The following is a 72,089-nucleotide window of genomic DNA, read 5'->3' on the forward strand; positions in this document are numbered from 1 at the left end:
TGCCTCTTCATTTTGGTTGTGTAGTCTGCAACAGACTCCCACCAGTACATCTGCCTTGTTAGCCTTCCCCCTGATTCTTACCCATAGCCACTCAACCTTGTCATCACTGTCCTTGGGCTCTATGCAGTGAAACACTCCCTAATACAAAGCCACTCCTCTGGCTCTGCTTCCCCACCCATCCCTTCTGAAGAACCATTATAACCATGGTTGCAGCACTCCGATCATGTGAGTCATCCCACCACATTTAGATGATGGTGACTATGTCACAGCTTTCCTGCTGCCAATGGCTCCCTCCTGTTTGTCACTTTGTTACCCATACTGTGTGCACTGGTGTGGATGACCGTCAGCTGGGGTACTGATTTCACCCCCAACGCTGGCATCCCCACTCTACGCTCATCTCTGCTGAGCCTGGTTTTATCATATTCCCCCTTCAAACCCAGTTTAAAGCCCTCTCAATCAGCCCTGCCAACTCATGGGCTAGAATCATTTTCCCTCTTATAGACAGGCAAACCCTATCTCTTTCCACCAGGCCTGGTGCCATATAAAACACCCCGTGAATAAAAAAGCCAAAATTCCACTGGTGGCACAAGCCACATGTTGATAAGGTGGCTGTTCCTTTTGGCATTCTTCCCTGCTACCAAAGGAATTGAAGAAAACAACACCTATTCTCCTGTCCTTACAACCGGTCATCCCAGTGCCCTGAAGTCCTTTTTGACTGCCCTAGGACTTCTCTCCTCAGTGTCAGTACTGCCAACCTGGGTAACAACAGTGAATAATTATCAGAGCGCTGACTCAGTTCAGGGAATCTTCTAGTAATATCTCTCACCCAGGCCCCAGGGAGGCAGCAGATTTCCCTGTGGAATTGGTCCTGTTGGCACATGGGAGCTTCGGTTTCCCTCAGAAGGAAGTCACTTAGAAAACACTGGGGATTTGCCTTTTATATGTCCAAGGGGGAGACACCATTTAAAATGCCAAGAAAAAAAATCAAGTTTTTTTGGTTTTCTAGTGACACAGCAAATGCAAAATCTCACCCTGTGTTGTTACAAAGAAGAAAATTTTGAATTCTTTTCTACTGCAGCTTCTCACTGCAACATTTTGCTTGATGCAGGTGAATGGCTGACTGCAAAAAAAGAGGACTTCTCTGATTCAGTTGTCTAACGGGATTTTTGGCAACTTGCTTGTTAGAAGGATTTTTTTCTTTAACAATATTGCTGTAGGAATGCATCTTCTAAATAGCCTGCTACATTATTTTGACGTGACTTTCGTATCTTTTGAACTTACAGTTTCTGGAATTCTTTTTCTCCCCATAAGAAGCAATGTTGCTGGGTGTGCTTTTTCTAATAAACCTTGATGGATGATCAGGAAAAAAAAAAAGCTGTCCAGTGGCTTGATAATTTCAGGGTCAAAACAGATTTTATGTGTTGATCTTCTTTCACTTGCTGATGCATCTGTTTGACCAGGCAGCTGGTGCATAAGATCTAGCCAGCAGCACACAGAACACATTAGGAGAACAAAGAGAATGTGAGATTAAACCAAAAAGAGGCAAGAACAGCATTTCCTCACTGTTCTGCATGAAGGCAGAAGATGCTCCGAGAGGATGCTAACTCAATTTTCTTATTGGACTTGTGGCCTCTTCCCCCCATCAGGTTATTCAAAGGTAAATTTGCTTTTCACTCTCTCAGAAAGACTATTTTCCCCTCACTGGTATATTTATTTATTAGTAACATTATTTGTAAAATGCTAACTTCATTGGCTGTGCTGTTATGATGTTATCTCTATGTGCTTCTGTGAGAATGTAACAATGTCATGAAGAAAAATGATGTAAAAGTGATATGGGTACATAAAATGGGATTGACAAAATGTAATAAATCACTGCTGGGCTGAAGAACAGACCTGCATGTGTAATGAAATACTTCAGCATTACATCATCGTTTATGTAACATCTGGCAGAGCCTTGTATTGTATTTCAGTGCTGATTTGAATCAGGATCATTTTTTCTCTGTGATAAAAGAGAAAAACAAGCCTCTAGGTTTTGCACATAGGAAACTGTGAAGAAAAAAAAAAGGAAAAAAGCAACCCTTAAAATACCCATGTCAGTTTCCCCCTGAGAAGTTCTGCCATCTCCAACTGGATGCAAATAATGTAATGACTGAGATGCATAAGAATAGTTAGCATCCTAGAGGACTTTCTCAGTTTTACAAGAGAAACATATTTTTACTATAAAGGGGAATTTTTGAGATTATTTAATCGAATAAGAGTTTTTCTAATTTACATCATTATACATACCTTGGAACCAGACTTCTAGAAAAAAAATTGCAGGTGTGAAGTCTATGTACTTGAGTGTTTTCCACTTCATGTTTTTTTCAAAGGAGAATTGAATTATCTTAACTGTGGAGTTCTGATCCTGTCTCATGAAGACATGTGGGTACTACTTCAGTGTGGATTCCTCCATCCCAGGCTGCCAGCAGAGTCTTCCTCATCCATGGGGTATATCACTCTGCCTTGTTCACCTGTGGTGCCAGGCAGGACAACATGATGGGGTTGTCCATCAGTTGACCAGCAGTGCTGGTGGGGTGAGGATTAGTTGAAATATGTTTAATTGGCTGTTGAAATAGATGAAATAAGGAATGTGAGTGTCTGCTGCAGAAGTGTCTGGATGACACACTCACCTGTCTGAAATCAGTAGAAATCTTGCCATTAATTTCTGGGTTTCTTGGCTCTTGCCCTGTGGCTCTTGCCTCTGAAGCCTTTGGGAGGTCCTGGTGCAGTGCTGGTGGTGCTGTGAGGGTGCTGCAGGGATCCAGGCTGCCAACCCCCTCAGCAGCTGACTCTCCTTCCCCAAATTTTGGTGGCCCAGAGTGCAGAGCTGGGACATTGACAAGAACTTGCTGTATCTAAAAACAGGCCCCTTTTTTTTTTTTTTTCCCCCAGTGCTAGGAGGAAATAGATCAGATTGTCAAAAAGAAATCACTGTTTATTTAGCTCCTTTTTGTTAATCAAATACCGTACAGATAAGCCACCATTACTGCATTCACTCATCTCCCAGGGATTTTCCTGTGGTGTATTTATCCAGCAGTATGGGACTGGCTGCTACATACATAGAGCTAGTTGCTACAGCTATCTTACTTCCCCCCCCTATTTTCCCAAGGTTGGTACAGAATGGTAGATCTTGATATGCGTCAAGTAAAATGTTATATCTGAGTTTGTTTTCTGATAGCAGAAAAGGCAAAGGGAAGAGGAGCAGTCCCAAAACAGCAGTTACTAAAAACCTGATGAGGTGCAGGTGTCTGGAATGCTTTTTTCTCTTTCTGAACAATTGTTAGTTACTGAAAATATTGTTTCCTTAATTTTTTAAACTAGCAGTAACTTCTATTGATTTCATTTGGAGGAGAGAGATGCTGAAGAGCATGAATATCGTTGCAAGTAGGACTATATAAAACTGGCAAAGGCAGAAGAGTGAAGCAATGGTCATATAATTGAAGCATAAGATTCAGAGTCAGGATTTCTAATTCCTATTTCTGATTTTCCAGCAGGTGATTTTGGGAAAACAAATCACTATCAGGGGTGAAAGCTGGCCATGTGCAGGGCCACAATGACTCTTTTTGGCAGCTGAGGCAACAGTGGGATGGTCTAGGATGGAAACCCCCTCTTTCTAGCACCTGAGGATTTTGGATAAACATATTTTTCCCTTATAGAAGTGTCATGGCAATGTACCAATGACCTATGGATTTCCTAGGGCAAGGAGAAACATTTTTACATTTCAGAGGCATGTCCATGATATTTTTGATCCTGGACATTCTAAAAGTAGAAGCAGACTGTCACATAGTTTACTGAGCAGGGGTGGTGTAAGGTTAGAGAACAAATGCTGGTGGATGCTAAGACCATCTTGAGGTGAAGATTGAGTTGTGATGATGACGTGTCAGCCAACTCCCTCTCCTGTAATGAAAAATAAATTGCTGTGGTTTGAATGACAGACCTCTGCAGTGAGGTGATGTCTTCCCACAGGACTTTCTGTGAGACACCAAGTGAGACCTCCAGTGAGTTTAGTGGTTCCTTTGCATTTGCAGTTTGTACCTGTGCCCCTCATGCTGCGTAATGGCCACAACTTGAACAGGTTAATAGAAGACTAAATTATCCAATGGCTGTAAGTTTGTCTCAGTCCCCTGGGAAGGATGAGCTGACAATGCAAGAATATATATGAGCATAATTGAGAACTGGATTTCAAGGAGAAGAGTCCTTTGATAAGATATTGTCTGAATGGAAAGGGATTTTTTTTATCTCTGGTTTCTTCAATTTCTGCAGCCCCATCTGTGAAGAAACCTCGGACCGCTCCTGGCATGAGAAGGCCCAAGAAAGGCAGGTAAGCAGCTTGCTTTCTCTTCTGTATATTCCTCCAGTGGTTTGATCAACAGGAACTTTGGTCCTTAGCTTCATCCCTGTCGTCATGGGATCAGAGCCCTACTGTAAAGGTGTGCCTCTGTGTCTAAGACTGAGCAGTATGTTAGTAAAAGAGAATGAAGAAATGCTCTCTCTTGCTGTTCTTTACTTTGCCATGGCAAGGACAGGAGCTGGTGAGGAGCTGTTGCTATAAGAGTAATTGCTTTCCTCAAAAGTCAGTGTTGGATCTGCCTCTTGCAAAGGGCTTGCCTTCCACACCTAAACAGTATGTGAGCACTGGCCTACATGGTCAAATTTGTCTAATTCACTGTATGGCAAGGCTTTTGGGCAGTCCATTACTGTGCTGAGCAGGAGAGAGGATTTTACTCTTTAATGGACCAGTAATGTGTTCAAGATTTGGTCAAGCACTAGGGCAGGTGCTAATACACAACACTGGGACAAGAAGATGAGAATTCCCAGTCTGCCAAGAAGATGAGAGCAATTCTGGAGAAGTGAAAGCAGTCAGTCAGTGGGGAAGAAGGCTGAAATGGTGCCTTGGATGGCCAGAGGTGCCAGAGTTGGTTCACTATTGCTGCTGGCTGAGGGACGCCAGTCCCCACAATCCCTAATGTCCTTCACAGCAAGGGCGAGATGCCCTTGTGATTTCACTCTCTATAGGAGGAGATAAAGCATGGGTTTTTCCATTTCTGTCAGCCTCTGTCTGTAATAACTTTGCAGCCATGTCACCTGTTGGGATGTATGACTACCTTATTCCCATTTGCTTGTATGATGACTTGGTTCAAATTAAGGGTGAGTTGATCCTAGGATCTAGGCACCTCCAGGCTGGCAACCCTTGAAATGGATCCCACTCTCTGAAGGCCAGGCTTGAGGTCCCCCTCACCTGTGCCTGCACCTTCAGTGAGCACGGGCAGCTCTCCACCATCACTGCCACTGCTCTCCACCTGCACAAAGGGCTGTCAGTAATCGCCGTGGCCACACCAGCCTGTGGGATCCGGGACAGTACCCAAAGAGCCTTTGACCATTGCTCAGCAATCAAAACTTTGAATAATCTTATTGAGTTTATCCACCACCTAGCAAATCTTTTCCTGCTGGTGTAACAGATAAAGGAACAGTAATGGTTACAGGGAATGAAGTTTGTGTGAGGATGCATAACAGTGGCATTTCAGATTTCTTTCTTTTCACTTCTTGACAGCTGTTTAGCATTTCACAGATGCACATATTGATAACTTTCCCCATCATTTCTACATCATGAAGCTGCAGTTTTTTCCCAGATCTTCTATTTAATTCAGCGAAGCAATATTCAGTTGCCTATTTAAAAAGGAGATTGTGGACAAACAAGGCTGGCCTGGAAGAAGAATTGATTGGTTAAATCACAGCTGACTATGGAAAGGTGCCTCCATCAGGCTCTGCTCCCTGCTTCCCTTCCTCAAGATTTTGTGGAGTTGTAGGGACAGGGGAAAGCAGAAGGGAGGAAAATCCTTCATCTCCTACCCTGGCCTGTGCCCATGCTGTTCCCACTAGATTGATAGGACTCTTCTGGCAGAAGTATTAAAGTGAATGGCTGTCTAGATCAGTTTTTAAGCTAAAGATTACCACCAGCACACCATGTCAGGTCCATGCAAAATAGTCAGAGAATTTCTGCTGTGTAAGTTCGTTTCTGCCTTTTTTCTTCCCTGTGCTGGTCACTCAGGGCAACCTTTATTAAAACTACTCGGCTGTTCATGATTGCTCTTACATTGTGTTTTGTTTCCTTTGAGCTGGTGGTGTTCACATGCCAAGTTATTCCAAATTTATTGCAGATGAAGTCAGAATCATACAATTATTTGAAAACAATAAGTTTGGGTTATATAGTTTGGTTACTTTTTCACTTCGTTCTCTGCTATTTGATGGTTTGCTTCCAATGTTCCTTCCTGCTGACTTCCAATAGAGGTTTCTTGCTTTAAAAACAACTGGATTGATTTCCAATATAGACTTTTACTTCCTTGAAAACAGATCTTCTCAGGGGAAATTGGCAGTTCTCTGTGTATATATTTTCTTATTTGTATTTCCTTGGAGGGGTTTGAAGTCCAGAGACAAGATTTATGTCAACAAATCCCTCTTCCTCTTATCCAATTTAGTTGTTTTAGCATAATGCAATCATTTTCTAAATCAAACTGATGGAGCACTTCCTAAAGGCATTACACCAGCTGTATATCTGGAATCATATTTGCCTTCTTTTATTGCATTAGCACCAGGCTTGAACTTTTTAAATTTGCATTGTGTTTTACAGAAGTTCTCAGGATATTCGAAGCAGTTTATAGCTAGAATCTGGCGTGTTTTAAACAGAGACTGGAGAGTGAATTATAGAGCAAAGCATGTGTAGAAATGAGATTTTGGTTTCATGGAGCAAGTAGAAATTGGAATGAGTAAGCAAGAGGAATATTGCATTTTCTGGGTGGATTTGGAGGCACTGCAAAAGGGGGGTGCTGTGTTACAACACTGATCCTGGGTGTCTCACAAGGCTTTCTAAAAGGTTTCACTTCTTCTCTTTGAAGAAGGTGCTGAGTAAGGATCTGGCATACAGCAAAATTGGATAAGCAGAGAGTGCCCAGGGCAATGCACTTAACACCTGCGATATAATGTGATGATGCCTCTGCCCTGGCTTTTGGCAAATATGTCTCTTGTTATTTGAACGTTGTCTTTCTTTTCACCATATGGTCTGACACTATCAGGCATCCTTCTCAAGATATGCTTGTAATACTAATGAGGGGAATTTTCAAAAACACAAACAAGATTCTCGTGCTCATCTGTGCTTTTAAGTATCTCCTCCCTTGTTCTTGTGTGGTTATTTCAGTGATAATTCTTGGTCACACAGGCAATGGGTCGTTTGGAACAAGCTGGCTTAAATAAGATGAAGAACATACAGTGAAAGGAAAAAAGAAAGCTCAGATGAAATTGGTTCAGGCACAGAAATGAGTTCCCCAAGCTGGGGGATGGAGAAGTATGTCAGTGCAACAACCCTTTGTGCGAACAGGACCATGGTACCTCCGGTTGCCAGGGAGCTTGTGTGAAACCCTTCCAGTTTCTCAGTGCTTGGGGCATAGCTAAACCACAGCTCTGCTAATTCCTTGCATGCTACTGTGACGTCACTGAGATGATGAAAATCCCATCAGAGATGGATGCTTTAGAGCACTGCCGAAAGTTTGTGGAACTAACCTATTCCAGTCTGTTGTCTTTTTGTAACTCTTCTCATCTTCCACAGCAGAGGCCAAGTAATCCTTTCATAAGTTCTGTCCCTTTCCCATGCTCTGATAGACAAATGGGTGCAAGGGAGGTTCTTGGGGTACATGACTGGGTCCAATAAATCACATTGCAGAAGATGAGTAAGGCAGCACTGGAGCAGAGAGGGTCCTTGCAATTGCAACTCCTGTGCCATGAGTCTAAGCCTAATTCAAAAGCATTATTTTCCATTCCTCACCCTCCCAAAATATCACAATCAGCTATTGGACAATATCTTAACATCTAAAAAATTAATATCAGGTTATGAATAGTAAATTCACAGAATTCACAGAATGTCTGGGTTGGAAGAGACTTTCAAGATCGTTGAGTCCAACCCATGCCCTAGCACCTCAACTAGATCATGGCATCGAGTGCCATATCCAGTCTTTTTTTAAACACATCCAGGGATGGTGATTCCACCAGGCAGTCCATTCCAGCACTTTATCACCCTTTCTGTAAAAAACTTTTTCCTAATATCCAACTTATATTTCCCTTGACGCAGATTGAGACTGTGTCCTCTCGTTCTGTCAGTTGCCGCCTGGTGAAAGAGGTCAACCCCCACCTGACTAAATTGGCAGAAGGTAGCTGACTGCTGGAGACCATTCTCTGTTTTAAGTGAAAACTTTAGATTTTAATAAATAAGTAAAATTACAGTGACAAAACCCATTTTGAGGTCTTTACTGCAATTCTAGGAATAAGATTACTTAAAAAAAAGGTAGTCCACTACCTACAAATGGCTCTTAGATGAACATTTGGGCTCCCAGTATAGACAATTAAAAGGAGGTTCATGGTATTTTCCTGCAACACAGATCCTGCCAGGTGTGGCAGGCATTCCTGGAAGAGATGAAAATAGTCTTGGGCCCAATTGAAGGATCAAAGAAGCTTGTGTGCTGGCCGGTGGCTGGGATTTTTGGTGGTCAAGGGACAGTTTCTGATGGTTTGGTGATCTCTTCACAAATCCACTGAAGGGGAACGTGTGCTTAATGGAGGATGGTCGGGAAAGGTACCCAGTCTGGGTCCTGTTGGCAATGAATATTCATGACATGGGTAGTTTGGGGTCCAGTGATACTTTTGTCCCTTTTGCCCTATCCTCTCCACAGTGCAACTTAGCTCCTCTCTCTGGAATAAGCACTGGCAAAAGGAAGTTAACCACTGCTGAATTCATACCCAGTGCACTACATTTTCTGAAAAACCAAGAAGTTTGTGGTGTTGCAGAGGTGTGTGGCCTACCTGATGCAATTCCTGCTGACACTGCATTAAACCAGCCCCACTGATGGCTGCAACACCCTCTCTGAGGTGTTAGCTGTTACCAAGATGTTTAAAACATCCTCTCAGTCTATTGACTGCCCACATGAGCAGTTCCACTTACAGTCCTTTACTATTGATTATATTAGGAAAGATGAAAAATAGGAAACCAGCATTGCAGAGAATAGGTCAATTTTTAAAGGCTCCCTCTTCAAATTAGCTGTTTTACAATTCAATATATGAACATAAAAATCTGGTCTTAGTGAGAAAAAAAGTCTTCGCACGCTTCGTTCTTCTTGCTTTTTATTGTTGCACATTTCAAGGGAGCCATGAAGCTGTAGAGTATTTGACCTCTTGCCTCTTACTAAATGATTAGTAACATATTTTTTTTCAATCACATTTTGTCACAGTTTCAAACTGCAACAAATTGTCAGTATGTCCCACATGTATTTCCGTCTACCATAAATCAAAAATTTAATGTTTCTCTATGTGTTTTTCTTTTTATTTGAATGGTCTTGTTAGAGAAAGATAATAGGAATAACTGAAGTGTAGTAACCCTCACCCTTTTCATGCTTTTCCCTTCCTGTGTCATATGTCATGGATAACTGAATGGCCAGATTGATGGCAAAATCCCAGAGAGGGCTATGATAAAGCTGTGCTGGGAAGGAAGGATTGCCTTCCTGCCCTAGAGTATGATCCTCCTTCCTCACTGAGGAGCACCATACTGATTGCGTTCCAGCCACACACCATTGCCAAACTACATCTAATTGTCTGTCTGTTGCCCCCTGGGTTTATTTCAATCCTGAATTTTCAAAGGTGGTGTTATTGTCTGAATGGAATTTGGACACTGCTACATGTACTGAAATAGGACTGAAATGCAGAGACTGGGGAAAGCAGTGTTCACACCCAACACTTGGGTGACAATCTGTGTAGCACAAATGGCAGCTCAGATTCACGTCTTGTTCATCACATAAGCAGTGCACCTGGAGAATCGGTGTGTGAGCAGGGAAAGGGAAACTTGTCCTCTCCTCTGCTCCCCAGCCTTTTGCAGCACCTTCATGTGACTTACATTGTAATGTCACCCTCTGTCCGTGGGTTTTAACTCAACAGTTAAATTTGCCACAGGAAATCAGTAGCAAACTGTCCTAACTTGATCTTCGTAACCTGGGGACCTCATTCCTCACTGTTTTCCCAGCACATAGATTTTCAGATGTCATTGTTCCCTTAACGCGGTTATGAAAGGGTGCTGCAAGACACTTTGTTGTAAGACCTTACGGATCTGCTGACAGGGTAGAGAAGAAACCCAACTAAAATTTTGTTGTTTCTTTTTCTTCAGCCAGAAATTAATTTACCAGCAGGGGCCTCCCTCATGATTATGGTTGGGTGTTTTCCTCTACCAATGAGGTTGAAAATAAAGGATAGAAAGGTATCGATATATGTGTGACCCCAGAGCTAAGGGCAGATGTGGTCTCGAAGTGGGTTTTGTCTCCCCTGAGTGTGTGTGGATCTTGTTTTCTGTGTTGGGAAGCTCAGGGAGGCAGGGGGCTGTGCTTGGTCATGGGCCCTGTGCTCTCTCGGTGCTTTACCTGCCTGGGATGAACAGCTTTTGGGATTGCTGTTGGGATGGTCAGCAAGATTTTGGAAAATCTGCTGTGGGAGAAATCTTTCCAAAACTGACCTGAGCTCCAGCCAGCATACTGGGGAGAAAGCCCAAGTGCCTTGGACATTGAAGGAAGGATGATAGAGAGAGGTGGCTGCTGCCAGTGGCTCATCCACTGGAGCTTATGCCTCAGTGAGCAGTAAGGGGTGCCTTGCAGGGTAGTGGGAGCAGTGATGTCCCCTGAAGCCCCTGAGCCTTGGCCCTAGTGCTCCTCAGCCTCCTCCTTCACAACTGGCAGGGCACTGACATCGGCATGGGGTCTCCTCTCTCTTTTACACCCTGGAAACCCAACACTTGGTGCGTCCAGCCCTGCAGTGGATACAGCTTGGATACAACACTTGCACTGTCACAGCAAACGCTACGTACTGTCACAGAGGAATGCTGTGTTACTTTTTATTACTGGAGTAGTTGTATTTTTGCCCGTGGCTGGTATGGTGGGAAGGCTGTTTTCCTTGCACTTACCTGGTTCTGACTACCCTTCCTGCTCTCTTCTGCTGTTGAGATACGCTCTTTATGGTATATAAGGCATTTCAAGTGATTTTGCTCTAATGGTAAACTATAAAAATCGCTTGAGTTAGTGGCCCCTGGGATTGTGTTGTAATCCAGCTGTTGTCCTGTTTTAACTTAATCATTTCTATTTGCTAATAATGTATATAGTGAAAGAAATTTTTTCTCACAGGCACACATACATGAACAGTCTTCTTATATGCCCCCTTCCCCTCAAGGACAGTGTGTCAGGCTACACGCTGCCACGACAGCTCCAGCAGTATTAGTGCACCATCAACTCCTGCTCCCACCCCTGCCCCACCCGGACATGCATCCCCTCTGCATCTTGAACATACATTTTTACAAGCACAAGCTTTGGGTGGAGCCTATTAGAGGGTGATACCAGGTGGCAGAGCCACTGTGGGCTGTGGAGCAGTGACTGCGTGGAGTGGGATAACAGCAGGGCATGGGAATGTGAGAGCAATGTGATTGCTATGGCTACTTAGCAGCTAAATGTTATGATGATGATTAAATAATATTTGAAATTGGGTCCTGGGATTTGGATGCAGAATTCTCAGCTTGTCTTGTGTAGCTGTACGTAGATGGGAGGTAACTAATTTTGTACTAGTCCTGGTTGTGTTGTATGGACTTTTGGTTTTAAGAATGAATGACAGTTGTCAGTGTGGGAACCAGCCCAGATCTTGGAGGCAGCAATGCCAAAACCAAATTTCCTAGAAAAAAATTTGGGATCAGTACATGTAAGCTGATAGTGTTGACATCTTTGAATGAACTGAACATGGACATCACCTTAATCTGCCCCAGGCACATCTACTCTATGTTCTGTAGTGGTTTTGTAAGTGGCTGTCTGCCCTTGTGTACTGATACTGTTGATGGGAAAAGATTAAGACCTTTCAAGTGACACCTGCCTTAAACAAACAGTGACAAGTGAAAACCAAATCACACCACTTTTAGAGATGTCACTGGATGAAAGTTTATCCTGGTCAGAATGTCTCCATGGATCTGCAGTGACACTTCACAGGCCTGTTTCCAGGAATGGAATGTGGGCTTTGGATCTTTCATCCAGCTAACATTGGTCTTTGTTGTGGCATTTACTGTGTCTTAAAGGAAAATTCTAGTGATTTTTCAAAATTCTAGCAGTTCTTGAAAGCAACTGAATTGCCTTTGAAAAAAACCCAGAATGCTGTATTTATGAGACCAATCATCAATCAGGCAAAGAAAGAAAGAAAGAAAACCCAACAACCCAGGAAGGCAAATGGTGATAAAGATCCCAGATAAAGTCACTCTTCTCAGCAGGCAGAAAGTCTGATGAACTGAAATGGAAAGTCCTTCTCATTGATTCCACTGGGAAAAGTAATTGACTTTGAACTCTTTGAATAAGTTGCAATCTGTATTTAATTTTTTGTCCAAGGAAGAGAATGTAATTTTGTTTTTCTTGTGGCTGCTATTAGCCTTAATGTCAGTTGCACAGCTGAATCTCTTGCATCAAGCTCCAAATTTACCCCTGATGTCAGTGTGCTTAGGAATAAAACAAAAATCAGCCTTTCATCTCTCAGTTGCTTAAAGAATCATGCCATAATACCACATTTATTAATTCAAAATCTCTCCTGTCTGTACATGCACAAATGCAGCTAAGTATTCTGAGGAAAGGCAGGGAAAGTGTAAAGACTGTAATTAAACTTTTAGACATTAATGCAACCTATTAACTGAAAATATTCTGAGAGTTCTAGCAAACGTACACATTTTTGCCCTTGGACTGCCTGGAGAGATTCAGCACTTCAGGCTGTCAAGGTGGCAGATATATACTGTTGGTTTTCTCGGAGGGCCACATTAACTTTTGAATGACGCATACAGGATAAAGTTTGTTGTCATCAGTTCCTACATGGACAGGGAGATCTGCATCTGACCCCAGTGGAGCCAAGACCAGTTTCCTCATACAGATGTATTTTGGTAAGATCACGTCAGTTCTGTATTGGGATAGCCATCTGAAAACGGAGGAGCTGTACTTGAGCTTGCACACCATGCCTTGCCTCTTCCAGTATGGAGGATCTGATCCTGCAAGCCTTCCTGAAATAAAAATCATACATGTGCCCTTGCTGTCCACAATACCTGGGTACATACAATCTTTCTGTAAAAACTCCTGTCTTCACCTCACATAGACTTGTTTAGCCAAAGACTGTGAGGAGGAGAAAACAGTTTTGATAATTAAACTTTAATGATTTACACTGGCAGTCTGGGGACATTACACTTTCAATCACCAACACAAACAAGATCAGAAAGCTCATCTAGAAAGACATGTTTATGAAGAAATAATGAGTCTCTCTAAGGCTCCAGATAGCAATGAATGTTGGAAAGGCAGCGAATGTTAAATACCAACCCACTTGAGAGATCCTTTAAAATAACAGAAAAATGTAAATAGACCATTCTGTGAATGAGGATTGGGGGTTATTTGTTTGCATTTATCAGCCATTGTAAAAATTAAGGGACAAAGGCAGTCCAGACTGTTTTTGAAGAGCTCTGATAGGGAGAAGCCATGATCTTGAGGCATGGACAGGTGAGGTGGCCATGCCTGGGCCCCTGAAGAGGCACTTTCTTTACACAGGACAGAACACTCCCCCCACACTCATAGTTTCACAAATAAAAAGACTAAGGGAAAGTGGAAAAACAGATGACAAATATATCTTAAAATGGTGCTAAACTGTTTTAAAGATCTCTTTTCTCAGAGAAAGGAAAAAAAGTGAACCAAATACGTCTGCTACCCAAGAGAATATGTCTTCTGTGTGCAGAGTAGAAAACCAGAAGGAAAGCTTTTGTTTTTCTCAGCAGTGTTGTTGTTTTCTGATACTTTCTCGCATTTTTCTGATAAAAACAGAAGATGAGCGAAAGTGTTTCTATACACAATCTATCCACAAGCTGCAGGCGAGCAGTCTACATGTAGATGTCTGACTATGTGAAGTCTAATATTCTGTATTGTTCTTCATTGTGTTTGTTTTCCTTTTGTTTTTCATGACAATTGATACACAGATTTGCTCCACAAATTCCGACAGCTTAATGTTCCTGCAAGGCCAGTGGAGTACCAGTTATGGTCTTGCGTTTTACCTCTTTCTTCCTCAGTCATACACTTTTCTTTTAGTACTGTTTGCATATTAAATTCTTCAAACTTTGTCATCATGTTTATCTCAAAATTCTTTTTGTCTATTTTCATGGGCTTATACCAGGAACTTTTAAGAATGTATTTTCTGTAGCCCCACTGAAAATTTTACAAGCTGCTTTGCATCAAGTTCTGCTACAGAATTTTGCTTTTCCTTATTAACAGGCTTTTCATTTCTCTTTTGGTAATATGTGCTGTCACAGGCTGTTTTGTTTGAGAACATGATTCTTATCCCCTGTAGAGGGATTCCTTGTGGAATACAGGATACCCCAGGAGAGCTTAGGCATCCCAGGGCTGTTGCAGAAGTACCCCTGATGGGGCCTCAGGCTGAAAACAGGCTTGCAAGGCACCTGCTAGCCGGCAGCCTTGAACAGCCTTGGGAAAAGGTATACACTGGTCAGCTCCCACGCTGCTTAGAGGCTTTCTCATGGGAAAGGGGCGTGAACTTTGGGAAAAAAAGTATAACTTGGTGTAACCGGACAATAAAAGGGGAGCAACGATGCTCAAATCATATCGGTGTTTGTGTCGTGACTCTGGCTGGATTCCCCTGCTCCCGGGACCCCCCCTGCTACAATCCCCAGCCATGACAACAATTTTGCTATCAGTATTAAAATCCTGTGAGTGTGTCTTGGGGTGACCTTATGATATGTATCCCGTATCGCTGCCTATGCCCAGAAATTAATTTTTGGGCCTTTCTATGCCTCTAAACTGAGCCTGAGAGGGGGAAGGAAAAAAACTGAGTAAAACTTTCTCAAAGCAGTTGTAGCTTGTTCAAGGTCACATAAAGATAGCAGGTTTTTTTTTCCCCAGCTGGGGCAGGGGAGCGAGGAAGCACCCGGCTTGCTGTTTTCCAGTCAGCTTTTGGCCAGTTTTTCCAGTTTCTGGTTCTCCGGAGAGAGACTGAGAGTTGAACTTTTCCTTCTCTGGAATTTTGGATTTTTTCTCCCTTTTCTAATGGACTGCTTGATTGCTGTAACATCAGAGCACATCAGGAGGACTTTCCACCGGGCACAGAGGGCCTGGCCCTGGGCCAAGCCCCAGCTCCGAGGAGACCAAAGGGAGGACTCGAACACTTTCCCAGGTTTTTCCTCTACAGCGAAAGATTTTACCATTTAACATTATTTTCCTTTCCTGTGTGTTTGTTAAATAAATAGTTTTATCTTCTTCACTTTCCTTTGAGGAAAATTTATTTTTTCCCGAACCTGGTGGGGGGAGGGGTGGTTGTGCCTTCTCTCAGGGGATGTATTTCTAAATTTGGCCAAACCGGAACAGAGTGTCAGTACAAATAGGACAATCTGGGAAGTTGTGGAGTAGGTCCACTGTAAAGGCTACGGACACTGCACCGGATGAATGATGTAGAGCATTGCAAGGAGTCAGAATGACCTAAGTCAATGAGTAATGAACTAAACCCAGAAGTAATTTTTGGACACACAGAGGTCCAAGGTGATGCACCTGAGGTTGCATTTACCAACATTACTAATTTTACTTGAATATCATACAGGCTGTCAGGAATACCATGGCTTTCCATCATCTCTTGTCTTTCAAAACAAGCCCTAAACCTTTATGCATAGTGAAGGCAAACACGGACCCAGACATTATGCTAAGCTGATACGACTTGCCAGAAAGACTTACCTTAGTGGCATGTCTTGGTAATCCTCTCCTCTAGAATGAAGGCCCCTTCCTGACTTTGAGGTTTCATCAGAGGTCACGATATACAGCTAGTTCTGCGATGAATAATTCCCTGTGCACCATTGCTTCTGTGTACTAGGCTACACCACCAAGCAGGTTTTGCTATTAATTTTTAGTTAAGATCTTGTCTGAAGCTCTTGATGCTATTGACTGGGCACTGTTGCCTTGATGGCAAGCAGGTGATGGGAGTGGGCCATGGATTTAGTCCATTCATGGCAGAAACAGAATAAGCTGAAGAAACGTCTGACTGTACATTGCTAGGCTGACATATGTTGTTCCTTGAAGCTTTACCTGTTTTCTTTCTTCTTCAGTGTGTTCTTGAGACATTTCCTTTCCATAGCACATATGCTATTGTAGAATCTCAGCACTTCAGCATCTGAGCTGTGTTTATCCTTAGAACATGCCATGACTAAAGCAGCATTTTCATCCTTAGATTTTTTAAAGAGTGAAAAATTGCCAGGAAGTTTGTAAGTGGCTTGATGAAGATCACAGAGCTTTTGTGGGCCAGGAAATCCTAAATCCAAAACTCATATGGTAAATTATACCGTTCTTCCTCCATGACTGTGTGAAGAGACACTTTCTAGTCATAAGGAGCAGCCTTACCAACAGGCTGATAACACATGAATATTTTTGTCTAGTGGGTCTAGTGTGAGTTGGCAGAGCTCTTGGGCAGTGCTTCCAGCTGGAAGTGTGCGAGGACATTGGTCTTTGGAAACTTTGCTCTTGAAGAGAGTCATTTGGTGGAATCTGGTGGAAGTCATTTGGTGTATTTTCTTCTGGTTTCTATGCCTGAGGAAATGTGGATTGAGGCAACATGCAGCAAGAAGATCTTCAGTGTATTTTCGCCAGATTATTTGTAGACATAGGAATGGGACGTAGGCATTTTCTGTGCACTGCATCCTAATTTCTGGGTGGACTTTACTTAGCGTCTGATGAACCTGAAGCAGCAAAGAAAGATCCACTTGTTCACCTCTCTCTTGCTGGGAAGCAGAGGAAGTGGTCATTCAAATGGTCACAGACATTTAATTTACAGAGATGGCTTCAGATTACCATATCTCTAATGAAGATTTTCTGAGACTCTCTTTGAATGAAAGGAGATGTATTTCTGTACGGCCTGGCACTGAAGATGCATATGTAGGTGGTTGACTTCACACTCTATCAAAGTCTTCTAATCCATCTGGTTTTTTTGGACAAAAAAAATTAGAAAGTTTATGGATGGGGTTCTACTGAGAGGTCTGGAAGAATGGTTGGTCACGGGGAAGGATTACAGAGCTGGGGTGACTGTAATGCTGAGATCAGTCCTAAACCTCATGTTATTCAGCAGTGTTATCAGAATCCTTTTTGCAGAGATAAAAGAGTTTCCGTTTATAATTTTATGCCACCCCAAGGATTACCAAGGGCTGCCACCCTGTTTAGTAATTTTTGCTGGGTCAGCACACTCAGAAGGACACTCACCTAAACCAAGTAAGATTTAATGTATGAAAAGTAAGTCATAGCCCAAAGATAGCTGACTGCTGTCCTTTCTCTACCAAACGGGACACCTTGGAAACCAGCTTTGACTTGAGAAAACTTAAGGTGGTGCTTCCCATCCAAGGGGCTTCATCTTCTCAAAAGGATGTTATGGAAAAGCTACTTCCACTAAGCTCACCTCACTTCAGTGTGCCTAGAATATGGGATCAAAGCATTTGCCCTCTTGTTATCTATCAGAGAGATGATTAATTTGTGGTGAGAAGCTCTTCTATGGGTAGACAGTAATAGCTATTCAAAAAGAATTTATTGTAGTGGAGAAAGGCATAACTGGCTGGAGCTGTAGTGCAGGGAGGGTAATATTTCTGGAGTAAACCATGGGAGCAGGAGATGGAGTTTCTATTTCCTGATGTTCTCATAACAAGATTGGATGTTCAGACAGACTAAAACATCTCAGTCAGGCCAAAACCAGCTGTTTTTGGGTCAGATGCAAATGAGGGATCTGTCTACCCTGGACATCTCAGGCACTCAATAGGTAATGAAAATAGTCCTGCCCAGCATCCTTCATAGGAAAGATGGTCCAAGTTAAGTTGGTGCAATGTTTTTTATGAACTGAATTGATAAACTAAACTGTCCCTGATGCTTCTCAGAGACATCCTCTGAAGGACCATGGCTCCATTTGCACCTCACTAACTGCTTGAACACCCCCTTCTCCAGATGTGGTAGCCACAGACAGCCAGGTGCCCTGCAGAGACCTGCTTCCCAGTCCCTCTGTTCAGCAAGTCCATTATGCTGGTCTGCTGGGGCTACTGCACCACTTCCAACTTTGAAGGGAGCCTTCTTTGTGGTTTTTATTTAGAAATAATTTTTTATCTGTAGCAATTACATTTGTGATTTAATGAAGCCTATTTTGAGACTGACATGTATGAGGTCACTTTCTTTGCTTGTTTTTATTTCTAAAAACATATCCATAAGTAACACCAAATAGGAAATTTCTTTAACACCTGCCCTTATACATGGATGGGTAGAAAACAATAAAGTTTAGAAATAAATATCCCTATAAAGACAATGCAAACAAAATTTACACTGCAGGTAAAGAAACAGTCACAAAGGAGTTGTTTTAAATGTTCCACTTCCTAGCAATTAAAGGAGATTTCTAAGCATGTGACAGGGGCAGTCCATTAGCTGGTGATCAGTGATACCTTCTAGAAATGTCTTCCTAAAGGGAACAACTGGATATGTGAATGGAAGCTCTGGTGGGGGCAGATGGCTGTGTGCAGGTGTAAGGTGGCTCAGTGTGCAAGTCTGATAGGCTCACTGCCCTCTATGAGGAGGATGGTTGCCAGCATGCGACTGTTGAGGCATTTGACAGGAGCTAGAGACAAGACAAGCACATAATTCAACACAATTTTAGCCTGGTATTTACATAAGTAATTTACTTTTTGCAATTATGCGCTATGCTCTTGGTCACCTGGGGCCATGTCTGAGGCTGACTATGTTACAGTCCTCAGGGTGATCATTAGACATCTGAATTTTTGTGTTTTGACTGCAGGCCAGAGGTGCTGGCAGGTAAAAGCAGAGCTGTCCAAGTAGGTGGGCAGGAGGTGCCATGGACTCTCAGGCTGCAGGGCTCAGAGCTGTGATGGCTGTGGAGAGCACTGATAGGGTTGGTCAAAGCAGCCTGCCCTGCTGTCCTGTCAGTAGACTGGGAGGGTCACCAGCTGAGTGCCAGGAGTAGGTTCCTGTACTCCTGAAGCATCTTTCTCCTGGAGGTAATTTTTTCCTGGTGAGAAGTTTCATTTAGCTATCCCTTCCCCTGAAGTTTTAATGACATCTAGTGCAGGCAGTTGTTCTGGACCACAAGATGGTATTTAAATTTGTGTTGGTGTGACAACTTCATTCTCTTGCTCGCCTTTCCGTGCAAATCTTGTCCTGCCCTGTTTCTGAGGTGAATTTGGCTTTGTCAGTGACTGATTGCTGTCTGCTGAATGTTCCTCTCACTCCTTCCAACAGGTATTGCAAATGGACACTGAAGAGGTCTCCAGGCATCTGAAATTGCTGTAGACAATTTGTTCCTACACACCCTCTGGAGAGTTTTTTCTTTCCTAGAGAAGTTGTCCAATGAATGATACACTCAGGGCAGTTATTGGCACATCCTTTCTGATGCAATGGATAGCCTGGAGCATTCCTGCTTCCTGGTCTGAAAAGAAACAGTCCAGGTGTGACAAAAGGTATGGTGTAGTGTACGTAGTGCAAGACCACCCATGGGCCACATGCAAGGGCTCCTGCCCAGGCCCCTGGCCAAAGGGTGACAGCAGGTTTCCCACCTCTTTCCCACCTAGTGCAGACCACCCAAGAAGCTCCTGCTCCTGCTCCAGGCACTGAGAGGCTGGCAGGGAGCATCCCACCAGCTTTACAGCTGTGGCCATATGTCACATATCTCTTTTTGGGGCAGCACAGAGCAGCACCCTGAGGGCTGTCTGCCTAAGGCTTATCACTCACTTCATGATAGATATTTCCATCTGAAAAAGCAAGGAGTGATATTTATTATCTTTTTACTAGTGCCTTTAACTTTTAAATAGAACAGAAGAGAAATTGGTTTTATATGGATTCTTTCACTCTTCCGTATTGCAAGGCACTTTTACAGATCAGTTAAGTTAGGATGTAGTGCTGGTAATGCAGTGTCTCTGGGCAGACAGGGCAGTCTGAACTGCACCATATATCACGGTACCCACCTCGGCTGGATGTGATGTGCATGCCTTTTGATCTTTTTTAACAGCTATTTCGTACCTGCCCTTGATTTTGACTGGCTAAATCCAAGCTATTAAATCTGTGTCTCAGTATGTCTTTAAAACACCTTTTAAAAAGGATGTTTAGTACTTGTAAAAGTTGCCAGATTAAGGTAGGTTTGTGGAATACACAGTTTTATCCCCTAATTGCAATGCCAAGGCATTCAAATATTCAAGGGGATTGTAAGAAGCATTGGATCAGCAGCTGAACTCTGCTGAGCTTTGTCTATGTGTAAGAAAGACTGTTCTGATTTGGCGTCCTTTTATTGTAAAAAGTTCTATTCCCAGTGATGAAAAAAAGGGCTTTTTCCTTGCAGGAGATAACTTTTGAAAATAAAAGATAACTCTCTTTCCTTGTAAATATATTTATTTACCTGTAACATACTAGGCATCCTGTGTGTGTGTGTGAGTCATGCAGGTGCCATTGGTTCCTCTACATTGGTGGCCAGTGGGGATATAGACACCAACAGCAGGGAGCACAGGACGGCTGCCCAGTTATGGGAGCTGCCTCAACCAGCCAGCCTCGGGAGAAAGAAATACCATTTTACCAGATTCTTAACCCAATCAGTGCTGCAGAGCAGCAGGTGGTGCTTTCTCAATAAATCAGCCAAGGCTGTGGCAGCTGCAGGAAGCTTTGAGATATTATTATTCATACTAAAATACTGGCAAAAGAGTTTATTAATAGGCATATATTCCTAAACACACTGCTCCATACCAGCTTGTATATCTTGTGATCCTTCATTTTTTGTCCTCCCATTCATGCCTCTGAAGTGAAATAGTAAATAATTATTTCTGTACCCCAGAATCTTCCCATTAATCTTCATTAATGATTACTTCTGCCACTTTCAAGCTGGTTTTGTAAAAATTGTGCTTGTATAATTGACCAAATTCCTCTCTCATTTCCTTTTAAGCTACATTATTGATGTCAAGTGGGAACAGAATACCCCTGAAGTGTAAGACCTGAATTTGACTCAGAGACTATGCAATGCTAAAAGCTTTCCTGTCCTATTATAGGTTGCATCCACTATTTTTAGTAGAAGAAATCATGAACTGCACGGAATATTACCTCTGAAAAATTATCAGGAGAACACATAACAGATAGAGTTGAAAGACAAATTAATTAGGGTTTAAAAAGAAAATAAAAAGAAAACTGAAACCTTTAGTGCTGGTATAAAATGGGAAGCAGACTGTACTCTAGTGCAAATCACTAATGGTTAAATTCTTCTTTCAGATTCTACATAAATCAGAGTAGCCTCACAGAGTTTAATAGAGTCATGCCAAAATTGCACTGGTGTAGTCAGCTCATTTTGCCCTTACAAACTTGGCATTTGTCGTTGTAGGTCTAATCCAAACTCTGTGGAACCTCTTGGGAATCTTTATATTCAGATAATGGGATTTGGATTGGATGGTATAAGTTTAACATGAATCATAATTAGCTCAATTTGGTATTTTTATGGCTCATAATATGCAAGAGAGGCACATGAGCCAGCTGGAGCATTGATCTTGTGCTTAGGAATGGAAGTGAAACCATGAAGAGTTTCCCTTAGTCCACCTAATTTAACTCAGATGGTATGTAAGAAATTACCAAATCAGAACAAGCTTGAGCCCTGATGTCATATCATGGATTCTGTCTTCTAGTTCCAGGTTTCCAGTAAAGTGATTCTCCTCTTTCACTTCTCATGAGTCTTGGCTATTCATAACACTCATCTCATAATGTTGATGTCATTAAGTACATTAGTATTTAATATGCTACAAGGATAGCATTATCTTGTCTACTATGTTTGCTTAGTTCATTATGTTCTGTGCATGTAGTGGACAAGAGGACCCAGAGGTCACAAAGCCTTGTTTCTGATCTCATTTACATTGGAGATGCATCAACAGAATTTGATGAACTTTGATGAAATTATTCTTGGTATATAGTAGCACAGCACAAGTATGAATCTAAGGTCTACTGTAATTCTGTTTATCTGCTGGAATGGCATTGCTCATGCTGAGGGTAAGAGGGAGTTGTACTTGACATGTATATATGTATATTTATACAATAATTCTTTAAAATGGCTGTTCATGCTCAAAAGGAAAAAACCATATTCTATGTTCATTGGGGATTTTCTGGAGATATTAGACTGTTGTTAACAGCAGGAAAATTTAGCCCACACTATTGCATGCTTAGAAGCAAAATGACACACAACCACTGCATGCATCTCTTGTCCAGAACCCTTGTGCAGTAGAAAATGTCTTTCACCTTCTGTACTGATGAAAGGAAAAGAGCTTACTGCCAATTTGTGTGAAGAGAAGAAGACTTTCTTCTAGTCTTCATCTAAGAAACAAGCAGATGAAAGGATGCTTTTGTATCAATATCATATAAAGGGTAATGAAACTGGAAATAGATTAATGATTTATTGTTCTTCCAGAAGTGCTCTTAAGTATATGGGAAAATTGGCTTTCTGTATATACAGTAGCTGCTTATATAGCATGACTAAAGAAAGACCCTGTGAATAGGAAAGGTCCCAGATGAATGTGGCCTGAAATAGAGGAAAACCTCTATTTCTACAGCAGGAAGGATTGCGTGGCTTTCACATGCCTTGCCAGTAATTTGCCAGTGTTTACATTTGATCTTTGGCTTGCAGGAGCATTGATTTAGTAGGCTGTAAAGGTGCCTTTCCCTACCCGCCATTTGCACCAATGAAAGTTATTATATTACAACCATCCCTTTTTCTAGGTGTCAAGCAGGAAAGCCATCACCTGGGGAAAGGGGAGAAGTGGTGGTGTAAATCCTGTTCACTTACTACACTGAAGAAAACATGAGGTGTGTCTCTTGGCTGCTGGACAACGATTTCACCATGGAGAGGAAGAAGGTGTCCTAAGCAGTCAGGAGCAGGAGAATGTTTGCTAGCAGAAGGGATCGGGACCAGGAGAGCGTAGGGAGGGGACAGCCCCTTTTTTGAGTGTTGCCTGGTGTCATCCCCAGTGAAGCTGCCGGGCTTCTGCAGGAACAAGTTTCCCCTTCTAAGTGAATGACCCGACTACTGAGGTCTCTTTGTTAGGGTGGGTGGCAACCAGTTTCCTAAGACCTTGATGCTTGTGACTTAGAACAGGAAATCAGATGAAATATGGAGATACTGTGTGAGGTTGGAAACCTGGTTTCTAAACCTGATTTGAGGCAGCACCAGCCTGCTTGAGGTGTTGTCTCAATGCCAACATGTGTGCTGGAGGAACAGACTTGGGTGAAAAAGGCAGAGATGCTCTTTGTGAGGCCCTAGCTGGTAAGGAGGTGTGCAGTACAATTTCTCTTCTGAATTAATATTCCTTGAGCAGGCCCTGGGACTGTATCTGTTTCTTAGATCTCTCCAGTTAATGGAACGGCCAAATACAATTGTCTAGTAATAGAATTGCACTTCAGCAATACAAACAAAAAGACACTAATTTACATTCGTGCCAATACCATTAATGTAAATTGGTTATTAGCTATTTATGCTAAAAGGCTGCAATAAAAATCATAAAGGTAGTTTTATTAACTACATTTTGCTCCGTGAAATCCATGCTAGAAGGCATGCTTTACAATCAGTTGCAATCAGGCAATATGGCATTTGCTCCACCTAACTAACATATTTATAAACAAATTACTCTCCCTTTTTCTTTACTTTGCATTTTATAACACATCACTGCTATGAAGTTAACAGGACAATACTTCTGCAATGCTTTTGTAATTCAATTGCAGTGTTATATTGTTCCTTATCCTATCATTCTCATGCATATGTAGGAAGGGGTAATTAAAGAAAAAAAGGCATTTAAAAACAATTATAATGCAGGAATAGCAAGAAGGGAAATGTGCTTCAATCATTGCTTTTAAATAGGAATGTGGAGAACACTGGCGATAGCAGAAAAACAGAGCAGTACCTGATCTGCCCTTCTGGTTTTAGTCTCTTCATGCATCTGTGGGAATATTTTCTAGGTTGCATGGGTCAGATTTTCCCTTATGTGGTGCTGTTATACCCATGTTGATGGAAGGAAGAGCCTGTGACCTCCTTGATTTCTAGCACAGCCATTGCAGTGTCATGCTATTCATCTGAGCCTTTCTGCAGCGTTTGGGTACTGGGTACCCAAGTCAGGCATGCAGGCAGTAATGGCAAGAGAAAGGGAAGAGGTACATCTGCTGGAATGAGGAGAGAGTATGTTGGAAATGGTATGCTCTTTGTAAAGAAGTCCAGAGGTACAGCATATGCATACAAGCGGGACACCGTGCCTGCCTCCCTCTGCCGTGTTGCATAAGCATCTGTGTGAAGTGACAGAGAAGATTAAGCTATTGCATGAGGTGCATGGTCCCAGACATCTCAGTTCATGACGTCACCAGGGCTAGACTTAGACAAAGCTTTCTTCTGGCAACAGAGCCAGAGACAGCAGCACTGACCTCCTGCTCTTTTTGGTCTGGCTCCCTTGGACAGCAAGGTGTCACAAATCCAGTTCCTCAAAACCCAACCCAGGAGGACAATCCAGCTTAACTCGGGTTGGTCCCACAATCCAGTTGTACCCATCCCAACCAGATGGCCTGGTGCAGCTGAAGGAGTTGTGTGAAAACCTTCTCTGTGGCAGGACCATGTACCTGTGTGTGATTCCTGCTTCCTGCCCTGCCCATCACTGCATCAGGCACTTGGGGCTCAGGCTCTGCTCTGCTCCTCTCCCAGGAAGAGCAGCATTTGAAAATTTGATGTCAGCTCCTTGGCATGAGAGAAGCTCCAGGATGTTTTGGACCTGAGGAAATATTTTGAGCAAACAAAAGGTGCTGGAGTGTGGTTTGAGGTTATCAGATGAACCTGTCTCAGCCACCTGCCCCTTTCAGGGCTAGTGCTTCAGGCGTCCAGACCACACCTTCTGATTTGTCTTCACCACCATGCAGATGCAGTTTCAGCCAGGTATTTTGATTCCTCGCTTTCTCCTTTGACTGATGCTCCTTTGGGGAAGGTAGGATGAGAGACGTGAAGGTGCATCCTTCTCCTTTTCCAGAAAGTAAGGGTTTTTAATTCAGACAAAAATGCAATATCCCTAACAGCAACTGTAAATTTGGAGGTCACTTTCTTATTTCTGTAGAGAACATATTCTGATGAATGAAAATATCTTCCCTTTAATGAATTCACATATTCCAATGGAATTTCAATCTTTCACATTGGAATTACATGTTCACATTAAATGATATCCTTAAATTATAGTGTCATCTAACCCAGCTGTGTATTTAACAGGCTGATGTTAGTTATTTTAAGGGAAACTTGCTAGTTTGGAAAAGAGAGGGTAAACCTATGTTTTGTGCAAAGAGATTTATAAAGTCATGATAAGTAATAGATAGCAACTAGCTCTGTGTGTAGGAATAGTTTCACCCCACATACATTGGCATTCTCCATGTGAGGATGTATAGGAGACTCTGAGCATATAGGTTCCATGACACAAAATAATCTGGTGCTCCTTTTATTCTGGTAAGGAAGAGCAGTAGACTATTTTTGCGGTGAGTTGATATCAGAGGCTCTTCAGTTGTTTGCATTCAGTGACGCTGGAGTAGGTTGCTCTTAGAGGGTTGGTGTTGATAACAGGGAAGGGGGTGCCATGCTCTCCTCTGACCACTTGCTTGGGAGTCAGCACTGGTGGCTCTGGCTGCAGGGTAGAGCATGAAAAACAAGTTAATAATTGACCTATTGTCCTTGTTTTTCATTGTCGGGACTACAGACATAGACATGATAACATCTGTTTTTTCAAAAACTTCTTATAACGAATAGAATGTTTTTACATCTCATGTTAGAAACAACAGACACGGTAGGTCAAGGAATGAGTGATTCGCTGTCTCTTTTTAATGAGTGTTCTTTAAAGAAGGAGAGATCAGATACTGCTAGGGAGGCTCATGCAGCATTCAGAAAACTTTGTGAATCAACCGCAATAGGCTGAGAATGCCATTTTTTGTATGACTTTTCAAGTTCACATAAAGGTTACGTGGCTACCAAGATGAAAAGTGCTCATCCGTTTTTTTTCTAACACAGCCTTTTTCCATTACTAAAATTGAAGATTGTGATGAATCATGTCTTCAGATGAACATCAAACACAAGTCCATAGTCTTCAGTAAGCATTAAATATAGATGTGAATATAAATAGAGGAGGTTATTATGTGGAAGAAGGAGGATAATAGCTAGGCACAAGTCAGATATTTAACATGTGCTTTCTATTCTCTTGGTATCCTACATTCTTTTATTTGGGGAGAAGAGGGCAATGGGTTAGCATGACCCTGTTGTAGACTATAGGCTTTCAGCAGAAAATTAGGATGAATAGTTACTATTATCTATGAAGCAATTGCGATTCTGCTCTATCTCTGTAAATATCTGAATGGATATTTCATCCGGCTTTGTACTTACATGTCTTCAGCCCGCAGTATTTTGTGTCATGGCACAGAGGAATCCCAGAGTCTAAATTTTCCTCATTCATCAAGGGGCCTGGTTGCAGAGAGCCTGCAATTGAACCTGGTCTTACCACCCTCATCTCTGCTCAAGACCTCCAGGCTCTGCTCTTCCCTCCAAGCCCAGTTCAAAGCAGCTACAAGCAGTGCTCTGCTTTTCCTCATTTGACACAGTGAGAACAGGTCGTGTCTCTGATGCAGATTTGTTTAAGCATGTCTGTTTAGCATGTTGCCACTACACTGCAGCTTTTGGCTTGCAGGGGGACCCCTGGCTGTACCTTGTTTGAAGACTGTCTCCAAAGGCCTCCATGCACGGCTTATGTATTGGAATTCAAGACTAGTACCAAAATGAAATTCAGCGATTTCTCTCTCTCTGTTATAACCAGAAAATTCTGGATATGAATGCTGAGATCACTGCCTTGGCTGTACCCCCAACTATCTGGCTTGTTGCAGACTACAGACTGAAAATGGGATGGTCTATTGATCCTCTATATCAGGTTTAGGATAGAACCTGATAAATGTGTTACAGAAGGTAAATGAAGAGTTGCATCGTGCAGGGAAGCCATTTCAACCAGGATAAGGTCAAACTTACCACCAGCTAGCTTCATCTTGGTAAGGAGGAAGGTGAGGAGGTGAGGAGGCTTGTCACCCAATCACTCTTGGAATCTGATGGATCTTAGCATATTTAAATGTATATCAAATCACTGTTACTTGTTTCATGTGACATTTCAATCATCCTTCTCTTCTTCTATTGAGAAAATACCAACTAACCTTGTTCATGAAACCACCCGTGCTAATCACTTTTTCTCCAAAGTTTACCCAAAAACTTTGTACCTTTTGAGGATAGAGTTGGGACACTTTTCCTTGTGACTTTGTGGAGTTCCTAGAATATAAAGTTTTAAAGACCTGGTTCATCTAGTTATTCAAAGTTAGAAACTTAACACTGAGATATAATGGAACAGCCTTCAATGATTAAAAGTACTTTGTAACTCTAGGTTAAGACAGGAAACTTCTTCTAAAACCGTTTAACACTTTGGAAAGAGAATCAAAAGTCATAATTCAAATACAGCCCCTTTAATTAAGTCTTCCAAAGATAAAAAGGGTCTTCTAGAAACTCTATGAAGATCTTTCTAGCAGAAAAGTCATACTGACTTTTCATGTACATGTCTTCAGTGGACGACTTCACTGATCAGAAGAGCCCTTAATGATTGGGCTTAATTGTCACTCATCAGCACCACTGCACCATCTGTCCTGAAGTGGTAATTTTCTGTGATAGCAGTGTAATACCACAACAGCAGTGCTCTTCAAATATCAGGTTATTGAATTAATCATGAAGGGGTTTTCATTAGCACTGGGAAAAACTGCCTCAATTTAAAAGACTTCAAAAAAAAATCTGGTCGAGGATAATTTCAAGTTTTCAAGGAAACTTAAATGCATGTGATAAACCCAGCAAGGCTGCTGTGCCATATGCTGGTCCTGACCCCTCTGGGAATTCCTATTAGCAATGCTTCTGGTCTTTCCCTGGAAGTTCTTCTTGCTGTAAACTTCTCATTTTCTCCTGCTTGTGGTAGGGCACAGCATTTCCTTCAGACTCTTTACTTGTCATTAGTTACTTATAAAGTCAAAAAGATCACTGTGTATTTTCCAAAGACTTTCAACTTGATCTATTTTGATAATGACTCTTCTTCAAAAGATGAAAATCTCTCACCAAAAAGAGGTGCTAGTAGGGTTTTGAGGTGCCTCTGCTAAATTGTAGAGGAGTACAGAGTGCAGGCAAAACTTGCCAGTTATCTTCAATACCTGCCAAAGTTTTGAAGTAACTCGCTCTGGCAGTGCAAACTAGCTGAAGCCTTTGTGGACAAAGAAGAGCAGATAGGAGAGACCTGGTAACTCCATGGAGAAAAGGATTATTTCAGCACTTTGTCAGCAGGTACAAATAGAGCATAATCCTTCCAAGTATGCGGCATATCAAGGTATGTGGAAGTCAAGCGTGCACATTCTAGGAAACTTTTCTGAAGTGAAATTTTTGTTTCTGTTTTGACTAAAAGATGTGTGTAACTATCAACACAGCACAATTCTAGTATCTGTAGGGCTTTACTGCCTGTGAAACCTGTGAAAACTTGAAAGTCTGAAAGACCCTCAAGAGCACTCCATGTCCATCTCCTGCCATTGTGACTAGATGGGTTACTTTTGTTACCATCCCTCCGCACAAGGCTTTGCAGGCAGCCTTGCAGATGAGTTGTTCCAGGGCTTCACTATGCTCACTCCTGAGAAGCTTCTCACCATGTTCAGCTAGCCTGCTGCAGTAGGCCCACTGAGTCTGGTCTGTTCCACCATGGGCACTGAGACAGCTGGTTTATTTCTTCTTTGCTGGAACTTCTTATGTATTTGAAGTTGAATTCCCTGTGGATGCATTCTTGATCAGTGCTTTGGAGATAACATTCTCTACAAGTGTGGGTCCTCAAGGCTTTTAGAAAGACAGTGGAAAGCAAGCTGTCCAAACTCTTCCAGCTGCTGCTAATAAACTTCCCACTCTTGACCCTGAGCTGTCTGGTGGCACATGCTGTGAAATGTCAGGAAAGGAAAGCCCCTTTGGCACAGAGCCTGTCTTTTCCTTGCATGGATGAGAAGGACTATGAACCTGTCTGGGCTGCTGTAATCATGCTAAGTGTGGCTCTTTGTACTGCTGCCCAACCAGCAGCCCATGCAAGCCTGCAACTGTCCTCTTACCCATTAACTTATCTGAACACACGGTTGCTAATCCTGTCCAAAATGCCTGTTCGTGGTCTAGGTATCACCTATGCCCTGTTGGACCTTACAGTTAATACAAACAAAATTGCTGAATCAAAATTAATAAAGAAATGACATTTATTATGCGACCGAAATATCGGTTTCAAAAGCCACGATCGAGAAAAGCAGCCCCGAGCCCGGGGTCGGAGCTGAGTGAGCACGCATAGATCTGATCTCTATCGCATCAGACCTCCCAAGTTCATGACTGCTGCTTTGGCTGGTCCCTTCTTATACAGTTTTTGGGCAGAGTCCAAATTAATTCTATTCTTCTCGTATTCATGAAGTTTTCTTGTCCGGGAGTTGGGCCGCACAAAGCCTTTCCTGGGTCTGATGAATTGTCCATCCCGGGTGATGAGTGGGCTATTTCTGCTGATGGATGGGCCATCTCTGGTTCCTGGAACAGTTGTGATAAGATCTAACCCCACCTAGGTGGAATCCTCACTTATTGTGAAAGAAATACTTTTAGTGTTGTGAAATTTTTCCTTTCAACCAGGCTGGTGCAGGGATTTAGAAACTCGGTCTCTGTAGGGTCTGATTACATTCCGGTTTTATACATAATAGCACGAATTACATATTTTATTTATGACACAGTTACTATTGAGGGTCAGCTATTGGCATTTTGAGTTCCAGTTTGCCCAGGAATTAAAATACAGGCTTTTTTTCATTCTTGCCTTATCTTTTCTTTCATATGGTGCGAGATGTGAAAGTTTTTTCTGCCCACAGCCAGAAGAAATCACCACTGTTACAGTGTGCTGAAAGCAGTCAGGCCACCTTGTGTACTCTTACAAGCACCAGGATGAAGTTTCAGCATCATCAATACACAAATGACCTTATTACAATGATTCCTTATTTAAAAACCTCATTTTTAAATGTTTCTTTGTTTCACAGCTGAAATTGCTTACAATAACAGTATGGGCCAATTGCTTCTACCCTACTGATGAGACCATGAATAGCTCCATGGGCAGTGGGATCACAGACCTGCGGACAGATTTCATAACAATATTTGTGTTATATGTGGGGAAGATGCTGGCATAAAAAATATGTCTGGATGTATCCCTACTACCTTATTCCTAAAGCCACTAAGAATGAAGAGTGACTTCACAATTCTGCCTTAACTTTTCATCTTGACTATCTATTGTCTTCAAGAAAAGCACAAGAAAAGGGATCTTCAGATCTTATAGGCTCTAATAAATATCCTGAGGTTTGAAAGTGAGATCCAGGCACCATGAGAGATAACAAATCACTGTGATTTCAACCGGGTGAGGACTTTCCCTGGAAGGATTTTCTAAGGCTTATCTGCACCTGCTTTGGAATAACAGGGCCTGGTGTTTGGAGTGCCCTCGTTATCCCCAATAGCACAGTTGGGGACTCAGTTTGCCATCCCTAACACAGTTCTTGCTCTTTCTAATGTTTTCTCACTTGGCTTTACTTACTGATATTTTTATTTCATCATGTATCTTTTCTTTTTTTTTCTTAAAACTCTCCCAATATGTCCACAAGAGTGATTTTCTGCAGGAGCAAGAAAGGGGGAAAGTGTATGCGCCTAGGTCCTTTTATTTTACCTTTTTTGAGGTTAATGAGCCAGTTGATGTGTAAACAGTGTAACTAGTAACACGGTTGCTTTCTGCACCCTTAAATTAGGCCTAAAAATTATTAAAAAGGTACCCATGAAAACCTGAAGTGTATTTTACAGCAAAATCTCTTGAAAGCAAAAGACAAGAATGATCTGTTGCATATAAATTTATCTCTTCCCTCTCCTTTCTGTGCCTGCTTTTGTGTTATTACACTGTTAAGAACAAGATTTAAAACCATGCCAAGTCAGAACCTATAGAATTATAATGTCAACGACATTTGAAAAAAGTGGGATTTTGCGTACAGCCTCATTTACTTCAGCATGTAATGCTAAATAGAAGAACTTAGCCCATATAGCGTTCCCTGAAAGATGTTTAGTTTCCAGTTGCTGAGGAAGCTGTAAAAGAGACCAGTGTAGAGTGGGAAATCCTTGGGGTATGAGCGCATGATTCTCTCCTGGCCTGCAAGAGGGCTGTTCCCAATGCCTTACTGAAAATACTTTTAAACATGTGCAACAACAGAAATATGCATTCCACGCCTAAGTCCTATTCCTGCAGTGCTACTGGTGAAGGCAAATCACTTCTGATCTGGGTTATATAGGGTTCTTCCTATGTCAGGAGCACCAAGTGAGGGCTCCTTACCCCACACCTTGTTCTGCTTTTGGGAGCAGGACTGTGAGGGTGCATGTTTCCTGTGTCATCTCCCCTGGGTACAGCTTCTTCAGCATCTGTGAATCAGTATGGGAAATACTAGAAAAAGTGTGTTCACCTCTTGTTTTTACTGGTCTGAGAAGCTCCGTGTAGACCTATGGTGCAGCATAGAGGAAAAAACAGTAAGGAATTTGCAAGGTTTTTGTGTGAAATTTCAGCTACTGCTTCATATTAGTGAGAAATGTCTCTGGTGTTGGGTCTTGGGGGAAACATAAGACTTGTGCCTTGCTCTAAGAAGTTATGACAGGGCAAGGAAAAGGAGAAAATGTGATTCTTTCCAGAGTCTCTACCTATGTGTCTGGTGTGAGGCACTAAGAGCTCATGCTGATTCATTACCAGTGGAGGTCATGGAAAGAGAATGAGAATGGAAAAACATGAATGGAAGTAAAAATTCTATTTCTTCTTTTTTTTTTTTCCCATGCGTTAATACACATTCACTGATATTGGAACTTCTGTTCTCTAGAACAGACATAGATCAGTTCAACCTCTTACCTAGCATTTCTCATTCTACAGGAGAACACACAATATTCTGCCAGGCAAGGAAGCTTGGGAGCAGATGTACTGGATGGGTGGCTTTTTTAGTACGGAGTAAAGTAGTGGGAAGACAAAGAGCCAAGGACAGTGTGGAAGGAGAAGGCATGAGCCAGAGACAAGTCCAGGCCTAAAATAGGACTACAACTAGTGCAAACCACTTGATGGAGTCTGGGTCTGAACTTAGGCATGGCTACCAATGACCATACACCTGTAGCCACTGCTACAGCTCTATTATTTTGGGATACGTTTTCAACTGCAGCTGAAATTTTTTCTGTCTTTGTGGACCCAGGGAAATACACAATTGTGCCTGGCTGATATCACTGCTGGGATATATTCTGAACATTTAAAGAATCACCATGTGCAACAGGGATTGGAATGTTCTTCATCTTGACTGCTGCTGTGTTCTTGATCTCTTAATATTTATTCTTTATGATTGTTAATGAAGAATGGGCCTGGTGCCCACATAGTTATAATCTGAATCTACACGGCCAATCTGGCACACAATACAATGCACTGAAGTGACATTTTCATCTTTCAAAGTGTACTTCATTTTTGCTAGAGACATAATAGCAAAAACATCCCCAAATGATATAATTTCTAAAACTTGCCCTGAAAGTTCCACTTTACTGAGGCTCTTGCAGTATTTTTTTTTCTGCATTGCAGCTCACATTGTCAGTCTTAAAGTCTGAGTTTTAAGAAGTAGAATGTTAAGAAACATTTTAATGTTTTGATCTGTTGTTTGACTAATCTGAAATGGAGCTTCCAGTGGGGACTCTTCTGTCTGACCTCAGACTCACTCACTACCCAATTCAACTTGAAAAGGTGGTATATCTCTGTTAATTTGTCAGGTAACTGGTTGTAATCACACTTGAGGAGCCATGGTAATCTATCCTGCAAATGCTCAGGAGCTTAAATTTAGCTGTTCTATTCAGTGAAGCTACTTGGGTATTTAAAGTTCAGCAGGAGCTGATGAGTTTTCCAGGACTAGATCCTAATTAGCTTCTGAATTTGGTACAGTTCAAATAGTTCCAGAAATAATAAGCAAAAAGCATCTATGTATCATGTTCTAAATGAGAATACACTTTTAAGTTTTCTCTGTCTAGCAGGATCCTGTGATACAAAACAGTCACATCTGGCTTTACCAGCATTCTCTATGCCATCTTAATGAAAATTAAGAGATGCATGTTTCCTGTGCCAGCACTACCGTGGCATTTATCAACTGGCTGAGCTAAAAACTAGCCTCAGATAGAAATAATGAAAACATGAATCCAATGTGGCTTGATGATCTCTATAGTTAATAGTCTCATTAGTGATGTAACTGTTTTAAATGATGGCAGAATAACTCAATATGCACATTAATGTAACACATTGATAGATTATTAATTATCCAAATGCTGAACTAAATTAGTCCCTTATATAATTCCAGGGAAGTCACATCATGCCAGAAATAAAATTGATCCATATTATTCTTGGTATGATTGTTATGACTGAATTAATGCTGGTTTACTATTTAAATATCTGATGAAAGCCCAGACAGACTTCCCGTACAATCAGAAAACCATGAAATGAATGTCAGGGTCTTTTTCAGAGTTGTAGAGCTGGACAGCCTCGAGAGGTTGTGCAGCCCATTTCTTGCTGGAACACAGGAACAACTATGCCCGGGTTATTCCTGGAAGATGTTTGTCTGATCTGCTCTGAGGAAATCTTGAATGATAGAGATTCCACAACCTTTCACGACAATCTATTCCCCTGCTTGATATCTGTAGTGTACATAAATCAGAGGACATTGAGACATGCTGAAAGGCAGACAGATGCTTGCCTCTTCTAACAATCAAAATAAATTACTTAGATAATTTTGATGATTTCGGTATTTGTGACCTTGATTTTTGTTTGTTACATGTTTGCAGGTCTATTACTAATCAGATACATTGAGATAAAACAAAAATTAGATTGTCTAGCATTACATTCTGGATAACAACGTTATGATGTTAATACACGACAAGTCCCTCCAGAGGGTTGTTCTGTATTCTAACTTTTTGTTAGGCAGGTATGTGCTGGGTCTTGTGTGAATGCCTCTTATGCAACAGCAATGACATTGCTGAAGAACCCTCACCCAGAAAAAAACCCCTTTATCCAGCTAAAAATGAAGATTCAGAGGTCTGAATTTATCATAACTCCATAGCTGGAATAAGTTAATTTTCTCAGTACCCATTAGGGAACTGGTATTTTGGTGCTTTAATGCTATCAATGTTTTATACAGAATTGCCTTGACTGTCACAAATATCGAGAGAGTGCCTAACTGATTGCCAGACTCCTCAAGTAGCATTGATTTTACTGCTGCAATATTCAGATGATGAGGTAATTGCATCTTATCAGCTTATTGAAAAAGTCTTGTAAAGCAGTCAATGGTCATGGACTTATCTAGCTTCCTGATTTCTCTTTGTTTCTGTTCTGCATTTTTAAAATTTTCTTTATCCTTTGCACCTGAGTTCTGGAAGGTGGGATAGAGGTCATGATGTTGCTCTGTGTCCACAAATATCACAAGGTTACCACTATTGCTTCCTGTTCTTGGGAAAGACGCCAGTCTGTGGTAAGGTGCTGATAAATGTAGACTGTCTGTGGTGCTCACCATGTCAGGCAGAGGAAGACAGCAGGAGTCTAGCTCTGGAGAGAACTTGCACACACAGACACTTGCACTCTGCACACATGTGAAGCGGTGTGCTACCTGCATGAGGTGTTTATGCCAAAGGGCTTTGCAACGAAAATGGGAGTTCTGGTAGTCACTACTGGTGTGAAAACTGACGTTTCTCCATGCTGTGAAACTGCGCTGTCTTCTGGTGCTTGCATCGGCAGAAATGTTATTAAATGACAAATTACCCATGCTGATTCGTAGAGCTCACAGCCATCTGACAGCACCCACAACTCTGCACTGCATGCAATCCGTAAGACCCTCGCCCCAATCTGAGCTGTATCTTCACAAGAACCTCATGTACTTCTGGCAATCACCTATCTGTCACCAACTAACAGAAACTTTAATCTGATTACAATAATAAAACTGTTTTCTATCTCTGGCGCCTGACTCAGGTTTCAGAGCAAAGTAAAAAGTATGACATCATCCCTGCTTGCATCTGTGTTGGGTAGCTAATGAAATTACGTGAAGGGTTTGAAGACCATTAAAGTCAATGTTGATCCTTATTATTATTAAGAGCACTTTCCAATTTACTGCACCACAGGGCAAGCTTGAAAGCATCATTTTTCAAAGGTGTGTGCATTGCACTGGATTGCAGCAAAGAGCCCTGCTGGTGGTAGAGGATGCCGGCAAAAGAGAGAATCAATTCTAAAATTAATTGGCTTTAAAGTCTGCGTAGATCCTTTCCTGCACAGATCCACACCTCCCATCATTTGATGACAATAGGCACAATAGTGACCTTGGGATAAAAAAGCCCCGGGTTTGCTTTTGTGTCTGAGGAGTTGGTGGTTTGCAGAGGTTTCCTCTTGCATTCTGCTGCACCTCTGGGTCTGCATGGGGCCTGGCTAAGGTCTGTGCAGGGGCACAAATGCCTGTCATTACTCCCAGGGCCTGTGAGTCCTCCCTTTACTTGCTCCAGCAGGATGGTTGGGATTTTTTTATTCCAAAAATTGATATTGACATTTTGAGGCTCAGACCAAAGGTATTTAGATGCTTGATGTCCACTTCCCTGAAATGCCTCTGATCCTAAGCACTTTCACTTCCATAGCTGCCTGGGCTTCTCTGTTTTATGTGAAGGTGAAGGTGATAAACAAGCTGAACATGATAAATACTGATACTACCAAAAAAATGGAGGTATTTTGCGTCAAAGTGATTGTTCCCTTAAATGATTTAAAGCATATTGCAAAAAAACCCCCAAAAAAACCCAAAAACAACGCCACCAAAAAAACCTACTTAAGGCATTCCCTAGAACATTTTGTTATCTGAATATTTATTGCATCTCATGACATTGTTTCTTCAGTCCACCAGATAAAGGAGAATTTTACTCCAGGTGGTGTAGATTTTTCATGAACCTTATGAACAGGTAACAGTTCTCTGTATTTTAGAACTTCAAAAAGTGGAAGGAAGTATTGGTTATGGTATGAGCAGGATGAACCTCTAGGGATCCCTGTATTTTGCTTAGGAGAAGGTGTCCCTGGTCAGGCTCAAGTTATACAAAAGGGTTTTACAGGCAATGACAAAAATAGAAACTGCTTAAGTCACATGTGAGCTTTCAAACCAGCTCAGAAAGGCGGCTTAAAAACTTCAGCAAGCACATAAAGGTTTCTTTAGCACAAGAGCTGGCAGGCAGAAGGACGGCAGGGAAGGATGCAGATGTCTTCTCTGCAGAAGTTTTTGGGGTGGGTCTGCCCAGCAGTCTGACAGTGTTCCAGGCCCCAAACTGCCTGCTGTGTTAGGCAGTGCTGGCAGTGGGACTACAGTCATCTTTGCTCCTCCAGTAAGTTTACCACATACTAAAGGGTGTCCCCAGCAGAGAGGAACAACTAGGAGTAGTATAGATACACCTCTACCATATCCTGGACTTGTTGCTTCATTTCCTCAGCATCTGTTGACTGGCATCACAAGGCAGACCAAAGCTGTGTTATGTCTTTTCAACAGGATCATTTTATTCATACGAAGGCAGTTCCCAAGTTCAGAGAGGGAAAAACCAGGGGAGAAATCTCTAAGATGCTGTCCTGCTAGCCTGCTCATCACACTAACGTTGTGATCTTCTCTAAGAATCTGGCAGTAGCTCCATAGTTCTGCTAGGCATCTTCTGAATCATCCCTGGCTGATACACCCTAACTGCTAATACACAGCAACAGGTCTCAGGTAAGCACATGGGACCAGTGGAACTTGGACAAAAACCTTTTATTTCACACAATCAACCGTTCACTGGTGGAGCTGAAATGTCCATCCATGCTTTTCCTTCCTGCCTCCTGATGCATTCATGAGGAGAGGGGAGACACATCCATAGGAACCCTCATGAAGAGTTATTTCTGCTTCTCAGTTTTGCACTGCCTTGTCCCATCAGGCTCACAAAACCTTTGTAATGGTCTGTACTGTCTAAGGAATGCCTGGGGAAATGATGTCCTCTGTAGAGTGAATAATGGTGCTTGGTTTTCCAGAGAAATGGTGAAAATAGTATAATCAGAATAAGTGTGTCATTTGAATCTCTTCTAAGGGTTCTCCTATCAAATTCTTATTTTATTTGAAAGATATATAGCACCAGCCTTAGCACAACAGAGCAGCATCAGTTAATACTGGCCAGATAAGGAACTGCATAAAGAGACAGCACAAGCAGAGATGGCCCTAAATAAACAGAATGGAACTACCAAGAAGTCTGCCTCTCATGGAAAAAAAATTGTCTCCTTTCTGCAGACATCACAACCTCACAGCTGCTAAATACAAAAAGAGGAAGGGATAGAGGCAAAATTTTAAAATAATATGTGCTGCCCCTCAAGAGTATTTTTGGTATCTGTAACATCCTTCCTAAGTGTGGATTTGTATGGAGAGGACTCTTGCTTGTGATAGGTTTTCTTACCAGGTACTTACTATTCTGGAGCCTGCAGGCACCCTGTCCTAGGGATGGGTGGGTGTAGCTCCTAAAACAGTCATAATCAGCATGGTCAAAAGCAGTGAGGTATACTTTCCTGGCTAGAAGCCATAGATTTTATTTTTTTTAGAATGTTGGAGTTCCATTATGGAGATACTAAACATTATGACTGCATTAATATTAGAAGCAATGTTCTGAAAATCAGAAATTTCTGTGAAATGATGTGCTATACAAGGTATTACCCAGCCCTTTGCACCACCATCGAAGCCTTCCATATATTTTGTTCTCTCATTTTCATACATATTATACTGCCCATCAGTGTGCTGCCAAGTGTTGCAAACCAGTGAGAGTTAGTGGTGTTCTGCTTGGAGGCAAAGATCAGACTACAAGCATTTGTAGTGCTTGAACCTGGTCGCTTTGAAGTACAGAAGTTCCCTTTGAAAACTGCAAACACTAATAGTCCCATTTTAGGGAAATATCTGCTGAAGTACTGGTCCATTTGCCACATACTAGGGCATCAGTGGTGCCTGCAATTCCGAAGGAAAGCCAGTCACTGAATATCTATTCAGAAAAAGCCCCCATTCCTTCCTTAAAAAAAAAAAAAATCCCTAACCTCCAAGGTCCTTAGGTTAGAGAAAGCACATATCAGTGCAATGAAATCATGAATGTGTCTCCAGAGCCATAGCACGTAACATAGCACATCTGGACATTTGGGGCAAATTTCTGACAAGCCTGATAAAATTCCTACAAACAATCACTACAAGAAGGTAATTACAAGAACAGTAGGTGCTAGCTTAAAGCCCAACTGATTATAGCCTGACAGCTAAGTCTTTTTGGGCTTTGAGTGTAGGGGAACCCTTGGATGCTGCAAGAGTATTAGGGCAGGCTCATGGCTATACTTTCCTGTGGAAAAGACCTTTCTGAGTGATTCAGGAAGGTAAGGGGCTGAGCAACACATTTTGGTGATTTCTCTGCTCACCTTCCCTAATTAGGGAAGAATGAAAAACTTAGCCCTTGTTTGGCAGCCCCCTCAAGTGAGCAGCTGCAACTTCTTGCCTTGTCCTTCCCAAGACAGTGCATTTGTCAAGGGCAAAAATCCTGATCAAGGATCCAGCTGAGGTTGGGTGACGCTGCTCAAAGGTCTTAGCTTAGGACTGTCTTTCTCTGTCAGTTGTACTTCTTGTGTTCAGTGAAGATCAGATGTCCCAACACAGCCTTAGAGAGAGCAGTTACTTTGACAGCAGCCTTCATTGTGAATATAATGAAAAATTAAAACCACTGATTAAAACTTACGAGTTTACTTCAGAGTCAGGCTTCTCAGGCAGAGAGGTACATGGATTACACAATCTGGTGCAGAGTTAGCCTGTGGTGGTAGATGTCTACTCCAGCTGCTGCTGTCTATAGCTGCCACTGTTGGCTGTGGTATCCAGCAAAAATATTTAGGAAATTGCTTTAAAACTGCATCCATAGCAGGAAACACCCATCTGAAAGTCAGTTTGGAGTCACCAAGGGAGCTCATGAGTCTTAGCTATAGCAGACCTAGCTAACAACCTGTATTTTAGAGTCTAGAGAACTCTGCTCCCAGACAACCTTGAGATATTAAGATGGGTGTTTATAGGAGCCACTGTGAAGGTAACTTCTTGTTTAAGGCTTCAACAGAAAGGTACAACCTGTGATTCAATCACTTTTGCTAGTCAGTGCTTTGGTGTTAGCCAAGCCAAGGAATGAGCTGCTATTTTATCTTCTTCCCTCACTCTTTCCTCACATCTGTGTTCAACCACCCGTTCACCTACCTATCATTAATCATAAATTCAATACTAGGCCCCCTGCTAGGTGACAAGATTTCACTGATGCAGGTTTGTTTTAAAGAGCTTGTTCAATAAATCTCTATCAGGATGTGTGTTTTTTTAATTGCCAGCTGGCCCCTTTTCAAAATGCAAGAAATTTTCCTTTCCACATTATTGTTACATCTTAGTTGAGTGGAAAAAGAAAAGACAAAAAAATAAAAAGGCCTAACTAGCGTAAGGTGGAAGGATATTTTATAGAAATGCATGGATATAGTGGAAACACAGTTCCTTCCCCTGGACTGATGCAGTTTGTATTTCAAGATTTTGGAGTCAGGTTCCTCCTTCACGTCCATTAGCCTGCGGGCTCCAGAACCGTGCTTTAACCACAGCCCAACAAAGTGCAAATTCTGTCACAGGTTTAAATTTCAACTAATTTACAAGCTAAACTGTGATGCATTTCACTGGCTTACCACATTTTAACATTTGCTTCAGAATAATTTATTGCCTATATATTGGGTGTTCTATCTATACAAAACCATATTGCCGGCTGTTAACTTATAAAAAAATAGAAGAGTGAGAAAGCATTCTTATTTCTCATCAGTGTAAGAAAAGATAAGAAAACAATACTAACACATTAGATAATATCTTTCTGAATAGAATTGGATGAGTTTGCAAGAAAGGAGTCCTAGGTGCTGATCCTAGCCTCTCTTAGAGCTGGAGTCAGTGTAACACATTATTCCCAATTTTGGGAATAATAATACACTTTTTAAGAAGCAGTTAATACAGGCCAGATTCTGCATTAATCTTCATACTATGGATCTGGTATAATGTCATTAGTGTTAGTGGTGTTGCGTAAGTGTCGCTGGTTCACAGTCATTGGGCAGGCGCCATCTGCAGCCTGGCTCCACATTTCATAGTCACAGTACAATGATAGCTCGGGAACTAGTGAAAAGCAACATACGGCCAGTACAGAAAGCTGTACTTACACTGGGTAGAGAGCAGTGGCCTGTTCAGACACTGGTTCAGCAAATCTCCTGGGGAACAACCCTTAGTAACAAAGGGCTCCATGAAAACCAGACATATTTCAAGGAGGAAATCTTAAAAGTGCAGGAGCAGGCCATCCCTGTGTACTGAAAGATGAGCCAGTGGGGAAGAAGACTGGCCTGGCTGAATGGAGAGCTTTTGCATGAATTCAGGGAAATAAAAAGAATTTTTGACCTTTGGAAGTAGGACCAGGCAACTCCAGAAGAGTACAAGGATGTCATTAGGTCAGGTAGATAGAAATTTAGAAAGGTGAAAGCTCAGCTAGAACTGAATCCGGTCACTGCTCTGAAACATAATAAAAAGTTTTTTTACAAGTACTTCAGCAGCCAAAGAAGGTCCAAGGAAGATCTCCATCCTTTATTGGACATGGGAGGAGCATTGTCACCAACGATGAGGAAAAGGCTGAGATACTTGATGCCTACTTGGCCTCAGTTTTTACAGAAAAACCTGGTATCCTCAAGGCAACCAGTCCCATGAGCTGGTAGACAGGGACAGGGAGCAGAAAAGTCCACTTGAAATTCAGGAGGAAGCAGTAAATGACCTTTTATTTCACTTAGATGCTCACAAGTCTCTGGGACCAGATGAGATCCAAGGGTACTGAGGGAGGTGGTGGATGGAAGAGCTCGCCAAGCTGCTCTCCCATCATTTATTATCAGTCCTGGCTAAGTGGGGACATCCCAGGGGACTGGAGATTGGCTAGTATAATGCCCGTCTACAAGAAGGATCAGAAGGAGGATCTGGGGAACTACAGGCTGTCAAGCTGACCTTGGTGCTGGGGAAGGTTATGGAAACCATCATCTTGAGCCCATCACACTCAAGGCATGTAGAAGAGAACCAGGGGGTTAGGCCTAGCCAGCATGGGTGAGTGAAAAGCAGGTCCTGCCTAACCAACCTGATCTCCATTTATGACCAGGTGACCTGCCTGGTGGATCAGGGAAAGGCTGTGGATGTTGTCTAGCTGCATGTTAGTAAAACCTTTGATACTGTCTCCCATGGCATTCATCTGGAAAAGCTGTCAGGTGATGGCTTAGACAGGTGTACTGTTCACTGGGTAAAAAACTGCCTGGGTGGCTGGGCCCACAGAGTGGTGGTGAGTGGAGTTACATCCACCTGGTGATCAGTCACCAGTGCTGTTCCCCAGGGTTCAGCATTGAGGGCAAATTCTTTTTAATACCTTTATCAGTGGTCTGGATGAGGGAACTGAGCACACTTTCGGTCAGGAGGGCTCTCCAGAGGGATCTGGACACTGATGGGCCAAGGACATGGATATAAAGTTCAACAAGACCCAGTGCCGGGTCCTGCCCTTGGGTCACAACAACCCCAGGCAGCTCCACAGGCTGGGGCAGAGTGGCTGCAAAGCTGCCCACAGGAAAAGGACCTGGAGGTGCTGGTGACAGCGACTGAACGTGAGCCAGGGTGTGCCCAGGTGGCCAAGAAGGCCAGTGGCATCCTGGCCTGGATCAGCAACAGTGTGGCCAGCAGGACCAGGGCAGGGATTCCCCCCTGTGCTTGGCAATGGTGAGGCCACACCTCAAATCCTGTGTCCAGTTGTTAAGGAAACTTCCCCGCTCAGCCATCCAGGAGCCACTCTGTCAGTCACTCTCGCGCCACCTGAGCTGGGATTGAAGCCCAATCTCAGCTACACACCCCACTCTCACACAGCCAGATCAGATTTCCTTACCGGCTCAGTCCCAGGTTTCTCTTGGCAGAGTCTTAGATGTCCAAATCCTTAAAATAATTTAATCATGGCATTATAACAAAATAACAGCTCAAGCTGGTTGCCTCTGAGGAGGGACCCAGAACAAAGGAACCCCTGGGCTTTTATATCCCCACCACGTAAACACAGGGAAATCCAGGTGTCATTGGCTCCTGCTGTGTCTCAGTGTCCTCTCACCTGGCAGGGCCACAGGTCCCCGGGCCCCTTGTTCTGCAAAGAGTTGGCAGTTCATGGCCTCTTTCCAGGGGCTCTTGCCAGAGCTCAACTCAGAGCTCAACCTGCAGCTCCCACTGCAGCTGCACCCTGAGCTACCTGCATTGAATGTGTTCCTCAACACTGTTTATATGCCTCATGAAAAACAGGACACTGAAGTGCTGGAGTGTGTCCAGAGAAGGACAATGGAGCTGATGAAGGATGTGGAACCCAAGTCCTACAAGGAACAGCCGAGGGAGCTGGGGTAGTTATTAGGAAGTATTTACCTACTCCTGGGGTAGTTATCTTGGAGAAAAGGAGGCTCAGAGTAGACCTTATTGCTCTCTACAACTGCCTGAAAGCAGTTCTTCACTGAAAGGGTGGTTAAGCGTTGGAATAGGCTGCCCAGAGAGGTGGAAGTGTTCAAGAAGTGACTGGGTATGGCACTGAGTCGACATGGTGGTGATCAGTCAAAGGTTGTATTCAATGATCTAGGAGATCTTTTTCAACTTCAATGATTCTGTGATTCTGTGATTCTGTTTCATTCCCATAATCCTTCTATGGTAGAGAGACTCCTACCAAAATTTCACAGAGATGCTGAAGAACAGATTTACCAAGACTAGAATTTTCAAACATTGGAAAATATATTTCTGTCTTAAATCCGCATTGGGTTCTTTCAGTTTTGAACTTTTTATATCAGAGGTAACAGAGGAACTCAGCTGAAGTTACTCAGAGTGGCATCGTTAGTTTAATCAACTCAAATCTTTAATTTTGAGTTGATTTAATTTTAATATTTTAATTAATAAAATCTTTTATTTTGTCTTTTTAATGAGAAGGCTGTTTATCCTTTATATTTTTTAGTCAATTAAAAGGTGTGAAAAGCCCCTGCAGGAAAACTTGTAGGCATCTGCCTAGTTTTGGGTAAACTTGGAAGTTATTGCAGTCTAAATCAGAATTACTTCAATATACTACAGCCACGGCAGGCACGCCTGCAGCAGAAATGTGAAAATGACCAGTTTATATCCTGCACAGCGCCTTTTGCACCACTGCACCTTTGTAACACTTCTCTGGGGGCTGTTGGCTAGGCCTGGTCCAATCCCCAACTGACAGAACAGCGTGCGACAGATGATAAAGGAAGTCTAGGTGGAAAAGTGTCCTTCTCCCCTACTTTCTTTTTTTCTCTAAAAAATGTACCCAAGAGAGAAAGTTGGTTGGTTTGATTTTTTTTTCACCTAAGTACTTTCTGCTATATGCATTTCAAACATTTTGAAATCTCTGTCGCTTTTTATCTTTGAATTCAGAGAACTTTTGTCTGAGGTAGTAAAATCACTGGCTAGCTAAGCCTGTTATCTAGTGGAAGAGGATTAGTTTTCTTTTGATTATGAGAATGATCTTATACAGAGCATTTGACAGAGGCACGTTTTTCCTGCCACCAGCCATGTTTTCTACCATTAATATGCTTAACCACAAGATGAGATTTTATTTGTTTTTTTTCTCAGACGACATGTGAAAAGGATTTTAGAACTTGATTCTCCTTGAGTTTGTATTAAAACCTTCCATAGAAATTTAGAATATTGGACAGAAACATCTTTTTTGGCTTAGCCTGAGCAAGCAGGAAGGTAGCAACTTTACCAAAAAGGAAGGGAAAATGGCAGTTTTTTACTATAGCAAAATGTGCCCTCTGAGCTGGTTTCTGACCTCTCCCACTCCAGATTAATTACCCCAGGTCTTCGGAAGAGTCTCTTTGAATTTTTAGGTGTGTGAAGGAGTTTCTTCCCTCTATCTTAAAAAAATGTGAATTATCTTTCTAACTCAGTTTGTTCTAAATTGAATTGAGAGAGTTGGCAACTTCTTATCTGTCTGTGGTTTCCCAAACTTGGACACTCCAGTGCAGATGCCCCTGTCTGTGTGGCTCACTCGCAGCTCATGCATGACCAGAGTGGGACTCCCAGGAATGTGATTCATTATGTCTTGAAGCACAAGCATAGATTATCTCAGATGAATCCAGCCTGAGTCTCGGCTTGCACCACACTGGTGACTTCAATTGTTTGGTCCAGCTGTTGGTGTCACACCACAAAAGTCCTTGGAGGGTGTTCACCGTCCTGATGTCCTTGGGGACCTGGAGCTGGGATCTCCCCATGCCCCACAGCCCAGGACAGCATTTTAGCCACTGAGGGTCAGGAAGGGGTTCCATCCATCTCCTCTGGTGAGAGCAGAGGTTGGGGACACGTGGACTGGCAAGTGTGCCTGTTAGGAGCTGGAAGAGGATCAGTGTCATGGCTCATCCTGTGGTCAGGTGCTGCTGTCTTGACAGTGCAGCCAGTGGCTGAGCTGCAGTGATGAGAACTCCTCTTTCTCCTGAAGCCAGTGCTGCCAGCCTTCCTCGGGGTGGTCGCAGGAGCCTGACTCCAAGTCTGTAGCTGTCAGGACAGCCAGAGAAGAGATGCCTGAGCTGCTGCACCTCAGAAGGGCTGTGTTACTGGGATGATATGACAATACAGAAAACCTGTAAATACCTAATCTGAAGAAGGAATCTGAATCTCCTCCTGTAGCCCTGTCCATTTAAATTGCTTCCCCAGTACCCCTCATTCTTGTTAAGATGTGGTATAACCTATTCCAGCATCTCCAGTTTCACACTGTGCAGAGCATTCTCATAACTTGAGCATAAAAGATGATTTAAAAATGTAAGTATATTCTATATCTGATGTTAATATAATATTCTTTCAGCTAATGGAGGATTTTGCAGTGCCCATTTCATTTCCCTAGTGTTAACTTTCTAGACAAATTTAGCTATGGTACAAAGGTCTTACACTGAGAAGGATTTTTCCTTTTAATTTCTTCCTGTTCTCCCTTTGCAGCAGGAGGTCTATTCTGTAGTGCACATTGTTCTCTGGAATATTCTCACTCCGGACTATTGATAGCTGTAGACAAAGAAACGACCATTTTCTCAGGGGTTCATTGTGATGGAGATTTGTTTGCAGTGCATTGCTTGAAATGTATATAACCAGTTAATAAGTTTATTTTAAGAATTAGGAAGTATTTACCTACTCTGCCTTGACCGTCTGAGGGCAGTGTCACCCAATACTTGCTGGAAGTGATATGCCTGGTCACTGCAAACTGTCTGCACTGCACCCACCCTCTAAGGCTGTTATCCAACACTTACAGACTTAAAAAAGAGCCTTTCCATGCATCTTAACTATATCTTGGACTCGGATGTATTTCACTCACTCTTTGCGTCAGAGTGTCTATTGCTATAAGTCTTTTTTGGCAGTGAATCCATTTTGGGGCATTCTACCTGTTTCTCCCATCTAGACCTTAATCTAGACAGAATCATGACTGACCTTAAGGTTGGAAAAGTCACAGACATCCAACACAGATTACTAGAAAGTGCCTTTTGCATGATGCAGTTTATGCTTGGCTAGCGCATGATCCTGAGAAGAAGGTCCAGTTTTAAAGACCTCAAGTGATAAATAATCTACAGCAGTCTTTGATAAATTGTTCCATAGGCAATCAACCTTGCTGTTAGAAAATTCCATCTTATGTCTTAGATTAAAAATGTTTAATAAGTTCACATTCCACTGGATAATCAGTTAGTCCGAGTAAGTTGTCATCCAATTTATTTTCTCTTTGTTATTAAAGCTAATTGTATGTTGCAAACTGCCAGACCTTCTTTTGGAAGTTTCTATTAATTACATGCATATAGGCATCTCTCTCTTTCTCTTTAATTCTATCTCATAGTGAAAAAAAGCCTTCTGTATGTGGTCAAAACAGGAGTTTTGGGTAGGAGGGAATGAGAAATCCTACAGAAGGGGCATCAATGAGAAAGGAATATGGGTCTTCTGCAATGGGTAGTAGACACTTTATAGATTTCTTCCTCTGGACTAAAGCTGCATAGGATGGGGATAATGGGAAAACATGGGAGACAACAGAGTGCTGGTGGTTTATACTAGTTAAGAACCGGACCTTCTGGTTATGTTTTATTCCGCCTAGTTGTGGGCAACTGAAGAGTGGCGTGATTTTATTTCAACCCACATACATACGTGATGACACAGAATAGAAGGATATTTATACAGATGTACCTCATAGTACTCCTTGTCTTGCCTGGAGTACTTAGATGAACAACACACCATTACAGGTTTCTCTTTACATTATGATGGAAACCTTTGCAATGTGATTTCTTCTGGAGGAAAATGGCAGATTATACTGATTTTGGGGAGGTAACAACAGAGATTAAGTAATGAGGCAGTACCCCTTGATCTTTCTCTTTCTCTAGCAACAGAGATATTAGGTGGCCAAGTTCTAGATAAATGTCAAATAATCAAAGATAATTTTGGCAGAAAGGTGTAAAAACCTCTAAAGGCTACCATGATCAGCACAGTAATCCCAGAATGTTACAAGTTTGTTCACCACCTTAAAGCATTAAATGTAAGGGTTCCTTCTTTCATGATTGGCGCTGAGAAAGCTGAATATTGACAGTAGAATACAGAGGTCACTGAGATTCAGGCATTCAATTAAACACCAGTGTACCAAATGAGTGTTAAAGGTTGTTCAGGCACTAGTAACCAACCCTGGGCATAAAGGGTGATTCCGAACACTCTGAAGAACAATTTTGAATATGCAAAAAAAAATTCAGGAAATTTTCTCTCATTGCTGTCACTGCCATAATCTCATGGCAATTACAGAGATGGGATAGCTTGCATTACTGGAATGCTGTCAGGGACAGCCATATGCTTTCTTTAGGAAAGGTAGGCCAGAAAGCAAGGTGGTGGATCTGCTCTTTATGTGAGAAAGCTACCAGAATGTATCCAGTTCTGCCAATGGGTGGATGAAGAGTGGGTTAAGAGCTTATAGGTAAGAATTGAGGGGCAGGCTAACAGGGCTGACACTGCTGTGTTTGCTACAGGCCATCTGATCATGAGGAAGAAGTAAGTGAGGCTTTCTACAGATAGCGGGAAACCGCCTCTCAGTCAGAAGACCTCATTACTGTGAGGGAATTCAATCACTCTGCTCCAAGACAACACAGTGAGGCACACACAGTCAAGAAGATTCCTTCAGAGCATTGATGATAACACTTTGGCACAGATGGTAAAGGACACAATGAGGAGAGGTCGGCTGCTGGACCTTGTACTAGCAAACAAAGGACTAGTTGGGGATGTGAAGGCTGGGGGCAGCCTTGACCTCAGTGACCATGAGATGTGGAGCTGTCTGGGTCTCCACATCTGACTGAGCTTTGTTTCATGCTACTAGTCTCGTCACTAAGCAGACCTCCCTTCACTCAGGAGTGTGTCTCCTGATTAGTGTTGTGGTTAGGTATCGTACTGTTCAATTCAGTGCTCCACAGAGACTGTCCCAAACCAGATGCTGATCTCTCACTCTCACTCTCCCTTTCCTTCCCATTTCCCACTGCAGTGGGATGGAGAGAATTGGAGGCACAAAGGGTGAAGGTCATGTGTTGAGATAAAACCAATTTACTGGAAACAGCAATGAGCTAAGAAAACAAACAGAAACAGCAACAATATTAATTACAGAAGTATAGAAAAGAGAGGGTGATTCACATGCAAAAATGTTTACCACAGAATCCAAGAAAAATGAACAATGACAGACAGCTTTCCCCCTTCCACCATATGTTTTTGAATGGAAGCCATGCCCTTCTTCTCAGAAGCCAGAGGGAGTCCCTTTTCCCTGCCCCTTGCAATGATGTGAGGTGGTATCAAATAACATTAAGGTCTTGGTTGAATCTAGGATGGCTAGTTACTGATTATTTTCTTACCTCATAACTTTTTGCTTTTCCCACCACAGTTCTGATGCTCTTATCATTTGGCCTATTCTCTGGGAGATGAGAAGCCAGATGCAGTATTGGCTCGCAAGCTGAAATGCTTTTAACCTCATTACCATGAGTAACGATCCACGTCAGCCATAAAAAGGTGAAGATGAAGAAAACCCCAGGTGATGTTATCCTTGCAGCAGATGATTTATGTTTGTTTTTTAAGAAAATAAACAGAAAATTAAGGGTGAAACATCTTCCTGAAGAACATACTGAAACACTTTATGCAGAGTGTTACCCGAACATGGAATAGGACGTGTACACTGACATAAACCACTGCATTCTTGAGACTTCAGACCGTCTTGCAGGTTTTCATATCGTCTGGAAGAGAAACAGGTGGGAGGACATGTTAGACGGAGACTATTGGCACAAGAGAGAGAAAGCTCAGACACTGCTGGAGCGAGATAGAAGTGCAGTCTTTCTTCTGTGACCATCATATAGAGTTTCAAACCAAAAGCTATGGAATGGGGTCATGAAGTTGCCAGGTAGACCGATGTCTTCACTCCTTGGAAAAACAACTTAATCATGCTCTGTCTTGAGCTGTTCTTGGCAATTTAAGCCATATCCTGGAGAGAGTGGAGGGGAGAAAGTGCACAGTGGAGCCAGTAGACAAGTGTGTTACGGTGTTTGGTTTGTACATGCTTAGGGAAGCTGGTCAGCTGCACAGGAAAATGTCTGATTGCTGACAAAGAGCATACAAGTAATTATGCTTATTTTTGAAAACCTCATCTCCATTTCCCAGTATTTATTTTATTACATTTTTTCTGCAGATTATAATGACAATAATCCTTCCCAGACAATGATATAATGGTTGCAGCTTGATCTGTCACCTATTTATGTGGCAGGTGGGGCTAACCAAGAAGTTAGGAAACAGAACTGTTTTCCTGATTGGGGTCAGAAGGTAAAACATAATAAACTCTATTTTTGGTTTTGTTGTTGTTTATAGACTGTTTATAGACATAGTTTCTCCCCAAAGTAATTTTGGCTTATTTGTAATTTCCTTTTTTTGATTGGTACACAGTATTTAGCTATTCAATTCTCTGATGTTCCAGCAAATAGACAGGCATTATTTAAAATAAATGTTCTCTCAGACTGTGCATATTTTTCCTACTGTTCATTTCTGGATCTGTGAAATTGAAAGAGACTTCAGGAGCAGCGCAAATTTATTTTCCAAAGAGAAATAAGTTTACCATTCTTTTTTTTGCCACACACCACAGTATTGTTTTCTCCATTTTATTGTCTCAGAGTTGATGTTAAATGTGACTTTTTTTTAGGGTATGCTTTAGTTTTTCAGTATTTCTTAAGCATTTTTTCTGCATTATAGAAGTCAGAATCCATTTACTGCCAGATGACTGATGTTCACCCATGCTGCTCGCTTGGATGGTTACTAGATGCTGCCTGTATTTCATCTATAATATCCTAGAAAAACCTTCCTCCTCTCTCTCTGTCTCATTCCTCATTTTCATGTCTCATTTTTTATGCAGCCTCAGCCTCTGTCAGTCACTCTGATGACTTTTGAACTAGTTTGTCAATTTAAATTAAATTAGCAGGAGGTCAAGAGGAAGGTTCCAGCACATTCCATGAAAGTAGGAGGTCTTAACAGATGGCTGCACTAACAGTATTGGCCACACTCCTGTGTCCTCCTGCATGTCCTGTGCAGCTTCAGGCACAAGGAACGGATGCTGTCTTCAGACCTAAATTCTGTGGTGATTCCGAGCTGGCTGAAATGCAGCAGTGATGCCCACATGGTTTGTTCTGTGCTGTCAGTGCAGTTGTCATCTCTTGCCTTGGGCTGTGGCTTCCACAGAGGAGAAGCGCTGTGCAGGAGGAAAGGAACCCTTGGGGAGAAAATGCAGAACTCCACCATCTGGCATTGTGCTAGGCCTGAGTGGACGGGTGATGTCACTGTCTGCTGTGTCCATGCCAGCTTTCAAGCTACAGATAGATGTAGCACAGCCTCCCTCATGGAGCTGTGTGTTGTCCCTAGAGAAACTCTAAGGATCATATGACATTACGTGGAGGTTTTTTAAAAATAGAATGGCAAGAGTGTCTACCTAGAAAGCTCATCAGCCCATGTACCAGAGAAGTGTTAGAGCCAATTTGGAGCAGAATATGACACTCTGCATGCCACTGGTATAGCATCACAGACACACTAATACACCTTCAACTTGAGGCTCAGATGGCTGGAATTCACATGCGCAAAGTGACTCTGTGCTCCTCCGTTCTTGGGACTCAGTCTTGAATGGACTCTGAAGCCTCTACATCTCCCAAATGTCTTTAAAGAAACAGTGCCAGGTGTGAAGGGGCTATGCTGCTCTGTGCCCTGTAGCGTGCTGCCTGCAGCCACTGGAGCACAGTGCGCCATGTGGCCCTGCTCTCTTGGAAGGGTGGGTGTTTCAGACTGCTACCTTCTTGGGCTAGGGGCTGGCCAGCCTAACTTGTGTTTCTGGCTTTGCCACCTAACTTGCACCTAGATTTTAGGCCTTGTATGAAGCAGTCTTGCCGGTGTCTGTGCTCCCTGCCTACTGCGTGGGCAGAGGCGGGAGTCTGTACCTTGTCAGACAGGGTACTCCTGGAGGCTTTCAGAAGACGTGATTTGTTTGCTCCACAGAGCACAGGTCTTTACTACTTGATTCTGCTTTCTTAGGCACCTTGCACTTGAGGGGCTGGTAGGTTAGGTGATTTGGGCATTGCTCTCTTCAAACACAGTTTTTGCAGACTAGCAGTTGATAGGCAGGACTGCGTGTGTGTGGCTGCAGGGTGCTCAGAGGAGCGCCTCATTACAGGTGTGTGCGCTGCTGAAGGCACCGCTGTGTGTTTGGCTGAAGTCTGCTCTCTCATTACAGGCAATTTTCCTATCACCTCTCCTAAAGATATGCCTTTGCTGGGGTGTAAGGAAGCCTTCAATGTCTTGACTCACCTCAAAGTTTATTTAATAAAAAGAAGGCCGTGCACACTTGTGTGGCTCCAAGTACAACTGGCAGAATGCTAGCTGCTCAGGTTTTATTTAATTCTAAAGAGTAGGACTAAGTTGAAATTTCTAGTCAACTAATTTTCTTATTTTAAAAATCATCACAGCAAAATAAGAGATGCAGAAAAAGCAGCTATAAATAGCAGTGAGATTTGCTTATTTCTGCTATTCTTGCTAAGACTTTATGATGTGTTTTTAGTCTTGATTATATGCCTCAAGGTAGAAAACAGGCTACAGAAGATTTTTTATCAATTATGTAATGAACTTTACATTATTTCCTTGGTCCTATTGTTATTTTTCAGAGGAAATTAAAAAGGAAAAAAAAAAACATTTTTAGGGACTATCACTTAGCAGATAGTCTCTCAGTAAAATGGTCTTATCTGCTGTGGTTTCTAATGTTAGACATTAATTGCTAGAAATACTATCATTTATTTTTCATTCTGAATCTCTCTTACTAAAAAAGTCAAAGCACATCCTATTTATTGTCCAGTTTTAAAAATTCATGGATTCACAAATTCATGTACGAACTTAAACATCTACTTAATTTTCTGAATGAATTTTTTCCCCTTTTATGAATCACAACACTTAATTTAACTGTGTTTTTTAATGTATTTGTAGATACTGCAGATGACTACATAATGAATAAAGTCACTACCAGACTTTTCCTTATGTTTCATGTCACCTGACAACCAAAATGAAATCCTGACAAAGAAGTTTTAGACAGTATTTGTTTGAGGTTGGTGGAGTGAGCCTGTGTAAAAACCATTAGCTACTAAAAACCTGAAACCATAAACTAGTATTCAGTTTAGATTGTACAAAATACTAAATACCAAGGGAAAAATGAAAAACTAGACTTGTCTTACAGGAATATCAGTTAGTTGATGTCTGTAAAATATGTTGAAATAAATGTGAATCAAAATTTAATTATAGCAAAAATTATTTTTTAAATTTTAAAAATCTTTTTATTGAGTCAGTAAAAAACTATGACAAAACAAAAAGTAGACTAGAATGCGGAATTAATCTTATAGAAACAATAGGTGAATGAAATATGAAGACTATAAGCTAAGGTCCCTCTACTTGTGAAAACCAAGCAGAGGTTTCTCTTCTGGAAGGCAATGATCAGGGAAATCAGAGCACAAGGATATTCTGATTGGCTTAAATTTTTACTAGGTTTACAAGTAAAAATCTTCAAACAGAGTAGTACCTTTCTGTATTCTGCATTTCTCACTGCATATTCAGTATATTAAAAGACTGAGTAATTTAAATGTCTTGAGTTTTACAAAACCTCCAATTTTCAATCAAAATTAAAGAGTAAACACAGGTGGATTATAAAATACACTGTCTGTTATTTCTCTGTGTAACAACTTACAATATGACAGGTTTTGTGGCCTAATTCTAACTTCAGAGAGAAATATACTCTCAGAGTGGAACATAGTCATAGAGAAAAATACCTTCCATTTTGATCTTTGGATCAATTCACTGACATTGAGAAGACAGGATGCAAAGAATCAATCCCCACATAAAGAATAAAATGACTAGGTTTGTTTGGTTTGGTTTGGTTTGGTTTGGTTTGGTTTTTTGTAGTCCTGCACACTGTCGCCATCTTCAATTGCACAGGAAGAAGTAACATTTGGGGACCATTAAACAGGTCTGTTCTGACAGTAACCTGGGGCTCCATCATGCAGAATGAAAAATGAAAGATAAGGGCAAATTCAAAGGGAATTCAGGGCACAGTGCAGGAGAAAGCTACTTAGCAAATATTTGTAAGTGGTACAGTTCTTGAACATGCTAGAAGAATTATACGACCTCTGGGGCCTCTGTCTTTTCAGACCAGAGCCTGAAAATTCACTTTTTGTTCAATATGTCTCTACCTCAACTGTGTCTTCAGACATGAGAAAAGAGGAAAAGCATTGGAAGGGTAGAGTGTAACAGATGACATGTACCCAATAGTGATAAATAGGAGTGAAAAAGAAAAGGAGCAATACAAAGATTACACTTAAAACCTACACTGTTAATTGGAATCGAGTCACAGTGCTTTTTTTCTTGGAAAAATAGCAATTTGTCTCCAGCTTTGGCAGAAGAGCAGCATGCATAAGAGCAAATAATATTTGAAAGTAGAACAAGCCGACATGGCACCAAGTGAGATAAATGCTTAGCTCATTATCATTAACTCCTGGCCTAGCTACTGCTTTGCATTGCCAAAAAATCAGGATTTGGAGATGAATTATATAGGCTATAAATAATAGTTCCGAGATGCAGCATCAGAAAATAGTTGTAACTTTATTTGCCCATGATCATTAAAGTGCTATAAAAACAATGAAAAAAAGAACGTCTCCTCTTGGGAGCCCTAAATCACAGATTTGTTCTGGTAGCTACTATTTTTTGCTGCAAAAGTAGCTAATGTCCTTGTTATCCATGAACCAAGTGCCTGCTTCTGTTGGCAATCTTTTCCATCACTACCTGCCTGAACAGAAAAGCCCTGCTGTTCCTAAAAGGGAGGGAAAGTGGTTGCAGCATCTTCTACATGACAGATCAAAAGTGTTCTGGACTTCTGCCTCAGCATGAAGCTGATCTACTGTGTAAAGCCATCTATTTAGCAAGATGACCATCTGGCTGGAGTAGGCTTGATGAGGTAATGGTTTTATTAATTCTTGTAATAAGTAAGATGAGTAGACAAGGCTGCCTATGGTGTTCAGATATGAGTATTTGACCTTTACAAAAACATCTACCTTCCTTTCTGGTGCAAAACCTGATGATTTTCAGTGTATCAAAGGAGTTACAAGATGAATTTTCCCAATGCTTCACAGTGAGCATGAAAAGGTCCAAATTTTCTTTTCACATCTGCAGAAAAGTCACTTTTTAATCATCGTGACTGAAGCGAAAAAAGGCTATTTGCTCCAGACTCCTCTATTTTCTCTGCACTGGAGGACACTGCATGCTATCTGCATGTTCTTCTAACTCTGCTGAAGATTTCTAAAGATTTGCTGCTCTTGATCAGAGGAAGCAATCACATTCCTTGGCAGCTTGTCTGAAAGTTGTCCCCCATGCTATTTAAAAATGGTGACCTGTTCCTTAGCTACATTTCCATCTTAAATTTCCATCTACTAGTTTTACCTGTGCTTTTATCTTGAGCATAATAGGGGCTCCAGGACTGAGCATCTTCACTGCCTAAAGGAGCCACAGCAAAGCACTCGGCTTTGCTAAGTGTGCTAATCAAACTCCTACACCTTTCCCTATGCTGCACTTCTTCCAGTCCTGAACTAATTTATATAACTTTTACCTTCAATATCTGCAAGTTTTCAGTGTATTTTTAGAAATGAGGATGCCAAAGGTGGACAGAATTGCACTGTGAGCAAAGCTGCTTGCATGAATGGACAACAAATTTTTAAATGTTGGAAGATATTTTAAGGTAAATTTAGACTCCATAATAACCTAAGTAGCTAAGTAACACAAGCTAAGGAAAAGGTGCTCATGTGCCTGTAAGGGCATGGTGGCCTTTAAGAGGTAGTAACTAAAGAGGCATGGTGATCAATCATGGGCAATTTCTTGTACATGACATTTCTTGTACATGACATAGGAGGAATGTTGTAAAGGCTGCTACCAAAGGAAGTAAGGACATCCCCTTTTTCAATCTGCAAAAATGAACTCTAATAACATTGTGCAGTGTATCCAAGGATTATCTTATGGACATGGCTGCAGGTTCTGCAGTCTCTGATAAAGAACGGCCAACACAAACATGGTCAGTAACACGTGTGTTTTGTCTGCCTGTGTGCTCCCTTTACCTCCATCACTTCACCACTAAACTTTTCATAACAAGGCTTCATTTGCCCTTTCATTTCACTTCTCTAATCTTCCACTGGAATTCATGTTGGAAAGCACCAAATGCAAATGAACTGCCTCAAGTAAGGAGTGAGCATCGACAAGCACTGAATTCAAGAGGGACAGAGGTCCTGTCAGCCTCCAAAGAACTCATCAGGTTGCTCCTGAAGGTTATCATTGCTCTGGTATTTGGCCTGTTTGGTAACAGTATTTGGCCTGTTATCAGAGGTTGTCAGGGATACGGCTGAGAAGCCATGAGTGATTCTTTAACTCTGCCACAGCATCCTCAGAAAAGCTGGCTGCTGCTCCTTTATAAATGGGTTGTCCAAGCCAGGTCTTTCCTCTGCCTCTGCACAGGGACTTCCTTAGTCTTGGGGTCCAACTCAGGTTGGGCAGGACCACAGACAAGCTGTGGCTGGGGTCACCAGGTCCTGGTGACACACCAGGAACAAGAGTCATGCACAGCTCTTGGTTTGTGCTACACACAACCATTGCTTGCCTGAGGATACCGCAGCAACCTCTGCTGCTGCCCACAAAGACACACTCAGCTTCAAGGCATGGAGGGATACAAACCAACTTCGGGTATGTTGCAGTCGTTACACCAAGGGAAGGAACACTTCCACAGAGGACAGGTTTTCCCCAGATTTTCCTAAATATGTTCTGAACATATGGTTCATGCCTTACTCATGCGTTAAGTTTAGAGCCGCTGAAACACAGCACTTCCAGAAATCTTGTCTCATCAGCTCTGTGGGGAGGCATTTCACTTTGAAAAGGGAAAAGGACCAAAGGAAGGTTTAGCCAGATGGACACATGGCAGAAAGAGTTGTAGCAAAGTCGTAGCCTGTTGTTCACATCTGTGGCCGGAGGAGTGAAGGAGCTGGAGCCCGAGTCTAAAAGGCAGCACACCACAGTTATGTGCTTTCTCTCATGATAGCGACCTTGTCCTGGAAGAGCCAAAAACTTTAATGATGGTAGTAAGGATGGGCACAATTCAGAAAAGCTATTTTAAAACATAGTATGGCAAACCAGCACTTGTTGGCATGTATTGAACAAGCTGACAGAGAAAAGAGACTTAGAGCTGTTATGGCAAAATCCAGTGTACTGCACTGCCATGATCAGATATAGGATAAGGAGAAATTATGAGGCTCTCTAGAGAGCCAGTGTGGTAAGGCCCCTGGCTGCCAGGCAGGGGTCCCCATGTGATGCTACTGGCATGACCTGCTCTGCAGGATGTTTGTGTGGAGGCAAGGCTTGCTCCTCAGAAGGATGTGCAGTCAACAGTGGGAAGGTGGGAACTGCATTTGCTTTTGGAGCGTATCCCATGGGAGTCTCTGACATGAGAGAGGAGTCAGTGAGAGGAGCAAATGGTGTACCATTCTCCAGCTGCCTGGTCCTAGAAGGCCAAGTTCCCCAATAACAACATCCCGCCTCTCCAATCCCTCCTTGGCCTCAAGGAGACCAGATGCTCTTTTTCTTCCTTTCCTGCCTCCCTCCCTCCCTCCTGGCTGCAGCAGGCCTGTTTCTGCAGTCAGCTGCTTCTCCAAGGATCTGCTTTTCACAGTTCTTGTACACAGACTTGCCCAACCCTCTGGAAAAGTGACTTTCCTCAGAAATGAAGAAGGCCACTGTGCACATGCGCCATGCTTCACTGCTGAGCAAATGCTTTGGAGCTTTCTGTTAAAAGCTTTTATCCATGGAAAAGCATAGTTTGCTTTTGTGTTACACTCGCTTGTGTGGTCGCACTGAGGAGAGGCAGGACACACACACAAAATAGTATTGACTGCTTGCAAATAAATACCCTTCAGTGAGTAGCTATTAGTAGTGTAAACATTCTTCTTAGAAGCAACTTGAGAAGAGAAGTCGCCATAATGTGGGTCCCTTGGTACATGCCAGGATCCCTGGGGCTGGTCAGTCACGTCACTGCCTCTCCTACTGAACCTTTCTCTGGCAGCTTCTTGAAGGGACCAGGTTGTAGACCCATCTTACCACTTCCCTTACCAGGCTTTAAATTTATTCTTCCCATGTGCCCATGGCTTCCCCTGACTTTGTTTCCTCTACATGTGAAGAAGAAGCCATCTTTGAGTGGAGGCTGAGCTCCTCCACCTCTTGCCCCAAAGGCAACAGGGTGGGCATGTACCTCCTGTTAAGCATCTCATGGAGGGTGTGGCGGAGAATATCAAGTCAACTTTTGTATCTGCCTAAATTCAACAGTGACATCTCCATTTGCCCTCACTGCCTCCACTGGCTGCAGAGATGGGACAGCCCAGACAGCCCTGGGGGATGGCCCAGGGTAGAGAGGGATGTCCAGACCCCCCGGAGCCATGTGGGGTCCGTGCTGGGATGGTCAGGCATGTGTGGTGTGTGGTGGGGTGGCAGGTGACCCCTGGCAGCACAGGGATTGAATGTCTTATGGGTGTCGGGCACCCAGCAGCTGCCCTCAGCCGCCCTCAGCCGCTGAACAGGGTCAGCTAATGGCAGAAGTGTCTTGGGCTGGCTTACACCTCAGGCTGTGGGATATCTGATCGGTTATCTCATGTTTCCCTGCTGGAACCAGGCACATGCACACCAGCCTTGGTCTCACCCGTGCTGCCGGATGGCCAGCAGCATAGCGAAGCTGCTCTGTAATCACAGACAGAAACACAGATGGGGCTGACCTCTCTAGCTCCTGGCTTTAACCAAAATCACACGTAGCCCTCTGCAGCTGTAAGGATGCTTTTTTAAAAAATAGATATAATTTTTTCCTTTTTTTATAGTGTAAAAAAAAGGGACAATATTCCTGTAACTGTTCTTCAAAACGGAAACCTTGTCAATTACTTGCAGAATCCATGCGTGCTTGCAAAAGTTGAAACAGTTCTAAAATAGCACAGATCAGTTCTCGGGGATGTAATTATAAATGCCTCATCAAAACTGTCAAGAAAAACCCTCAGAAGTGGACTTGTCCAATTTTTTTTTCTCTGTAGAAGTTTCTCAAGAATACTACTTTTCTTTCAAAGTATATTTCAGCCCTATTTATAGTCTGCTCTTTATACAGGAACTCCTAACTTATGAACACTGAATTTGCTATATTGCAAAGTCTTTGAAAGACAGGACCTGATTGCTTAATTTCTGGAGGGGGATGGCTATTTTATCTGTAGATGACAGAATGGATCTAATTGTAATATCACATTTAGGGTATGAATTTTCCATTCCAAGTTTTAATGGCCTTGTGTAGTTATTGCTTGTGATATAACTCCATTAGAAGTTCTTTTCTTTAAAATATTTGGGATATTATGGAGCTGGAAGATGTAAGGCGAAGGAGGTTTCATTAAACCTTACTCTAACCCTGCATCTTTGAGGGGATTTCTATTGGCTGCTGGTTCTACGAATGAGCATATCAATAACCAGGTTATGGGCAAAGCAGAGATTTATCTGTTCACTGGATCACTACTGAAATTATTTGCATGACAAAAGGGCATGTGATTGCTAGAATACCCAAACAAGAGGAGATACCGTCATTATTCTTGCAAAAGAAATAAAAGATATAGCCTTTTAAAATTGTTTTTTAAATATGAAAGTAAAATGTTGATCTGAGTGATGCTAAGTCAGCCTGCTTCAGCTGGGAATCTGCCCCATCTAGTCATACTCAGAGGGATGGATATTAATCTATTATTCAGCTGCACAAAGTTCAGTGGAATAACTGTTCTCACTAATTGCTAATGGGAAAAATTACTGGTGCTTATAGGAGATATTCTGGTAACAGATAATTAAGCAACTAAGTAGTTGAAAATGTCAGGAGAGAAAAATGATCTTTTCACCTCACTGAGTTCATTTTTAAAACTGTGTCAGCTGAGCTCACTTGGCTCCGTACAGCCAGCCTGCAGCTCTGCCGGGGAGGGGTGCTACGGCCACCAAGTGCACAGACAGAGGGCAAAATGAGGGAACACCTATTTTCTTGATCCTTCTTCAACAGTTGCCATTCATGCTCAAGAAGAAATCTCCAATAACTGCTGTGTGTAGCTTTTGCTTGCACTGTCTTACAGAAACCAGGCTTTGACACTTGCTTCCTGGCTGAGAGATGGTATTCCCTCCCACAAGCCATATCCCCATGCCACTGAATCTGGAAAACCTCTTCCGTCTCTATCATCCAGACATAGACCTAGAGCCTCTCCTTTTTTGGGAGGTGCCAGAGCAAAGGTGGGTAAGTTGTTGACTGTAAACAGGAGGAGAGAGCACTTCTGAGCCTTTGCAACATGGGTTGGAGAGAGAAGAGAGTTCAGGCAGCAAATGAGGATAGGAGCCACAGCAGGTTATTTTGGCTCTCCAGTATGTTTGAAATTCACTCTTGGTGTTCCTGGGGACAGCAAAGGAGCAATCCCTGACCACTAGGAGCCCTGGGGCAATGCAGCCAGCAGCTGACCTTCTGTGTTTCAGCAACCCCTGGGGCAGCGGTGTGGACCCAGGAACTTGGGCAAGGTGGTCCCAAGCAGCATTTTGAAAGCTGACGTATCAACCTAAAGCCTCAGCACCTGCTTCAAATCTGTCACCCTTTTTGGAATAGAGTGCAGCTGGGGATTACTTCTGCTACCCCTACCCCCCTGTTGCAGCCCCAAGAAGACTGTTGCATACGAAACACTGGATGCCCTCTGAATTCACAGCTTTACTGGCAGCAGCAGAGTGCTTTGACAGCTATTTCTGCATATCATGAGGATGTCCTGAACACTCTCAGGTGTGAGCCTGTTCCTGTTTGGACCTATTTATGGTATCATCCAACATCCCCTTGCACTTCCTTGTAACCCAGATAGGGAGGAGTGGAGAGTATTTGATATATTTTGCTGCTGGCCATAGATTGCTCTTTCTGATTGTGTGTTAATGAGTTTCTAACGAAGAGAGCAAGGCTCCCAGTGAATAAGCCTTGCATCCCTAGCTCCCAGGTGCTAGCCTTCTGGGTATCACTCAAGTTCACCTTCCCCTGCAAGCCTGCCTTCCCACCCTGTGCCAATGGCAAGCTGATGCAATAAGGAGTACATGTCTACTTAACAGTAGCTATTACAGTGAAATGTGATATTGCATCAACATTTGTCTCCAGGATGGCCACAGAAATACTGGCACTGGGACACTCACGTTGTACAGAGAGCAGTGCCACTCAGAACCTTATACTGGGATTGAAAGGTCAGTCTGGATGACTGGATACCATTGACACACTGGTAGAGTGAATTGTCCTCAAGAGTTTGAAAGTTAAAAGTCTTTCAAGTTACAAGGTTATAAAACAGAGTGACAGATGTAGTATATTATAGGTACGCATAAAATGTTCTGTTTTGCTCACACAAAGCCAATTTAAAAATCACCCTCACCGAGAGTCAAAAAACCTGATCAAAAAGGAGTCCTCTGCTAAAACTCTGTCTCCAGTAATGCTTCAGCAGAGCAGACAAGAGCCTGCTGGCTTAGTCCAGCAAAAAGGCTGCAGTGGGGTTTAAGTCAGACCCATATTGATTCTCACACGAATAAGACACAAGGAAGTTTTCTCCTGGGATGACCACAGTGACTTTACACAGCTCCTCTATAAAATCAGGACTAACAACATGGAGGCATAATTTCTTCTATAAACAGCGTTCTTTGAAAATAAATTAATGGGATGAGAGGATAACCCATAAGTCAGTGGACATAGGAACTAGACTGCAATGCTGGGACATGGCAGAAAATTTAAAGAATTTGCTAAACACATATATGCTCAGTAGATGAGAACAGTTCAGTAGTCAGAGACAATTTTACTTGATTACCTACACTAGATAGAGGATGAATGAACATGCAGAATCCTCAGGATACAGGGCATGGCATGTTCAGGAAGCTGCAGGAGAAACCAAAAGCCTTGGGTACACTAAAAAGACATTTCTGTGCTGACTTTGGAGTTAATGGCAAGGTCAGGTGTCCACTATCAGGACTTGGACTTCTGTCATGTCCCACCATTTTCTGTCCAGAGTGGGTGTGCTGAATGTGCTGAACCAATGCCTGCTTGGCTGTGATCTGTGTAGTACAGCTGAGTGAAAAACAGGCCTTGTAATTATGTGGCTAAACAAAACAAAAGATTATGGGAAAACTGTAAGATAAAAATACAAGAAAATTTAAAGAATTTAATTGAAATAATGCCCAAATGCTGGAGGACCTGTAAAATATATTTCAGTTTCATTTTAACATTGCTTAATATTCTCAAAACCATTTTTTTTCATTTTAGAGGAGGGGACACCTGGATCAGTTTTGAAGTGGAGCACAGTATTACCAAAGTAGAAGTAAAAAAGTTTTATTCTTCAACATCAAATGAAAATCATAAAATTGTAGAATGGCCTGGGTTCAATGGGATCTTAAAGATCAACTCATTCCAACTCCCCTGCTGAAGGCAGGGACAGCTTCCTTCAGGTTGCTTCGAGTTCCCTTCAACCTGGCCTTGAACACTTCCAGAACTGGGGTATCCACAACTTCTCTGGGCAACCTGTGCCAATGCCTTACAACCCTCCCAGTAAAGATTTTTTTTTCTAATATATGATTTCCTAATATACTCTTTTTCAGTTTGAATCCATCCCCCTTGTCCTGTCACTGCACGGTCTTGTAAAAAGTCCCTCTCCATCTTTCTTGTAGGCTCCCTTCAGGTACTGGAAGGGATTCTCTCAGACTTTCATGATAGACGAGATGCTCCATCCCTCTGATCCTCTTGTTGACCTCCTCTGGACTCACTCCAACATCTCCATGTCCTTCCCATGCTGGGACCCAGAGCTGGATGCAGCACTGCAGGTGGGGTCTCAGCAGAGCAGAACAGAGAGGCAGAATCCCCTCCCTGGCCCTGCTGGCCACGCTGCTTTGGATGCAGCCCAGGACACGTTTGGCTCTCTGGGCTGTGAGTGCCCATGGCTGGGTCATGTCCAGCCTCTCACCCACCAGCACCCCCGAGTCCTTCTTGGCAGGGCTGCTCTGACCTGTCCATCCCCCAGCCTGTGCTGATACCAGGGCTGCTCTGATCCACGTACAGCACCTTGCACTTGGTCTTGTTGAACCTCATGAGACTTCCATGAGTCCTAGAGTGTGCCCAGGTCCCTCTGGATCCCCATCCAGTTGTTCACGTGTGTCAGCTGCAGCAGTCAACTTTGTGTCATCTGCAAATGATGCAGCATTTCTAAAACAAATTCCCCGATGTTAAAACCCACAAAAATTTTGAGCTTTGATATAATTGTACCATATTTTTCCCTTGGAAACTTATCAAGTTTGACCCAATTCTTTCAAAAATACGTATTCAAGCATTTCACTTGTTGACAAAAAGACTCCTTCCCCATCTAACTTAAAGCCGTGAGCTGTAGCCCCACAAGTTAAGGCTCTCTCACTGGGTCTGGAGCAGGCTGGAGAAGCCTGTTGTGTTCTCTTGACATAAATTCATCAGTGAGCCTCATAACTCAGGGAAGTACAAAACTGATTGAGCTACACAGCTGTAAAACCACAGCCGTGCAGTGGCGAATCAGTCATAGGCTGCCAATTCCCACCAATGGGGAAAAGAATAGGAGTTTAAAGTTGATTAAAATTAAAAGAATCTCTCTAAATTATGTCTGAGGCTGTTGGAATGAGAAGGATAGAAGGTGAAGGAATATTTAAGGCTTTCTGTACTGGGAAACTGAACCAGCTCTGGTAGAACATGGTAAGGCTCGCCTTTGGCCTCACTGTTTCTCTTGCAGCTGAGGAGACTTACTCATGCAGGGCTTACTCCCAGGGTGCAGGCAGGGTCTGGAGCCCTTGTATCCTGACCTCGGGCAATTCCAGCTGAGTCTGTGCATTGCCTGGGGCTGGGTACTGGAGAGGTCTCCTGAATGTTTCTTGCTGCCCACAGGAATTGACAACCTACTGTCAAGGGGAAAGTCCCAAGCTGGCCTCTCCAGCACTCCGGATATCCAGAGGCACATGAGGAGGAATGTGGTGCAGACTGCTGTTCACATAGGCACAGAGAGCTGGAGATGGAAAGGCATGGGGGGTCCACAGGATGTGAAATCAGACCAACACCTGCCGGAGGAAGGGATCCCACAGCTGGCAGGGCATGAGGGCAGAGGGAACTGCTGGAAAGGGGAGGGGGAACTTCCACCTGCAGGGAAGCTGTGGGATAGAGCATCCCTTCCTGTGTCCCCCCCCAGCACACAGGTATTATTTTCCTGCTGGGGTGAGGCCCTCTGGTAACAGCCTTCATCCAGCAGCTTCTGCTAGAAGGGGGTTTCTTTGTGCAGGCTGGAGAACTCATGAAACCTGCACAAGTCCTTCCTAAGGAGCTCAGTTTGTTACTACTCTATTGCTTGGCACCACTGGCCAAATTATACTCTCATTTAAACCTGCACAAAAACTTCCTTAGAGTCCAACAAATAATGCAGGTTTATACTCTGCTTATCTGAAGGAGTTTGATCCTATTGTTTTATAATGCTATGACTTCAGTTTTACAAGTTCTTGGGAAGAAGAGCAAACATATCTGTATTTACTTGGTCTGAGTTTTAAGTGCATTTTGCTGTGATACCTTAAATGAATCATCTCCCAGAAGTGTTGATTTCTCAGATCAATATATTCTACTCTGTCTGTGAATTGTGACCTAATGTCCTGAGCCGTGGAGCACCAGTCTATAACAGCATTTCACCTCAGTGAATCTAGCAGCTCTTACATGTTATATACCACATTACTCCTGACCTTCCAAAGGACTCAGCAGCCAGTCAGCCCACCTCTTTGTGGGCTGCCTTGCTGACACTTCAGTCAGTGGGTAATTCACTGACTTGTCATGACATCTGTTTTTTCTTCAGATGAGGCATTACAAATCATCATCTCCTTTTTTTGGCGAAAGGAACCATTGCCAAAATCCCATAAGTATCTTTCCAGTGAAAATGTCCAGAAACCCACTTTTTTGCAGCTCTTATGAACGGCTCTTTAACAAAACAAGGTGATTTTTTCCTCCTGTGGGTAGCAATTTTACATCTAACAGGGTGTTACCTTGTCACACCAGCAAAGTGTTGCAGGATGGGGACTTGTCACATGAATCTCTTTGGGAACATTAAGAATTAAAAGCCCTTGGACCCTAAACCATAAAACTTCTGCCTATGCAAGTAGACTACTAGGACAAGAAAATTCACCTTGCAAATATGGAGATGGGGACAGCAGGTGTAAAGTACACACAAGAACTTGTTCTTCTTCCTAATGATCCATTTTTCCAGCTCTGCCATCTAAAAGGAAAAAAAGGAAAGAATGATCTTTTACTCCAAGTGAGAAAGAGATGTCTGGAAGGATTAGAGAACATCCTGCCTCCCAAGTTCTAGTTATGCCACTAAACATGCATTCGTGATGGAAAGAGTTGCTGTTGCAATCTTTCTAGAAAATATGCTACAGCTGTAGCAGAGAGCCTTAAAGCACCAAACACTGAACACACAAAATGAGTAAAAAATGGAGCAGAGAAATTAAAGCTCTCCACTGAATAGAATTAGTTTATAACAAGAGAGGGGGTTGCAATTTAGTCATGGTTGAATGTTTCCCATTTCCTCTTAGCACTTGCAACTCTTTTTTTTTTTTTTAATTGCGCTTTTGTGGAGAGAGGTATTGGAATTCTCCAAGGTTTTGGAAATATCCTTGCTTTATCATGAAAGCATTTTTCTGGTCCCTTCATGACACAGCCTCTAACCTTGTTTTGGATGCACTGAGATGAAATTGGCTTCTAATTTCATGGCTGAAATCAGAAGAGATACTATCTTCTCAGTTCCCTGCATAAAAATTGCTCTCTAACATAAACCTCCTGGAATTCTGCTTTTGTGTCCTCAAAAGGATTGGGCTGTGAAGATCCATATGGGTGTACATGATCTCTGTAGGGGTTGAAAAACAGAATACCAGAGTTGCTTGATTCTACATAAAATTTTAATAAGAGATTGAGTCACATAAAGCTTTTCATTGCCTTCCCCTTTTATTCTTAATATGTGTCCCAGACGTGTCTGTGGAACCTAGCTTGTCAGTGTATGTAGGTACAGTCTGATTCATGCTGACATCTTATAAAGATTGGGGAGGTGTTTTTCAGGCAGCTGCAAGGGCAGTTCTTAGGGAGTGGGAAGAAACACAGTATTATGCCCCCTCTGATGAGCTTTTAAAAGTTGCTTCATTTGTGCAGCATGTCCAAAGACATCAAATCCAAGTGCCAGTAAGAAGCAGAGCCAAGAGAGGGTTAAGGAAGTCAGCGATGCCTGATGTTAACATCTTTCCTCTTTTTTCGGCTTTGTAAAAGATAAACGTTTCAGATTTCAATCTGTGTTTCCCAGCAGTGCTTTGGAAACACTGCAGTAGGCTCGCAAAAATTGCTAATGCTGGGCCAAGCTGAGATAATGCGTCTCAGCAGGAATGACATAATGTCCTAAAAGAAGACTATGATGTAATGCATATCTCACAAATCAGAGCCAATTTCCATTAGAAAGCCTTGAAGTCTAGCACTAATACTGCAGCATGCAAAACTTTGGGGGTTTAGATCTTTTTTCCTTTTTATTTTTTAAGAATGATTTTGTAAGGCTTAGAGCACTCACGCAGTCTGTCTCAATTACTAGAGAAGCTTCTCTCTTGTTCCACCCTTTCTTGCTATTCAGGTGCTTACTGAAAGCCATTAAGCATTTCACCTTGGTTGAGGTGCCTGTGATACATTAATACGAACACTGTAATTTATAGCATTAACATGGCTGTTTATGCAGGTGAGGCATAAAGCATATATAGCATATTACAGTAAATCCCGCTTAATGAAGGTGTTAGGCAGGGATTTATTAGACTCAGCAACGTCTCACATAAAAGTTAAGGAGTATTTCTGCAAAGCTCAGCTTTGGTTTCAGCCAGTCCTCAGTCCTTGGTGGCGTTGCTCTCCTCTGGGTGAGCCGGATTTATACCCACACAGTTTATAAACCATCACAGTTAGTTTTCCTGTCTTTTATTAATAAACATGATCCTGTGGTGCATGAGCCGGGGAGACCAGAGTGTTAGGAGCCGCCGCAGGGCTTATTTCTAAGCAGGGCATCTCTGAGCAAGCCAGCTGGGGCTCCATACCTCCCCTGACCCAGCCCCTCACAAAGTTGTTCGATGTCCTGGAGGTGTCACTGTCCCGTTGGCTCACTCACGGCTGGTGACAAGGAGACCACTATTATTCCCAGGCATGCAGCTGCCTTTGGGGCCCTAGCCCTGCACCTTTTATGCATCCTTTTGTGGATGAATGCAGGAGCTGCTGCCACTGGCTGGCTCTGCTCCTTGGAGGCAGGACAGAGCCAGGAGTCTGAGTCTGCAGCTAGGAGAAAGACCCCACAGTTCCTGGCATTGGAGGGAATGACAGCAGCTCATGTGGCCTTGGCTACCTGTGTGGTCACATTCCCCTGCAGCTGTAATGTGGCAGTATATACCCATTTACTGTGCCTTCATCTTACTATTGTCATGTCATTGGAGCTGGACCTCCTATGCCTTCAAAATACCCCAGATCTCCAGAACTAGCCCTGATCAGGGCTGTGCATCCAGTTCCTGGGATGGGATCAGGGACCAGGGACTTTTCAGAATCCTATTCCAGTTGGGACAGGAGTGTCTGGGCCAGAACCTGTCTCCCAGGACAAGAGAACTATATTGCAGCCCCTTGCATCTACTCACAGAGATATTTCCAAGGATGTATCCTGAGCATCAGAGTCACTTCAAGAGTGTTGACACTGGAAACCACAATCTTTAGAAAATGACCGTTGATGTAGCCCATGCACGTCAGCCCTCCACCACGGCAGGCAGCTGTCAGCATGGTTTTGACTACCATGGTCTCTGTGAGACAGAGAGCTGATCTGTGCTTACCAAACCATCTCATCTCAAGCAACTGAGATATTAATATGCAACCTCTGCTGGCTCTTGTAAATTTGAGGTTTACATTTTTGCTTCTCTGTGTTAAGAAACATCAGGAGTGTCAGATTCTGAAGGCTTATATTTACTTGCCTACGAGATGTGAGGTTGCTAACTGAGATTCAGTAGGCAAATAAACTTCTGACCTCATTCTAAAAATTAATAAACCACCATCATCACCTCAAAGGGAGGAGGAGGCTGGCATCTGCTCCTGTTAGTTCAAGCCTGGACCTGCTTTTCATTCAGAACAGCCTGACTGCAGATGGAGACTGCTGTATTTTATGTTACAGACTGCCTTCTAAAGGAGACTGACCCGTGACACATGGCATCATTAAACTGGGAATGATGCTGGACATGTACTGCAATCACACAAGTGAAAGGTGAGTTGCTGTCTCAGATTGTTTTGAAAATTCATTAGCATGAATAAATACCAAGCTGTGTTACATGCACCATTTCATTAAAAGAACGTAGCCAGAAGGAGAGCTTAATTATCTAGCTCTAACAAAAAGCTCTAGAGGCAGATGGGAAATGTATAATTATAGTGTTAATATGCCCTGCTGGCCTGCTGGTGGAATGACAAGATGAGGACCCAGCCCTCTAAACCTGACCTCACCTCTGCTGTATGGGACTGTTGGGGCAAGTCATTTAACCTTCTTTCGGACAAGGGAGCTCTCATGCTTCCAGAAGCAAGGAATCAAAGTGCCTTGCAGACTAATTTTTGTGTAAGGACTAGAGCATTTGTAACCTATTTTGTCATTTCCAGTTTGCATTTATGCATACTTAGATACCTACTCACCTTGTTCCAGCTGACTTGAACTCAGCAAACAAGGTTACACTGGCTAAGGAGGAACTGCAAGATCTAAGAAAATGGCAGCTGGTACCCAGCTACATTGTGAAAATCTGTACTAAGTGAAGCATCTCACCTGATGGAGAAGTGTTACAGCGGGGATACTGTAACACGCCTATATCAAACCAGGAGTCCCGTGGAAAAGAAATATATATGGACAGATTCATGGTAGATGTTTCAGAGATGTTTATTTCCCCAGCCGCATGGCCGGGGCTCTGCTGAGGAACTGCTCAATCACGGGACCCGAGGGTCCTTGGCCACACTGGGGAACACAAAACAACCAGTGGGGAACGAGGCTGAGCAGGGCCAGGGAAGCCCCGTGTCTGTGCCCTCAGGGCCCCTCTCCCAGGGCTCCATGGTGGGGGGAGGAGACCCCAACATTTCACCCGTTTAACAAAAAGAGATGTAAAACTTAACATTGAAAACAACTGGATAAACAAACCAAGAACAGTTTCAAAACAAAACAAGCCACCCTCCTGAGTCTCTAAATGTCCAAACAGATTCTCTGGAACATCTTAAGGCTGACAGAAGGGAGACAGAACTCTCTGAGCATGCTTTGTGGGGAAGCTGAGGCAGGAGAGGGTTTAACTTCTTCCCTCCCCCTTTTCATCCCCCACTCGGCATTGGAAAGGGATTTTTGGGGAAACAATTGGCAAAGGTATGGTTTTGTGAGGGAAACCATGGATGAAAAAACAGATTGGGAATACACTGGGGGTAATAGGACATAGGGTAAAAGGGAAAGGTGGGATTAGGAAAGGGAAACTGTAGGGGGGCTTACAATGGAGATACTGTCTAACATGACTACGATTTTTAGCATATATACTGCCTTTTACAGGAACACCATCAGGCCCAGTGACCTGCGATGCTTGTAACGCTTTTCTACCTTGCATAATTTTGAATTCTACCACTTCTCCATCTCCCAAGCTTGGGATGCATTTTTCAGGGTTATTCTTTTTAATAGCAGTTCTATGCACGAATACGTCTTGCTGGTTGTCACATCTTGTTATAAAACCATAATTTTGTTTAACATTATACCATTTTACTATTCCTAAAATCTTTGCTACAACGGTATTTTCCTTTTTCCGAGTGGCTGCTGTTTTCTGTCTCGCTGCGTCTTTGCTCTCTCCTTTGGTCGCTCCCGTGTTGGAATTGTCGGGGCTGCTGGTGCCTGCGCGCTCTTCCCGGGGTCACATTCAGGGCCGCGCGGGCCGGGCCGGGCCGGGCCGCTCAGTTCTCCGTGCGTCGCCTCCTCTGGTTGCAGCTTCGCTGCCGATGCCAGGCGTTGCATCTCAGCCGGACCCCTGAGCGATGACTCCCCCACACCCTGCTTCAGCGTGTGTTTCAGCTGGGCATGGCTCTGTTCTGCCGCCACCGCCGCCAGCCGCTGCCCGCGCGCCGCCCCTCTCGGTCGGGCGTTCCCGGGGCTCGCTCCACCACGCGCTGCACAGGACCGGGCGGGCACCGCCGGGTCCCGCCGCTCCCGCCGCTCCTCGCTCCGCCACCGACACTGCGGCTCGCGTGGCTCCGCCCGCGCGCGGGAACTGCCTCGCTGCTGCTCAGAAAGCGCTCTGTCCACATGGCCTGGGTCGCAGGGTCCCTGAGCCAGGCTTCCCTTCGCCAGGACACAGCTGACATTGCTCAACAGTCTCGGTAATTAAATAATATTCACGAAAATATTCTTCCATCGGCATGTATTTTGACTCAAAAATTAATTGTGTCCAAATGGTGTTCCAAAAGTCTTTGGGAAGAATTAAATCCCAAGAAACATAGAAAAAGTTCTTAAACAACCATGCCAGGAAGTGTTTCAGCTCTTTTTGAGCTTGAATTAAGCTAAAATTTACAAATCGTTGTTCAAGAATCGTTTTAAGTTTAAGATAAATGTCCATATGCGGCTCTGAGAGCCAAGAGTCTTCCCACGGTTCCTCCATAGTTTAGATATGGAATAGCAAAGCAAAACCAAGAAGAGGAATCCAAAGTTTCCAGGGTTTACTCACACAAATCAGTTGCTTAGGGATCGGGGATCGTTCTGCTCTCAATTCTCCACCATTTGTTACAGCAGGGATACTGTAACACGATGTATCAAACCAGGAGTGCCATGGAAAAGAAATATATATGGACGGATTCTTGATAGATGTTTCAGAGATGTTTATTTCCCCAGCCGCATGGCCGGGCTCTGCTGAGGAATTGCTCAATCACGGGACCCGAGGGTCCTTGGCCACACTGGGGAACACAGAACAACCAGTGGGGAACGAGGCTGACCAGGGGCAGCGAAACCCCGTGTCTCCCCCCAGGGCCCCTCTCCCAGGGCTACATGGCAGGGGGAGGGACCCCGACAGAGAAGTGCCTTGCGTTTATGAAAGATCCTTGGGAACTTTCAGTGGTGTTGGTATGGTACAACGGGGAGGGTTGCCTCCTCTTGTGACCTTTGATGGAGGATAATCTCTGTTCAGCTCGCAGATGATAGAAAATACATCCTTGGTGCAGTACAGCACTAGTGCAGTGAGCTGACCAGCCTCGGATAATTTAACTCAGGAAGGCAGTGCAGCAGCACTCCTGGTGCCCCTGGTTCCAGGGCATACTTTGAGCTACCTGCAGTGTTTCTGTGCCAGTGAGACACAGGTGTGCTGTCTAGCCTTGTTCTTCTGGCATGACTGCCTGCAGGAGAACTGGGGGCTCTGTCTGGCCATTCTGCTTGTCTATCTGGACACTTAATATGCCTTAAAAACCTCTCATTTTTTCCTCTCAAAGGCCATCCAACTATTGAATATCTCATCTCCACTTTGAGGGGTAGGAAGATCTGTAAGCATATAGTCCTGCTTTAAAGGTACTCTGAGATCTACTTAGGAAAAAGAACTGGTCTTCTGGGACACGTCCTATTGGATGAGAAAGTGCCAAACTCATTGCCAGAGTAGCCTCAGAGTAGCTGAGCAAGGAGCTGGGTTAAAAAGCATTCAGGTGAGATATTTCCAATTCTGAAGGGCAGAGAGAGCACTCATCAGCTCCCTGCTTCTGACCCTATCCCACAGTATGAAAACAATAGGTCTCTATGACATTAAAGGCAATAAATTTAGAAGGAATTACAAAGGATATTGCTTTGCACTGTGAATAGAGAGCCTGTAGTCTTCACTAATGCAGACATTTAATGTCAAGCACATGTGGATAGATTTTTGAAAAGTGTTGGCTAATTTAATCATCACTGGCTACTACATGTAGTGCTAAAATAATCCAGGGCTGGATTTCATTCTACAGTGTTACAACTGATTACCTCTGGGGTAACTGTGTGCCTGTGGGGGAGAACTGCACAACTGGCTGGATATATCCAAATTTTTTTCTTCTTCTGTGTGTTTATAAATAATATCTCCAGAGATGTGAGGTCGAAGCAAATGGAGTAACATTGGAATGAGAATGTTCTAAAGACAGAAGTCAGATTCAAAAGGGAATCTACATGTCAAGATCTTCCTTGTTTGTATATCCAATATGGCTTTGAACTTAGTAGGAAATCAGTACCTAAATGTCTTGACAGGTCTCATCCTCTTGGCTAAGGTAGCAGTTGTGAAATGCATGGACTCTACACAAGTGAGATAGGAAGGAAGTGATTCCTGTCATCTTTGCTCCCAAGGAACTCAGAACACTCTTTACTATAATTTTGAAGGCACCTTAAGGGTTGCTTCCGGTTGCCTCCAGTGTAATGATCGTGCAGCTGAAACCTCTACTGTCTTTTGTTACATATGCCCAAGCATGCAGTTGATTTGCTGCACCATGTGGATTGAACAGATTGTGCCCCTGCTGCTGGGAATCTGGAGGTTCAAGTTTGGGCCATCCCACCCTGTGCTTGGGTTTCCTCCCTCAGAACCTCTTGAATTTTGGGATGGTCTTAAGACCAAGGCAGCTGTGAAATAAGACATGACATAGGTATCCTCTCAGAAAGGTGAAGGATAGCTGGGGTGCAAGAGCAGGCTGTCCCCTGCCTCTCTGCACACAGACGGAGTGATGTAGACAGTGGCAAGGGGGTGACCTTGGGGTCTTGCTTTGTCAGGAGATCCTCTCTACTTTAGAACTTCAGGGAGCCTGTCTGGCTCCTGTACACTGCCTGACCGTAACTCACTGCAACAGTAGTGCAACCCACCTGCCTTCCCTTTCCAGAGAGCAAAGCCCCTCAGAGGCCACCATGGAGAGGCTCGGGCGTCCTGTGTCTTTGTATGCAGGATCTCATAAATTCAGCATGCCTCAGAGTGTCTCTCTGTTGCTATCACTGTCCC

The 72,089-nt window shown here is 42.9% G+C and overlaps 1 long non-coding RNA gene across 2 annotated transcripts; it reads left to right on the top strand.

The window, feature by feature from the left end:
- The first annotated feature begins 1,374 nt into the window (after positions 1–1,374).
- LOC116438630 lies at positions 1,375–49,424 on the top strand. 2 transcript variants are annotated; one of them, XR_004237852.1, is made up of 3 exons: positions 1,375–1,657; positions 4,303–4,360; positions 48,301–49,424. It is a non-coding gene; the product is annotated as an uncharacterized LOC116438630 (long non-coding RNA). The 2 variants fall into 2 exon arrangements; XR_004237853.1 differs by lacking the exon at positions 48,301–49,424 and adding an exon at positions 19,386–19,851.
- Positions 49,425–72,089: the final 22,665 nt, after the last annotated feature.

This window comes from Corvus moneduloides, chromosome Z (assembly GCF_009650955.1).
Source record: "Corvus moneduloides isolate bCorMon1 chromosome Z, bCorMon1.pri, whole genome shotgun sequence".
NCBI lineage: Eukaryota > Metazoa > Chordata > Aves > Passeriformes > Corvidae > Corvus > Corvus moneduloides.